The sequence below is a fragment of the Pleurodeles waltl genome, chromosome 4_2 (genome assembly GCF_031143425.1).
Source record: "Pleurodeles waltl isolate 20211129_DDA chromosome 4_2, aPleWal1.hap1.20221129, whole genome shotgun sequence".
NCBI lineage: Eukaryota > Metazoa > Chordata > Amphibia > Caudata > Salamandridae > Pleurodeles > Pleurodeles waltl.
In genome coordinates, this window is record NC_090443.1 from 67,121,267 (window position 1) to 67,193,355 (window position 72,089).

The 72,089-nt window shown below is 43.5% G+C and overlaps 1 protein-coding gene across 3 annotated transcripts; it reads right to left on the minus strand.

The window, feature by feature from the left end:
• Nucleotides 1-8,041: 8,041 nt before the first annotated feature.
• RACGAP1 (Rac GTPase activating protein 1) lies at nt 8,042-43,138 on the minus strand. 3 transcript variants are annotated; one of them, XM_069230675.1, is made up of 17 exons: nt 42,867-43,021; nt 30,727-30,818; nt 28,937-29,139; nt 28,638-28,771; nt 25,736-25,805; nt 25,198-25,251; nt 24,838-24,915; nt 21,744-21,858; nt 20,639-20,769; nt 20,348-20,512; nt 19,883-19,978; nt 18,488-18,686; nt 10,953-11,058; nt 10,579-10,711; nt 10,356-10,491; nt 8,998-9,106; nt 8,042-8,686 (listed from the first exon to the last, which is right to left on the minus strand). In XM_069230675.1, exons 2-17 carry the CDS (start codon nt 30,812-30,814, stop codon nt 8,611-8,613), a joined length of 1,893 nt encoding a protein of 630 aa, XP_069086776.1. In that variant the 5' UTR covers nt 30,815-30,818; nt 42,867-43,021; the 3' UTR covers nt 8,042-8,610. The 3 variants fall into 3 exon arrangements, with proteins under 3 accessions (XP_069086776.1, XP_069086774.1, XP_069086775.1); XM_069230673.1 differs by lacking the exon at nt 42,867-43,021 and adding an exon at nt 43,036-43,138 and having other exon boundaries at nt 8,466-8,686; XM_069230674.1 differs by having other exon boundaries at nt 8,466-8,686; nt 30,727-30,882; nt 42,867-42,985.
• Nucleotides 43,139-72,089: the final 28,951 nt, after the last annotated feature.

Genomic DNA, 72,089 nt, shown 5'->3' on the forward strand with positions numbered 1-72,089 from the left:
CCAAAATTAAGACGTGCCCACGCTAATTCAAAATTTGGTGGGGAGGCATAGAAACCATCAGAATGATGGTGATGAACAATAAATATATCCACAGAGCGGGGAGGGTTGGGTGGGTGTAAGGAATCTGCAGCTAGACAGAGTCTCTACCAGATAATTCGTCACCGAAGGTGAGTAACTTGTTTATCTGAAAGAGACTTCTAGCTGCAGATTCCTTACCTTAGAATAGATACCCAAGCTACAATCCCCGGCGGTGGGTCTGAAGGATGTATCTTATACTAGGAAGTCCTGCAAGACTTAGCAGGCAAAGTGCCCCACCGTTCTCACTTGGCTATCCAGGCAGTAGTGTCTCGCAAACGTGTGCAAGAAGCCCACGTGGCTGCTTGGCAGATGTCCAGCACCGGCACACCACGAGTGGTAGCAGCTTTCCCTCTAGTAGAGTGTGCCCTCAAGCCCTCTGGAGGCTGCTTCTTGGCCAAAGCGTAGCAGATCTCCATACAGAGAATGACCCAGCGCGAAATGGACTGTTTCTGTACTGCCAAACCCTTCTTTGCACCGACGTACCACACAAAGAGTTGGTCGTCCACCCAGAACTCTTTTGTGCGGTCAAGGTAGAACGATAATGCTCCTTTTGGGTCCAGCCAATGGAGACGCTCCTTTTCCTTCGAGGGGTGCAGTGGTGCAAAGAAGGTGGGCAGGGTGTTATTTTGACCCAGATGGAAAGGGGTCACCACCTTGGGGAGGAAAGAGGCACGAGTTCTTAACACTACCTTGTCAGGATAGATCGTGAGAAACAGTGGTTTTGAAGATAAAGCCTGCAGCTGACTCACTCTCCTGGCAGATGTAATTGCCACCAAAAACGCTGTTTTAATAGTGAGCAGCCGTTGAGGACAGTTATGTAAGGGCTCAAAAGGAGCACACATTAGAAAAGTTAGTACTAGATGAAGGTCCCAGTGGGGCATCACAAAAGGCACAGGTGGAAACATAAGCCCTTTTAAGAATTTCTGTACAATGGGAGACTTAAAAAAAGATGGCTGATCGGGCAAACGTAGAAAAGCCGATAAGGCAGCAAGATAGCCCTTAAGGGTCCCTAAAGAGGAACCCTGTTAGGCAAGAGATGAAATAAACAAAAGAATATTAGAAAGAGAAGAAGAAAGAGGATCAATAGACCTCTCTGTACAATATGAAACAAAACGTTTCCATCTGCAGGCGTAAATCGACTTAGTAGAGGCACACCTGGCTGCCAGAATGACATCACAGACTTCGGAAGGGAAGTAATAAACCATCAACTGTCGCCACTCAACCTCCACGCATGAAGGCACAAAGTTGACAGGTTCGGGTGAAGAAGCTTCCCCTGCTGCTGCGACAGAAGATCCTCCCAAAGAGGCAATCTGATTGGAGAACTGATGCTCATTTTGAGAAGCTCTGGATACCAGACTCTCCTTGCCCAATCCGGAGCCACAAGGATTACTTGGGCCCGGTCGTTCTTTATAACTCTGGGCAGAAGTGTTATGGGCGAAAAGGTGTACAGGAGGCCTGAATTCCACTTGCCACGAAAAGCGTCACCTAGCGATAGCCCCCTTGGAGACTCCAACGTGCAAAACTGCTGACATTGCGCGCTCTCTACGGAGGTGAACAGATCTAACCAAGGCTCTCCCCACTGCTGAAAGAGTCCTTGCACCACCTCTGGATGGAGAAACCATTTGTGATATGCTAAGCATTTTCGGCTGAGCTCGTCAGCACTGGCTTTCAGAGAACCTGTCAGGTGTTGAACCACCATGTCCAGAGACGCAGAGCCTCTTGACAAAGGGTCCACGACCCCACCCCGCCCGGCTTGTTACAGGACCACATTGCGGTGGTGTTGTCCGTGAACACCTGCACAACCTTCCCTTTCACAATAGGAAGAAATGCTTTTAATGCTAACCGTATCGCCTGAAGCTACAACAAGTTGATATGGAGCCCGGATTCCGCTCGAGACCAGTGACCTCTGATCTCCACCTCTCCCACATGGTTGCCCCATCCCAGAAGTGACGCATCTGTGACCACTGTGAGATCTGGCTGGGGAAGGGAGAGGAGTCTGCCTTTGACCCAATTGCAGTTCACTAACCACCACTGCAGATCCTTTGCAGTTCCCTCCGAGATCTGAACCACGTCGATAAGATTCCCCCGACGCTGCGCCTATTGGAACTTCAGGTCCCACTGCAGAGCCCTCATATGCCATCTGGCATGCTTGACCAATAGGATGCAGGAGACCATGAGTCCCAGCACCCTCCGAGTCTGTCCCACCAAAATCCAGGATAGAGGCCGAAACATCAGTATCATAACCTGAATATCCTGGACTCGCTGCTCGGAAGGATAGGCCCGATACTGCACTGTGTCCAGAACAGCTCTGATAAAAGTGAGCTTCTGAGAGGGAGTCAGGTGTGACTTCGGCACATTGATAGTGAACCCCAGCGAGTGCAGGAGGTTCGCAGTCATCTGGAGATGGGTGACGAGAGCCTGGGGCATGGAAGCCTTCCACAACCAATCGTCAAGGTAGGGGAAATCTGAAATCCCTGACCTGCGCAAAAGCTCTGCCACCACCGCCATCACCTTTGTGAACACCCGAGGGGCACCGGTGAGACCGAAAGGGAGCACAGTAAACAAAGTGGTCATGGCCCACCTTGAGCCGCAGATTACGCCTGTGGGCTAGCAGGAAGGGGATATGAAAATACGCGTCCTGCAAGTCCAACACTACCATTCAGTCTCCTTGATCTAGGGCAGACAAGACCTGAGCAAGAGTGAGCATCTTGAATTCCTCCTTCTTGAGGAAGGGATTGACGTCCCTTAAATCCAGGATAGGGCGAAGGCCCATGTTCTTTTTGGGAATCAGAAGGTACCGGGAATACCCCCCACTGCCTACTTCTGACATTGGGACCCTTTCTATGGCTTCCTTGGCCAAGAAGACCGTAACTTCCTCGTGGAGCAAAATAAAAATGATCCTCCAGGAGCCGTTCTTTTGTCGGAGGGATAGAGGGTGGGGAAAGACTGGAAGGGAAGGGGAATAGTCCTTCCGTATGATCTGCAGAACCCATTTGTCCGTTGTGATGGAAAGCGAGTGAGGAAGATTAAATTGAATCCTCCCTCCAACTGGATGGACGTGGTCCTGCAGAACCACACTAGGAGGGCTTGGGTGCAGTGGAGGGGGTGCTGGCTGGTATGTGACCTCTGGCCACACTCTGGGCCGGATGGTACCACAACCACATCCTCCTCCGGGATGCTGTGAAGCCTGAGGACGTGGCTAAACTGTGGCTGGCGTGGAAACACGCCCCTTCCGAAGCCTCGAAAGGGGCAAACGACAGACTGCTGTCGTGCTGGTGCTGAAAGGCCCAAGGATCTGGCCGTAGCTCGAGAATCCTTGAAACTCTCAAGCGCGGAGTCTGCCTTCTCACCAAAGAGGCGAGAGCCATCAAAAGGCATGTCCATCAAACTTGACTGGACATCCCCAGAAAAGCCAGTTGAACGTAGCCAGGCGTGATTATGTAGGGCCACGGACTATGAAATCGCTCTGTCCAGCGAGTCTGTCGTGTCCAATCCACACCTGATCGTAAACTTGGCTGCATCGCTCCCATCCTTGACAGCCTGGGTGAGCGTGTCCTGTACGCCCTCCGGGACCTGGGGCAGCACCTGCGCCACTGTATCCTATCAAGTATGGGAAAAATGGCCCAATAGGCAAGAGGTCTTTACAGACCTCAATGCCAGGCTGGTGGAAGAACACATTTTCTTTCCAAGCGGGTCCAGCCTCTTCGATTCCCTATCCGGGGGAGCGGAAGGGAAGGCACCACGGGAAGTAGAGGCTTGGACCACCAAGCTCTCTGGGATTGGGGGGGAATTGCTGGGTCAGGAAACTAGGGTCGCTCAGAGCAGGCCTATGGCGGTGGCCAACCGTCCTATTCACAGGAGCCCCTGTGCTGGGTTTGGATCATGTACGCAGAAGATAGTCTTTTAGGGCCACATTCAAGGGCAACATCAGCTCTGATGTTGTCACCCCCGGTTGAAGCAACTCGATCAGGAGATTCGTCCCGACTGGCACCGTAGGCAAGTCTAGGTCCAAGACCTCAGCTGCGCTACGCACCACCATAGCATAAGACGCTCCCTCCTCCGTAGCCACATTAGGAGGAGAGAGCATACCAGTATCTGGAGATGTGTCCAATCCACTGGCCTCCCCTAGATCCTCATACCAGTCCTGTTCCAGGTCATATTCCAAAGGGTCCTCAGACCACTCCCATTCCTCTCCTGTGCCTGGCAGTTCTGAATAATGATCAGACAATGCTCTGAGCCGAATCGGCACCAAAGTCTGCGTCCTACGACGTCGCTCCGGCTCATCCAGAATGAGGATGGGGCTACCACCGGATCCTGGGGTCCCCAATGGCACAGAGACCAAAGCCACCGACGTCGAACCCAAATGGGCCCCTGCTGACCACACAGAGCCCGAAGACCCACCAGAGGGTGCAGCTCGCTCAAAACCGAGACACATGGCCTTGTAAAATTCTTTTATTAGAGTGGGGGTCACCCCGGTCCTTGGAAAAGGGTGAAGACACTGAGTCGACCCTGGCGACAGCTCCACAGAACCGCGCTCTGAATGTCGACGTTCCCTACATGACTTGTCAGCCGACAGGCGTGGCAAAGTTGAAGTCCACTTGGACTACTTCTTGTGCCTCTTACCTGAATGATCAGACGACCTCGATTGCGAAGAAGAGGACTTGGGGCTCCGTGAAGGGTGCTGCGACCTCCTCCTACTGCGGGACCGTGACCTCCTCGGTGTCGCTCCGGCCGAAGACAGCTGTCCGGCAGCAAGAAGCTTGAGGGTTCTCTCCCTTAAGGCCTTCAAGCCATGGCCCAACAGTCGGAGCATGAGGTGGAGTCGTGATCCTTCGAGGCACCAAAGGCAAACTCGATGCGGGTCAGTCACCGACCTGGTGCGATGACATGCACCATACGGCTTGAACCCAGTCTATCTCGAAGACATGACTTCAAACAGTCAAAAAGCTGAAAAACACCTCGATGTTCGAAGAAAGGGTAGCTCTAATCCTGATCTGTGCTTAACCGGCACGGAAGTAAAAGAACTGAAATACGTGCGCGGAGGTGGCGTCTATATGGACAACCATGATGTCAGACGGCTCCAACGACGCTGACGCCACGCAGAGCTGGACAACGCATGCGGATCCGAACGATGCCACCCGACAGCACACGCAAGGTACTGTTCAGCAGAAAAATTCTGGATTTGAAGCAGACGCCAGGGAATTCTAAGGTAAGGAATCTGCAGCTAGAAGTCTATCAGATTTCCTTAATTAGGTTTTCTAACGTACAGAAACAGAGCAGGAGCAGCTGTCAGCAGTGCTATTGCTTAAATGTAACCACACACCAAAAAAGGAAACGAGGATGCAGTTCACCTTAAACTACAGCAGGAAATTACTGATTTGCATCTCATGCAATTTTGTGAGAACTGAACAAAAGCAAAATACGCACATTTTCCCTACCTCCTAGATTAAACACACATTATAACTAGCAATAACAAACAAAAAGAATACTTAAAAATTTAAAGCTAACAAGCCGACAGTTCCTAGTCCCCCTTGGGGGCCATGATCTGGAACTCTTACAGTCAAAATGACCCCCCTTCTCCAGGATCTCAATCTAGATTAACCCAAAGGGAGCTTCTGACAACTGAAACTTCACAAGTTGGGCTTGTTAAATTAACACATTTCAGAACTTTGGGGGAAGAGAAAGGTGACGAGCCTCATGTTGTAGAAGTGTGCACAGGTCAAAACATTTTGGGGTGTAGTAGAACAACCGATAAAAAAAAAAAAATCTAATTCAGTTAGGGTTATTAAATTACACCACGCTAACCCTATGTATATTTGTAGCAAATGCTTTCTCGTCTTCTAAATAACCAGAACTTCTATGAATTCATCTATCACAGCCTGTGTTTGTCAAAAACAAACCATCTGAATGAAACATGAAGAATCCATTAGCCGGTATATATATATATATATATGGCTTTGCTTTAGAAGGATGCTGTGATCGTGCTCAGGGACTACAAGGATTATGTTGTTACTGAGTTCGAGTACTGTCACGGAGGTTCGGGGAGTTGGCGGTCGGAGAGACAAGGGAGGAGCAGGACGGCGGAACTGTGCTTCGTGTCAGGGTCTACTACGATAAGAATAAACTTACCTTGAACTGAACTTCGCTGTCGAGCGTACTTAAACTAGTGCTGACAATTATGCTTTACTTGAAAACTCACTCAATACATCCATCTAAACTGCTCTGGAACAAACATGACCTATATCTACGTAAGATTAAACCACCATGACCACAATGTGATCCAAACAGTTACGCCATTTAAAGAAAGTGCTCTCCTAAAAGGCAAGAAAACATTTTCCTGTCCCCGCTTCCCTTCTGGGACACCACACTAAACCTAGCTTAATAGTCTCTGATGAAGGTCCAAATTTATTTTTCAAATACTTTGTCTATCACATCTATTTCTTCTTAGACACACTGGAAAATTCAACACATCACACCAGAACGTTTCAAGAACAAAATCTAAGGCGAATCTTTACTGACAGTGTTACTCCTGCCACCAAAAGTGGACAAAAATGTGCAACCAAGAAGTCTAAAAGCACAGTTAGAGTTTTCACAACTTAAAAGGGCAGTACAGCCTTAAACATTGCCTCTATACCACAACACGGCAAACATTACTGATAAATTATTGAATTCTACAATAACATATAGAAGTCTATATGATGTACGTTTATTGACATATACACATTAGTTTTGGTCCGAGTCAACTGTACTCTTTGAAAAGAATAGAAATTTGTGAAAGTTAAAAAAATAAATAAAAAAAAAGCATGGATGGGAAGAGAGGCCCTTGATCTGGATTGGGTGGGTGGGGGGGGGGTGGGGGGGGGGGGGGGGGGGGGCAAGGGGGCGAAGACATGGATTTACCTCTTCCAATAAAGCCCTGAAGATCCCATTAGAAAAACTACAGGTTACTCCTAAGAACAATTCCCTGTTTTGGATTTTGAGTCAATTTGTCAATTCTGACAATTATCTAAACATATGAAAAGATTGAAAGTCTGAAAGCCACATAGGCAATAGAGGTCATGTAACTCACATTCTTCATTCGCTCCAAGAGCCATTATATACTGCCATCTTAGTTCAGTTAGCACATTGTATGATACCAACGGAGTCCCCGGCGTGGTAGAACACGCCACAGAAAAATGCACTCAGTGTCTGGCGTTTACTTAACCTAGCCATTACCTAGAATGAGGCCAGTACTCCCACCTAGGACTAAGTCAGAAATAGCACAGCACAACGGCACTCACTGACATGATGCAGAGTACAGCCCTCTTGCAAACAATTGTGGACTATCATACTGGAACCATTGTGGTGGTGGTGGTGGTGGTGGTGCCTTGGGGGCGGGGAGGTATTAGGGGATTTAGACACCGTTGGATGAATGGAGCCTTTAAGTGTGTATATAAGTGTTTTTTTAACTATACATTTTAGCAACAATGAGATTGTTAATGGGTACAAGTTTGTGTCATGAAATGAACAATTTTTTGGGTGGCAGTAAACATTTTTTTTTTTTTTTTTTTTTAAGTTACAGAAACATTCGTTTCACCTGCACACAGGCAGGAGGAAGTGCAATATCTTCCATTCTTTTGTCTTGCACCTACGAGACCTATCTCAAAACGTACTAAAAAAGTGATCGCCTGTCCTACTCAGTCGGCTCAGTATGGGTTAGATTTCTGTCACACCAGTGCAGTCTTCTATCGAAGCTCGTTCTGGAGGTAAACACTTCATAGTTTCCTTAGCACTAAGGCTACTTGAGACCTTGAAAGGTGGATATGATTTCAGTACAAGCCAGAAAAAATGACTTGTCAGAAAATGTGACATGCCCTTAATGGTACAATGGCTACCTCTTTACAAAGGGTGGCAATGTGCACTCCACCCCCTCCCCCACATGCTGCCTTTCTTACAAGTAGTACTGTCTGTGAACACCACACACTCAATTTAAAAACAAAAGCTTTAGTGGAACTCTAAGTTACAATACAAATTCTGAAGCAAAATAAATACAAAACCATTTTCTATTTACATATGTCCCATAATAAGTGTAAGTCTTTAAAACATATAATAAAAGGGGGGAAGAATGTGAATAGCTGGTACCGTTAGAGGCAAAGGAGGTCCGAGACACTGCATGCATGTTTCTCACAGCCAAGCTTTTCAGCCTCATGCAGAGAAAGTGAGATGAAAGGGTAGGAAATGCAAGTTACAGGAGTCCATCGCAATGAAGGGTGACAATGTAATGCCAGTTGGGCACAACCGGAACATGTCAAGTGAAGGGGCACATGGCAAACTATAAACATTAAATAGAATCTATAACGTCTGTATTATTGCTTAAAATAGGACTAGCCATCAAGGGTTTAAAATCTATGTCTTTTACATTGTTTGCAGCAACTAGTGATTAAAAGCGGTCCAAAAACAGCAGGAGTATAGCAGGCCTGGAGTGAGCCTCTGGTACAGTCCATCGCTCTAGTCGTGGAATAGGTTACAGAAATATTAAATATTGCCAACAGCTCACTTCAGCATGGGCGAGGCAAAGAAGTTTCCAGGACGGCCAATGCTGGTCACAGACTTGCTTTTGCTCCCAAACCTAGTATGAGGGAAACAAACGGAATAATTAAGAAAAGTGTGTACACATCAACCTTTTTTTTAAAGTATCCTCTTGGAAAAGGTACCCAAAGAGCAAACCTGCTAATGATTCAAGAGGAAGACGACGGGAAAGTATTACTTGAGAGGAAGATACACACAGGTGTAGTACCAACACTTCCCACAATCACTGCACAGAGAAAGTTGATCTTCAGCATGGAACAGCTAAACAAGCTACCATTCCCATCCACAGGCGAAGGAAGATAGCTGTTCTTCTACATATGACGTGCCATTTACAATGGACAAGAAACTTACTTGGGCGTGGTTTTGCCAAGGGTTGACCGCACCCTCTGGGACAATGAGCTGGACGAGGGGGTCTTGGAGAGTTGCTGCTCTGGGGTAGTGATTGGTCCAAACAGGCTCCCTACAAGATAACAAGTAGACAAAAAATAAACACCCTTCCCATGAAAACAAAGACAAAGGAGAAAGTGAACCCATGGTACTACAACACAAACATCAAAACCAAAGCAGGACTCTTGCCCAAGCTTCCATCACTGATGAAATGCTGCAGACACCAAAAACAATTAGTACATTCATTGAAATATTACGTGGACGAGCTAAGGCAAAATCTTCATAATCCATTCTGTAACTTGCGAGTCGGTCTTAGAAACCCTAGGACCATAATTATCTAAGGCTGACAATGAGCAGAGTAGGTATTACCACTAGATGAGATTAATTTGATCTTTCAATTAAATACTTTTTTCTGATTTATTTTCTTCAAAGACAAGATATGGCCACTGGTCATATATGCAGATGAACCTGTCCAACCACCAAGTTATTGTCTTAGGCACATAACTTGGGTGGTAAGGTGACCAATAATAAACAGTCTACGTAGTCAAGGTTTCGATAACGGGGTGGTAATCCAGCACTGCAAGACTATTCATAGATTACTGAACTCTACTTCGAATAACACGGATGTAAGAAAAAAACATGTCCTTAATGCAGGACTACTGTGCTCAGCAAAGTTTGCCTTCAGATGATACTGCAGGGGCCCCCTTTTTTTTTTTTTTTTTACTACCGACATATAGCATTAAAGGTTAGCTTTCATGAGAGAAATGTTAAACATTTCACTTTAATCTGTAGCCTAGTGGTACTTCTCGATGAACACAATCACAATGAAAAAAACAGGTTTCTCTACAACATACATTACTGCACTCAAGACTTCTAGCCTAGAAGATGCTCTGCTTGCTTCAACGTACAAGAAAAGCCATCATAATTATACGGCTCAATTACTACCGAGCCAGTTAGTGGCCCGAGAGTAGGTGACTTAAGATACAAATAATATCTGAAGATATTCCTTGCAAACAGATGGCTGCAACAACAGGAACTGGCACTACCTGTCTGAACTGATACTAGGTTAAGGTTCCAAAAGTATGGAGTAGTCGGAAAACACCAGCCAAAGGCCACTAACCCTTTTTAGGAAGGCACCTTGGAACAGGGTGCACGGTATCCGTGCCACAGACCAGAGGGCAACGAGAGTCCCTGTACCCACTGGGATAAAAGCAGTGTATGAAATACGGCCCATTAGGAGGAAAGTGGAGCTTCTCTGTTAACCAAGACCGAGAACATTCAGAGCTGTGAGGATTTCTGTGAGAATAAACATCCTGCATTACCTTTTATGTCTGGTGTGCCTGGTGTATTGTAAGCATTGGTGTTTTCTATGATGTGACTTGGGTCCATGTTCTCCTGTTCCACCATCATGAACTGGCTCCAGTACTCCACAGGCAACGAAAGCAAGCGCTCAATCACCTTGGGAAGAAAGCAAACAGTAACAAAAGCTAGAGTGCATCTACAATTTAATGTTTTAACTCAGTAATGTATACCCAGCAAATTTACCTTGGGCTGTCTCTTGGTGTCCTGCAGGATGGTCATCGGGTCAGGGTCCGGCACAGCATGTGCGACAAGTGTGGGCCCAAAGACCTTGGCTAGGTTAGTAATATCCATCTTACAGTGTGGACTCTGGGCAACCCTAGACAAAAATAACAAGCAGGTTTTTTTGAGAGACCACCAGAAAATCAATCCACGGTATACCAAGATAAAAACCGGGAACAGTCAGCTTTAAAACAAAATGAAAAATAGATTCTTTGAAAGTTCCACATCAGCGCTCAACAGAGAAAGACGACCCTTGCACAAGGTCCACCGATAATCAATATAAAGGGTAGAGCCCTCACCACTGCACCTTTCCCATCTGCAGGTGACTTTTCACATACCTTTGTAAGTGGATCATAAGGAACGCCAAGGTATCCCGGTGCGCAGGGGGAAGTTCATCCACAGCCTGATAAATAGCAGCTTTGCTATTATCCTCGTCACCGATTTCTGTAAAAGCAGAGGTCAGATAATTCTCCTCTTGGTTATTGAGCTCAATATTAAAACGGTTTAGGTTACTTATGGAAAACATTTTTCTTGTCACAGAAATCAACTGATGACTATAAAAGATGAAGTGAGATTATATATATATATATATATATATATATATATATATATATATATATATATATATATATATATATATACACACACACACACACAAATACATACACACACACATACACCCCCCCCCCCACACACACACACCCCCCTCAGCTGTGCACTATGGCGTCAAGGAACCAGTTCACAAGATACGGATACATTTCAATTTAGGTGATTGCTGTATGTCTATCAAAGGAGCCTTCACAGGAGACAAGAACCCAACTCATCCAACTAAATCACAGGGTACAAAAGCACACGGACAACATCACCAGTGAAAGGGAGTTCCTCTTTTAAAAGCCATCTGCACAATCCACTTTTAAATCCAATATATCAAAACGTTACTAAGACCTGTAACCAGTGGACATCTGCAAGCATTCAGATGGTTTCAATTGAGTCATCAGGTCAGCAGACTTAATATAGTGAAGTAATTTGCCTTTACTCCAATATCTAAACAAGCAAAGAACACAGAAGACCAGAGCGAAGGAGACAGCCAGGCAAAGATAGTTACAAAGGAGAGGCCAGCCAAAATGGAGGTTTGCAGTGAGCATCTAAAAAAAAAAAAGGGTATGTACAGCAGGAGATAACAATTCTGTTTGCATTCATGACTTAGATATATATCTCAGACAAAAAAAAAAAAAAAAGTTTACAGGGATGTTATAGTTAGGAAAAAAGAATTATGAAAAAAAAAAAAACATAACAATTCACTTATAAACAGGTAACTATTACGTGCACCCTCGCCATGCACTGCTAATGACCCCACAAATTATGGCACTCATGACAACTTTGGTAACATCACTGATATTATCAATGTAATATTTGCCGTAACATTTTGGAGAAAAAGCTGCATGATGGGGGCACGAGTTATAGTTATTTGAGATAACTATAACAGGCGAATTTCTATGGTTTCTTTAACACCCGAGGGAGGTTGGAAATGCTTTTTTTTGGGGCCTATCCCCTTTTTTTCCTCAGCCCCCGGTTGACAGATCACCCTGAAACTTTCCAAACAGCAGCCAACGTGAAATCCAAATTTTTGGGGAAACGTTTCATCAAGCGGCTCCAAAAATATTGCCAAGTTAAAAAAAAAAAAAAAATAGAAACTAGGTCCTAACTACAACCTAGTGGCGACCTCCACTAGGTAATAGAGAGAGCGAGTGAGAGAGAAAGAGCGCAAGAGTGAGTTCACTATATAAACAGTACTGTGCATGTGATGTGGAAGTCACGTTACATTTTATTACAAGCACGGAGGCTCCTATTATGCTTATCTTCTCTTGCTTTAATTCAAATAGCAGCCAAGAAACTACAAATCCCAGCAGACCCCGCTGGGAAACTACAATAACGAATATGTCATACAATATGTCATAGAGTATGTAACCAATCAGATGCACAGAGGGGTATAAACATATTGGCTGATAGCAATAAGTCCTCTTTTCTTGCTGCTAGCAGTCAAGATAAGTACTATCTTCTACTCATTTATTAATGTTCGTTTTGCGTGTATATATTTAACCTGGGCATAGTTTGTTCGAGGTTTCCACTTAATGTATGTTGTTTTGTCTTCTTATATTCCGTATCATTCCGTTTTCTCCTGAATATTTGGGAAATTCCTTTCCCTTCGCTTCGCACCCCAACGTTCTAACTTGAACGCCTGGGGCGCGCGCGCACGCTCTATCCGCCGCATTCCTCTCAAGCGAGCGGACGAAGCTTCTGACAGCTGAACGCGCGTCAGATCAGCTGTTTTTCTCTTCAGCTGAGGCTTGCCGGCTGTTCTCCGCGGCATTGCTTCAGCGTACACGCGTTCGGCAGCGCTCCTTTGGCTCAAGTTTCTTCGTCCTTTTCTTTGGCTGCGGTCGCGCCTTTACGTTTGGAAAGGTTTTAAACCTCTACGACATCGTCATAGTGCACTCTACTGGGCTTGTCAAACACCGTTTTTTCTCAATACAAGCACTTTATTTCACGGTTGGTTCTTTCATTTATTTATTTAACCTGTTGAAAGGGAAATTTTAGTTATTTATTCGGAATATCATATTTACAATTTTTTTCCTCTGAATATGGAAAATTACTCAGAAGAGGATGACGCTCAGCAATTCAAGGAAGATTTGGACTCTTTTATTAAAGATTCGGTCCAGAAAGCGGTTTCTGCTTCAATCTCGGGGGTTTCTAAAACATTTGAGGCCTCTATTAGAAAGTTAATCTCTTCAGCCTCGCCTTCTAAATCCAAAAAAAGAAAGGCAGACAAGGCTCAGGATGACTCCGACTCTCCGGCTAAAAAAGTTTCTAACCAGGCTTCCACCCCTAGCACTTCCTTTCCTATACAGATCACTAATCTGGGAGATACTGATGATGACATGGGTGATTCAGATTCGGATAAAGATTCGGATAAGGAGGATCCAGACATAATGATCTGGCCAGGGCCTACGGAGAAGAGGCGTAAAACTTCTCTGAGTCAACTGGGAGAGTCTTCTCAAACAAAATTAAAAAATACCTTAGTGGACTTCGCGGGCCAACCGATGTTTGACCCATCCCTTATCCGTCACCCAAATTCCACTGAATGGACTCCCTGTGATCATGTATCGGAATACGTACTTAAGAACTTACGTCAACCTCTAGAGAAACTGGTACGTAACAGACTCAAATCTGAGTGCCCCAGGCCTTCACTACCGAACAACATCACTAATACTCCGGCCATTGATCCAAATATCATAATGTTTTTCACAAAATTTGGGAAAGATCCCAAAAAAGGTGTGGACAGAGCCTGGACCAACTGTCAGGACAGGCTGCTGGATATCTCCGGTCCACTCACTAGAATTTTGGATCTAGCAGAAGAGGCTAGAATGGAGGGCAAGAAAGTGGATCCGGTTGTACTCTCTAATTGGGCCCAAAGGGCGATATGTCTTCTTGGAAATGCTAACGCCTCTATGGCACAGGAAAGGCGGAAGAGTCTACTCCTTAAAATCGACCCTAAACTCAATTCTCTCGCAACCAAGGAGACGGGTCCAGAAGCCAACGGTTTGCTGTTTGGAGACTCTTTCCTCAAAGAACTCAGCAAATATGTTCAAACTTTTGCTTCAATGGACAAGGCGCAGTCTTCCATGAACAAAATCTTTCACTCCCGTGTTTTTGGAAGAGCCGGCAAAGGCAGGAGCCGCTTTGCCGGCCGCTACACCCAGAGGGGTGCGGTCAATCAGACCAGAGGCTCCTCTTCATACCCTCAGGAGTACAAGCCACAGTTCTATCCACAAAGGTATCGCTCCTTCAGACGTGGCTTCAGGTCCAGAGGCTCCCAAAACGCAGGTAAGCGTTCCTCCTTGTGGCTCATTGTTGGTGGGAGGCCGGACGGCTTTGTTTGTGATAAATTGGCGGTCTCTAACCGCAGATCCTTGGGTCCTGCAGACAATTTCAGGATATCACATAGAACTCTACTCGATTCCTTTCCAACATCATCATCCAAAACCCTTAAAGTTTTCCGAACAGCAAAACACTCTTCTTTCTCGCGAGGTTCATTCTTTACTCCTCAAGCATGCGATAGAGCCATGCGCTCCTCACCCTTCAGGCTTTACAAGCACTTTGTTTCTCGTACAAAAGAAGAACAAGAAATTTCGTCCTGTGATAAACCTCAAATTGTTCAACAATTTTGTCGTTTATCACCATTTCAAGATGGAATCTATTCTCCATCTCCGAGATTCGTTGTTAACAAACGATTGGATGGTCCGCTTAGACCTACAGGATGCATACCTTTCCATTCCCATTCATTACTCCTTCAGGAAGTTTCTACAATTTCAGTGGAACGGCCAATTTTATCGATTTACATGTCTTCCATTTGGCCTCTCCTCGGCTCCTTGGTGCTTTACCAAGGTGTTGAAACCAGTCATAACTCATCTACGAGCTCAGGGAGTCAGAATTATCGTATACTTAGACGACTTCCTAATCCTTCACCAGGACAGATCCACTCTCATACAACATGTGGACATGTTAGTTTCTCTTCTTCAAGAGTTAGGTTTTCTGATAAACAACGACAAATCCAACCTCATTCCATCTCATCACATGGAATTCTTGGGGTTTCTCGTAGACTCTATCAAGGCTACTCTTCATCTTCCGGCCCAAAAAATTTCCCATATCAAGAAAGAAATACACTTAGTTCTCAGCAAATCACAACTTACGATCAAAGGTCTCGCCCGGATAATTGGTCTGTTAGCATCATCCATTCAAGCTATATTTCCAGGTCCCCTTCATTATCGAGCACTCCAGCGTCTAAAAATCCGACATCTGAGAGAGGGCTTTACTTACGAAGACCTAATCTTGCTGGATCACGAATCCCGGATCGAACTTCAATGGTGGCTCGATCATCTAGATGCTTGGAATGGCCGGGCAATATTCTCTACAGCACCAGATCTTGTTTTAGAATCCGATGCAAGTCGGACTGGTTGGGGCGCAAGATGCGATCAGTTCTCGACTGGAGGTTTATGGTCAAGAGAGGAGTCATATCTGCACATAAATTGTTTAGAGATTCTTGCAGGTTCCTTTGCGATCCAAACCTTCGCCAAAGACAGGGTAAGCTGTTCTATTCTCCTCCGGATGGACAACCTTTCTGCGGTTCGTTACATAAATCATCTTGGAGGTACTCGGTCAAAACCCCTGGCCGAGCTAGCAAAGAGCCTATGGGAATTCTGTCTCCAAAATCAGATTTCGCTTTGAGCAGAGTATCTTCCAGGAGAGATGAACACAATCGCAGATTGGTGTTCCAGATATCTCCAAGATTCGAGCGATTGGCGTCTTCACCCCTCAGTATTCAACGCTCTTTCTTCCAAATTCGGTCCCTTCTCGGTCGATCTTTTTGCTTCTCGTTTAAACAGCCAGATCCCTCGGTACTACAGCTGGCGTCCAGACCCCCAGGCTTTGGCCACCAATGCTTTCCAACAGGACTGGTCCAATCAAATCAACTATGCTTTTCCTCCTTTCATAATGATTTCCAGGGTTTTGGCGCAGGTTCGCCGTCAATCCACCAGAATCCTCTTGATTACCCCCCTCTGGCAAGGTCAGCCTTGGTTCCCGTTAGCCCTCGAGCTACTTATAGATCTCCCCGTTCTTCTTCCAAGTTTCCCATCTCTATTATTGAATCCTCAAGGTCATCCCCACGACCTAATAATCAGTCAATCCCTTCACCTAGTTTCTTGGATGGTTTCGGGTCTGCCTGGAGAACCCCAGGAATTTCGCAGGAAGCTGCAAGCTTCATACGACAGGCCTGGGCTCCTGGCACAACCAAAGCTTACAAGTCAGCATGGTCTGTCTGGCATAATTGGTGTCTGCTCAGGGGTGCCAATCCCTTTTCAGCAGATGTAGTCCTAGTTGTAAATTTTTTAGCTTCCTTGGCAGCCCAAGGAAAGGCCTACAGAACGGTCAACATGTACAGGTCGGCTATTTCAGCGGAACATGACAGAGTAAACAATAAACCTGTCGGTGAACATCCTCTGATTTGTCGTTTATTGAAAGGAATCCGTTTTACCAAACCTCCTTTACCGAAGTACAATTTCATGTGGGATGTTAATGTAATGCTACGATTTTTCTTATCTCAACCGCCTAATTCCCTTTTATCTCTAAAGTTGCTTTCTGCTAAATTAACCATGCTTCTTTGTCTGGTGTCTCTAAAACGTATTTCTGATGTTAGAGCTCTAGATGTGACCTCAGTTCAGTATACCCCTCAAGGTGTTTTCTTTCAGGTACAAAAACGAACAAAAACTAATTTAATGTCTGTTTTTTATCCTTACTTTCCTGAGCATGTTAACTTATGTGTAGGAAATTGCTTGAAGGAATACATTTTTAGAACCAAGGATTTGAGGAAGTCTTCTGAAGCTCAACTCCTCGTCTCTTTCAGACCCCCTCATAAACCTGTAACTTCCACTACTTTAGCACGATGGGTGAAATGGATGATGGAATTGGCTGGCATTAACACCTCCATTTTCGGTGCCCATTCTACCAGAGGAGCTATGGCTTCCAAAGCCTTTTGGACAGGTTTGAGCTTAGGGGACATCCTCAAGTCCGCTGATTGGTCAAATGTCTCAACTTTTAGAACCTTTTATTGCAAGCCTGTATCCCATGTAGCTAATTCAATAATTTCTATGCTTTGAACTAAGCATAATAGGAGCCTCCGTGCTTGTAATAAAATGGAGATTTTCTTAGCTTTAGTGAAGGAAAGTCTTGATTTTATTAAAACACGGAGGCGAGTATTATCCCACCGCTTTGGGTCCATTATTAACCCTCCCTTTATTCTCATTAGGTACAACTTCCACTACCAACCAGCCAACTTAAGATCCTGCCTTCATCCTACCAGGATACTCCGCAAGCGGCATCTTCTCCGACTCATGAAACAACTCTATTCCAAGACCTCTTCATTCCCAATTTGGATCAAAAGACTATTCATGTTGTCTATCGTTTGGAGGCTCTATTTTCATTCATATTGGCATGTATTATTTTGTTGTTGATAATACCTTTATTCAGACTATCTTAACTGCTCTACAAGAAAAGAGGACTTGTTGCTATCAGCCAATATGTTTATACCCCTCTGTGCATCTGATTGGTTACATACTCTATGACATATTGTATGACATATTCGTTATTGTAGTTTCCCAGCGGGGTCTGCTGGGATTTGTAGTTTCTTGGCTGCTATTTGAATTAAAGCAAGAGAAGATAAGCATAATACTCGCCTCCGTGTTTTAATAAAATCAAGACTTTCCTTCACTAAAGCTAAGAAAATCTCCATTATGCTTTATTCCTTTCCTCCAGACCCCGCCATCACATATGCCTGTCTCTCCCCAGTAGATAAAAACAATGCAAGGTTCCCTTGTAGGAATCAAGGTACATCAGCCTTGGTGTGGCTCAATAGGCAGCTTTTACATCAACAAGCCAGACAGGACAACAAAGAAAGAAACAACATTCAGCAGAGATCTAACTTTTTCAACTCTCCATAGAATGTAGGCCAATGTGCTCATTTATCATGAACTGGTGGATTTCTTCGTGGATTAGTTTGAGAAAACAGATAGTGGAAGTGGGAAGAGAGGGCGATTTGTAAAGGGACAGTTAGGTTACACTGAAAAGAAAAGCTTCTGCCAGGGAGGAAGAATTCTGTTTATCTTACTCAAAGTTCTAAAACATTTCCATTCTGGGTATTGTCGGATGTCATTAGTTCCCAAACGCCTTCCACAATACACCAAGCATTCACTGCCCAAAGAGGACATTTGAAGACATGTCGTTTGAATACAGGTTTCTTTAGAAGACACGTGCTTACCTGCTGCAGTCATGAAGGTCTTGTTGAGTCGAAAGGTAAGCAGAGGCTCTTTCAGGTTTCGCAGAAAGTCTTTCAGGAAACCACATACAGCATGGATATCGTCTACTTTACTGAGCAAAGGAACAGTCTTACTGCGTAAAAATTTCTCTTTTAGGTCTTTCACTGTGCGGTCGCATCCAGAAATCCGATAAAGGCCAGTCTGGCAGGGGAAGAAAGAAAAACTTAAAAACCAACACATGGCATCAACCCACTCTTACCTATATGGTCCAAGCCTCCCAATAAGACTCTACTATCCATCTGCTGTGCAGCTCTATTATCCCCATGTATCCTAAAATCTACCTCAAGTCATTCAACCAACCCATCTCAAAGATCCCACATTTAACTCTCTGCCCCAACCTTTTGTTTTCAGAGGATGTTCATCCTCTTTTTTTCTTATGTTTTCTATGGTCCACCACTCAGAGGTCCATGTTCAAACTTCCCTCTTTGATCTCCGGTCTGGCTCTCTTCCTACCCTTCCACTGCAAAGTTCACAACTCTAACCATCTCCCTGTTCCATCTCAAAGCACCATGGTATAGCTGCACCCCCAGGAGGTCCACTGCCACCACAACCTTTGTAATCATCTGGTAGCCATAAGTCCAGTCCACCTTTCTATCAGAGGTCTATAGTAATTCCTTCCCATTCCTGTATTTTACAGGTGCATGGCCGAGACCCACCTCCAATCTATCTTCTGTATTAAGTCCCCTTTATCTAAAAATCTGTGGATCTGCCCCCAACGCCCATTACCAACTTTGAAGATCCGGGCACCTTGTCTGCAAGCCATCAATTAATCTCTAGACACCATCCTCAAAATCTCCATGGTTCAGACCATTACCCAACCATATCCATTTCAAAACTCCCACATTCAACCAAACACAGACTTCAATTCCATAGTCAGACCTCCAATCTCATCCATAAAATGGCAAGCACACTTCTGACTTACAGATCTCAGGTTCAACCCTCTTCATCCATGTCCCTTGCCCATCTTTCTTCAATAAGAGAGAACCATACCCCCCCCCCTTTTCTTGAAGCTAGACTGCCACAACCCTCCTTTCTGGCATTAATTTAATGTCATCCATCAACTTCTGATAAAGGGCTCTTCTTTCACCTTCTCTTTCTTCCCAGAGCCCCCTGATTAAAGCTCATTCATCTCACAGCGTCCCTGGCCAGCCTGATTCTACCCCCATAGTCCAATCTCCACTGATTTAGGACCAAACAAAAAGCTCAGAGACTCAAAAAGGCAATCATCAGTTCCTGCACCAAACCTGATCTAGGTTTCCACACCACTGACTCGTGGTACCATTTACCTTTCCTTTCTCACTAGCCACCTTACCAGGAATGTCACCTGTATCTCTTACCTCATGGAGTCCCCTCTGTTCAATCTCATTGACACAGTGCACCACAACAGAGGGGATCATGGGTGGTGTGGAGGACACAAAATCAGCTAGGCTGCCCTGAAAAATAAGAGAGGAGATTAGTAAGCCATGTACCACGGATTTAAATCCCTGCAACTTCTGACGTGAACTCCCTCTTCACCCACACCCAGCACTCCATTCATTTGGCCAAGAAAAGAGATGCTTTAACTGTGCTGCTCTTAACACTCAAATAGCTTTAATCTTCATCCAGCTCTCACAGTGCTTCCCAAATTCACCCTAAAGATTACAAAATCGAATCATTTCTCTTACCTTCCATCTTTTTTACACTTGCAAGAGTCACACAAGCAGGTTTTTTTTTTTTTTTTTTTTTTTTAAACTGCCCACATTATTGACCCTGCATAAACATATTTTGGCGGCCTTAATGATTCACACAGCTGAACTTTGTACCTCTCCAATCCGGACAGGAGTGCCCCCCAGTGTTGGGATACAGGGAAGGGGGCAACGATCACGGCACTCTGGATGAGATACCACTCGACAGTCTCTACACTTCAGTGACAGTTTCCCAAACTTTATACGCTTTCCACAGGGAACGCAAGACTCGGGCTTGATAACCTGATCATGGAAAAGAGGAGAAAATGTATGTAATATTTTAAATAAAGTGTACAGTCTTTTTAAAGTGCTCTGCGAAGCATAGAAACAACACAGTAAGATTAAAGTCTGCCTTTGTTGAACACCCACCGTTTTTGATACAAACTCATGCAACCTCATGCCCCCTGTACTCTGTGGGGTTCTGGTGCTGTCACTTGCAGAGTTAAAGTCCACATTCCTGCTACTCAGGGTGGAGTCACTGCTCCAGGGTTGCAGATTGGCTGAAAGGGAACAGAAGGGCAAGTCATTCGCCAAACACATTCTCATTGTGACAGTTAATGAATCCCCACCCACCCAGGCCATGGAATGAAAAAACACACTTCCTTCCCTCCCAATCCATCAAGCCCATAGCAGATCTTGGCACTGCCCAGTGTTAAGTCTTTCAATAGGCAACATAAGTGCCTGCACAAGCATTTCATCTCAATCACTCAGACTGAGCCAATAGGATACGTGGACTAAGAGCTTACCCAGAAGCTTTCAGCTGACTGGTTAAAATTCCTACAGGGCTGACTCAGATTTTAAAGGTAGAAAAACCTTCACGTTTGAACCCATCATCCATTATGTCGAAGTGCCTCTTTAAATAGGTCATATTGTTATTATTATATATCATTCTTAAACTACAAAGAGCAGTGTGCTGTCAAGGCAGATAAAATAACACGAATCGCATGGTTTGATCAAGGCATTATAAACTTTATTTTGGACAACAGGTGTCACTAACATAGTTCAGTTAAAGAATATAAATACCTCTGTGCATTTAGTGAACCTGAGGGGTAAGGGAAGAAGCGTACTAGCCACAAAGTCCCCCTTGTTTAAGATGCAAACACATGCCCCCGAATTGAAGGATGTAACGAGTGCAGACGATCAATATATATATATATATATATATATATATATATATATATATATATATATATATATATATATATATATATATATATACACACACATACAGCAACCAGAAGGGAATGCCTAAAAGTGCTCAACTGAGTGAGCCCATTTGTTTAATCTTTTAGAGAAAAATCTGGGTAGAGTCGCTATGATTTAAGAGACATGAATAAACTAACACCGAAACCATTTCCAACAATGAAGAACCCTTGGACTTTCTTAGCCTGTGGGTTGTGCACGTCAAACAACTTAGTTTAACTTTTCCTAATTGCAGGCTACTTTGAAACCGTCATCCAACCCTTCAACTCACCTGTTCGCCTCCGACTTCTGGTCCAATATGGCCCAGTCTCAATAGTGGAGACAGCCTCAATTGGGCCACCATTGTTTGGAACCGTCACAGTCGTTGTTGCCACAATGGAGTCATTCTGAAACACCGAAAAGGTTCAAGTTATGGTGCCATCTTCAACAATGCTGCGTGTGCCAAACACGGGTAGACGTGGAAAGGTCCGGATCGCTTTACGCTCATCTCATACTATAAGCCCGCAATTCATAGTAAGTGTACCCGCCCTCCAAAATTAACATCGACTGTGGGACTGCCCTCACCTATATCAAACGACTTAAAAGCATTTTGGCACAGATCACACTCTAAAATAATCCTTTCGATTCAAGCTTCTTACTGACCCGCAAATTGTAGTTTTTTTTGTTGCTTTCCACCCTATACTAACTTGACTCCGAATTCATTCATACATGGCTGGGGTTTATGTACCTCACTCAGAATTATCCCCCCCGTACACCTTAATTTACTTGGAGCAGTCATCCATTTTGTAATATTTGTACTGTCTTCCTAGTGCTTACATCTACCGCCTACCGATGACACTTCACACACCAGAGTTTCATGGAATTTCCATGACTTTAATCTTCAAGCCTAGAATGGCAGGTAAATTGCCTCCTTATCATAGGCTCCTGTTCCATGTGACTTGCTTTTTTAAGGCCTAGTCTGGGAATCTAGGCGTTAGTGGTGGATCATCATGGTACCCATGGTGCTCTTCTGCTAATAGGCACACAATCTGGGAAAAGCACTAAGGTGCAATATAGACCTACAATAGAGGTTTGCCCGAGGTGTTTGAATAAACCAATTGATAACACTCCCAAGTTGTACATTCCAATAATATTTGGCACTGTGGCACACTCCACCTAGGTGCATTACTGCACTGTTTCTCTCTGTCCCCAACTGTAATGCAGTGGTGCCTGTACTATAGGGACATGCAGCTTCTTTACTGGGGCCACTGGAAACTTTCAAACGTTGGGACATTTTGCAGCTGCTCAAAAACTCGCATGAAAGTTGAGCAATTCCTCGGGTCATAAGGATGGGTTTCTATCATCCTTAACACATTTTCTACAAGGGAAGGCAGCACTGGCGCTTCAGTCTACATCTCTGTCTGATAGTTTCAGAGGACTCTAGACTTTCAGGTTTTGCACTCAAAGTACATATGATGGCATTCCTCTTGGAACGAGAAGGACCCATGGCCACATTTATTTTTATTGTTATACCACCTACCCTGGAGTTCAGATCACCTTTGGGTGAATATTAACAAGAATTTGAACCGAGATAGTCCTCTTCGTCACCCACACTCAAAGACCCCCTCAGATACAGACTCAGTAAATCTCTGTAGCTGCTCTGGGAATTCTAGAGCAGTGGTTCTTAATTGTTTGACTTTTGTGGGACCTCACTTATTCTTTAATGGAATCCGAGACCCACCTCTGAATCAATTTTGGAATCTGGGAAACCACACTGTCATTATTTGAATCTAGAGACTCCGGCCTTAACAATTTTGATTATTTGAATGGTAAAATAGTACACAAAACAGGCATTCAAACAAATACACAAGTGAAGAAATATTTTATTTCATTAAAAAAAAAAAAAAACATACTTTCAAATTCCTTTGCAGAACTTTTTTTTTCCAAACGTTGCTTCTTTCTTTATACACACTTTATTTATTGTTCTGTTAACACTGTATTTTCAAGCAGAGGAGGACCACTTGAGTAGGCACTGCAGACCCAGAGGAGCATCCAGATCACAGCTTATAAACTGCTGTTCTAGAGGTTTAAAACCCACGACCAAGGAACCACCCCAAAGGCTTAAAGAAGAAATCAGCATTCCACACAAAATCCCACCGTACCATTTATCCAGGGAATTATAGTGCTAATACAGACTACAAAAAAGCAATGTTCTGCATGCACAAGCTGGATTTACTTACTTCAAAGTGCAACAGCCTGGCAACTAACATGACGTTGTGCCAAACATTGTTTCAGTCACTAACCTCTAGTCGGCAGACTGGACTATGCTTTACACGAGTGGCCGACATCTGGAGGAGACACTATGCTTTCCAGATGGACTCGATTGCAAACAACATTTATGAATCAGATAAAAAAAAATAAAAAAAATAAAAAAAAAAAAAAAACTGTGCATCTAAAGTCCACTGTGAACAGGGAAGGAACCATCCTCTTTGGAAGTCATCTGGTCCAACTTCAACTGTAAGCTCTAAAGAGACATTCCTAACAGGATCAACTTCAGAGCCATCAAAGTACTAAAAGGATTTTACTGTCCGGCATAGGCCCTTAAAAATGAGAAACAGTATAGAGGTGTTTGAAGAGTTGAGGTTTCTGCAGGAAAGACAAAGCGTCCCTGTTGCAGAGAAGATGTAAGGAACACATGAGCATGCCTGCTTTGTACATTAATAAACCAACACTTTAGCCCCCTAAGACTTAAAGAGAAAATATAGGAGATAATGGCTGATTTATTCCCTATTGGTTCTCACAAGAAAAAGAATATTTTTTTTTTTTTTAACTCTCAACTGTTACGTTGATAAGCGCACAGAAGATAATTTAGGTACTGTCTGTTGGCTTTCAGACAATTCCTAAACCAGATGATAGACTACTTTCTGTTTGGGATTTGAACACTGCTGGAAATAAGGCTGCCAAAGGCTTTGAAACCAACCACTCCAAGTAAAATTCAACTTATGACGCGGGTGGAAACCTTTGCTATACCAATTATGCTGGTCCACAAAAATTAAGAAGCTTCATATGTACTCATTGGAATAATCGTTTGTAAGGATAAAGACAATCATCACGATGCCCCTGCCTGTGTTAAAGGGTCTTCTGATATCACCTGTCCATTATTTTTTTCTGATGGAGGTGGAGGGTACGGGGCTGGGTTTGAAGGACCAAATACTGTTTCAACAGTATGAATGGGAAATGCAAATTGCTTCTTGAATTAAGTTTTCCCTCCGTTTGAACCACACATTTACGACTACAGTTACACTTACAGCTAACCTTTCACCAGCCCCGGTGAATTACTTAAATACAAATTATAAAACATTACAGAATGAGTGAATTGGCCAAACCTGATCTGCAGAAGCTCCGATGGAGCGAGTCTTCTTAGCTGGTCCGGGGGGTCCCTCAGTATGAAGTCTGGAGGAACGCTGAAGATAGGAACACAAATTAGAGTAATGGCAGAGTACAAGGGATCCAAGTAAAGAAAACCCAAATACACACCTATCAGCTGGACATACAGAGAAGCAAAGTGAAAAAAAAAGTGATTTTCTGGTAGTGTTTATATTAACTGCACAAGTGCTAAACCAATGCCTTTCCTGGGACAAGCCCAAGAGTGTTTGAGACTAAGCTATCATGCAGCCACAGCTGCAATGCCCACACAGTAACATGCAAATGCATTAAAATGATCAATGATATGATTAATTACATACTCTCTTCTCCCGCTTCTTTAAGCGGACAGTCCTCACCAAAGATGAATCCCAGTCCTATAAGAAAAGAAAACAACATTAGCATACATTGTGAGAGGAGTGGACAGGATCCTAGAGATCAACTAAAAGAAACATAGGATGCCCCCCTCCACTGTGTCAGCAACAGTCAGTCAGATTCAGGTCACAGCTGTGATTTTTTTAACACTGTGACCCAGCTAACCCGCAAAGCTAATTGTGGTCACACACGCATAGAGACCAGATGCCATCATAAGCACAAGTCACTTTACCAGCGCCTTCTGTCAAGTCACAAAATGACTCTAAAGGCTCCGTGTGAAGCAACATAATCTCAACCATAATATCCTCATACACCAGAGTTACTCCTTAACTACATGATGGCAAGGCACTGATTGCAGTGGTGACCTTTTACAGTACATTCAATTGTCATCTGGTACAAATTGAAAACTACCTTAACCAGTGCCATCATAATATTGAGAAGTAGAATCATACCCACTCCACCATATGCATTGAAAGGTCACTTTACCACAGAATCGTCAGTCTTGTCAAAACTGATGTCTGAGAGGATGGAGGCAGATTCATCAATTGTGGACAACCTAAAAAACACAAGTGGAAGATAAAAAGTGGATGAGTCTTCATAGCTTTAGCACAACCCGGGGATGTGTGGATGTCTGATCTCAGCCACATTCACAGGTTACAGGATGCAGACTTTGGTGGTCAGCATTGTGGGTGCATGGGGGAGCGGACCTTTAACTATGCTGGCGCAGACTGATCAGCCATCTAAATAACCAGATTGGCATTGGAGTTATTTGAGCACTGCACATTCAGCTTCCATAGTCAAATCCATCATCCTACCACAGCCACATTCTTCAAGAACAGATTTACAATTCTTAATGAAAATGTCACACAACCTAACAAAACGCACGTCCACATTCAAACTGCAAGGACACTGGTAAGAAAGAAGCTCCAGTAAGAAGATATATCAACATAAAAATATTTGGACATTTTAGGGAAAAAAAACTGCACCAGCGCCTCCAAAATAGCAGAAGCTCCCAAATGCACTACAGCTGGCACTATAAAAAGAATAATACTAAAATACGTCTCTCATCACATACTCAGCAAACCAACACCAAGTTGTTACATTTGAAAAAATGTAGCGGTTCTGACTGATTTGGCTTTACAGCTTGGGAATTTCGCCTTTTCCTTGGAGCCAAAAGGCAGTACTAGGATAGCAAGATCACAAAACTATATGGAAGATGTTCAGATCATGAAGTAGAATGCAGTGGCAGCTACATGTCGAGCCAGGATAAGGACAAACCTGAACATTCTGCATTTACTATGAACATAAAAATATGCACAGAGAAGTGTCACCCTACCCCAAAGTTCAAAGACTGCAAGCTTCGCCAAGCCATTTACTTAAATACAAGGTGATAGAGTAAAAGGCTGCTTCTAACTCTCTGCCCTATATTAGCTGGGACTTAAGCTACAGACTAACATAGATCAAAAGTCAGAGTATGTCTTGGAATAATTCCAAGACATTTTACGCCCAGAGGCAACTTACCCAAAATAAGGCACACCTAGGTGGATGAGCAGAGCGCTGAAGCTCCATTGCACATATGTGACTATTAGGGGTTCCAAGGGTGAGAAGTTGGCTAACCAGGATAGAATAGTCGAACGCAGCAGCACTGAGTGGTAGCCAGCCACTCTTTCAAGAAAGTCAAGGGGAAGCAATGGTCAGGTGAGGAAGCGCATCATCGTAAAAGAGCAAGTACGTGGCTTTTTAGTTACATATGCCAAGGCTAAGCAATCACATCAGTCTAAACCATCTGTTGATTGACTTGTTCTCCTAGAGCAGCGGTTCCCAGCCTGCATTCCGCGGCCCCCCAGGGGTCTGCGAGGCATTCCCATGGGGGCCGCAGGCCTGGGCTGGTAGTAAGGCCCTTCTCCAGCTTGGGCCTCTGCCAGATTTTTTATTTTTTTATGTTTATTACTTCCTGTGTGCAACAGTTTTAAAAGCACTGCAAAGCCATGTTCAGGCAAAACAACAACAAAAACAAAAAAACAACAACAACAAAAACAAAAAATAGATAAAAATAAAATCAAGATACCGCCAGTGAATAATGTACCTGCTGGACAGAGATGGGAGTTTTGTCTAGTGGCAGTTTTGACACATCTAAGGTAGCGCAGCTGGTTAATATGCCTGCTGCAAAGAACACGTATCATGCAAAGAACAATATTTTATGTGCGTAGCAAAGTAGGTTACTGCTTTTGTCACAGAGATTCTTTTGTTACTGTGTAGTCCATAAATTACAATCGGAATCTAGCACAGTGAGCTATAAAACTGCCCTCATAAAGCTGCATGCCACAAATTAAAAAGTTGTGTTCCCCCCCCCTTTCATTTTCCATATGATGCTTAAAAAATAAAAAAAGAGGCTTGCTTTCAAAGAAATTTGTATTATTAGAGTTAACCCTAACCACTGTGTTATGTTCTGAATCCTGAGTTTTTGCTTCTTCAGACCAAGCACCCTTAGAAAATGCCTACCAGTGTGGGTGACATCTGAATCCTACACCTTGTAGTCCTGGTAAAGTGCTCTGACACCCTACAATGGTATGAGAGGTGCTGTTAAACAAATGTGATAGAAGTTATGGAGAGGAAAGAGGCCGACATGGTTTTACCTCCTTTCCGCACCACATATTTATGTGAAAATGTTTTCTCAGATCTTATGTACCTAAAAAAATAAAAACAGTAAATCGCTTGGGAAATGTAGAATCTGACCTGAGGATTCAACTTTCCTAAATAAAACCAACCATTGAAAAATTAGTTGCCGAGATGCAGCGCCAACCTTCCCATTAAGATGTTTGATTTTTGCATATTTTTTCAAGATAAAATAATCATATCTTTAATGATTCGAGTATTTGGTTGGTGTGTACTTGTTTGTGCATTATTGGAAAATTAAATTAATGTTTGAAATTTAAAATTGTACAAATTGCTTGGGGGTTCCCTGCTCCCTCCCAGTAGTGATTCAGTGGGGGTCCTCAGGAGTTCAAATGGTTGGGGACCACTACCCTACAGTGTTATTGAACCAAAGGTATTAGAGCAATTTAGATGAGCACCGGTCACGTTACGCAATGTCACGTTCATTTTTTTAGGCAAAGAGAGATTAAGTGATTTGCCCACAATCACAGAATGTTGACTTTACGCCAAGACTCGAACCCGGTTTCCCAGTTCCAAAGTCGGTAGCACCGGTCATAATAGCACATCTCGTTCCTTTCTTATGTCTTCCATGAAGCTGAAGTAGGTGATAATCTGTGCTTTACAAAAACAATAAAATATATATATATATATATATATATATATATATATATATATATATATATATATATATACATACACATATACATATATTAGCCAAACAATCCATGCACACCTTTTGGCACCATCCGATGAGCGAGTGCGGTTGTTGTTTAGGAACGCAAGAGCATTCTTCTGCTGCTCACTGAGCTGAATGGAGCCGGAAGCATCACACATGAGCAGCTCCCGAATGAGCTGGATCTGGCGCTCCTGCAATACAGAAAAAACAGAGTCAGAGACTGCTGCACAGAGCTTCAGAGAAGAATCCTTGGAAACATGCACAGCAGTATGGAAACGTATAATAGACAATTTTCCCCCACGTCAGATAAGTTTATCTGAAGGAGGCAGATGCTCGATCTTCATGTCTCTACTCACCAGTCGCTCACAGTCTGCTTCTGCACGCTGCCTCCGCTTGATCTCCACGTCCACCTGATTGCGAGCATGCTTCAGTTTCACCTCTAAAGCACTGCGCTCTGTCTCAGTCTTCATCAGGGTTTCCCTGGCCCTGCCTAGCTCTTGCTCAGTCTTTTGCCATTTCTTCCGGAACTCATCAAATGTCTTGGCCAGCTGGATGAACTCTGGAGCAGAAAAATGGTGAAGATTCAGTGATCCAAAATAGATCAACAACTGCAGTAAAGGGCACAGTCACTTTGACGCGGGGACTGTTCCCACAGCGTTGTAGCTCTGCAAAAGATACTTTGCTAGAAAGCAACTTTTTTTCCAGCCCTGTATAGGTCCATCCGCCTGGCTCCCATCCTTGCTTTCCTATATAGAGATTCACCGAATTTGATACTAGTCTCCACTTTCATGCCGGAGCCCACTATAAACTGTCAACCTACTGACCACCTTACAAATCCAGTCTTCGACACAAAGGATGGAGTGCAAGAAAAATGTAATTCCCACCCCTTGAACTTTAAAGGATACAGTGCTCACAAAACTTCCTCTCCACTCAAACACTGGAATTATTCCATCCTGTAAGGTTATTATTTATATTAAACATCAGCTGCAGTCAGCAGTGCCCAGTGACAGCCAGTAAAGCATACCCAACTGCTCTGCTACATTACCCGACATTTCTGCTAAGTTTTTCTGGAAGGAGTCCTCATATGGCGACATATTAAGAGGGGTGGGGGGCGGGTTCACTTTTTAGTGTCCATTAAAAAAGAAAAACTAAAATAATCGACATTAGTGTGCCCTCGCCCATCTCCTGGCGTACATACCAGCACACAGGGCTACTGGCATCAGACAGGCACGGACATGTCATTAGCATGAACAATCTTATACTCAAGCTATGCCAGCCAGTTGAATTTATAATACAAATATTATACTGTAAGTTTAATACCAATTTAAGATAGTGGTATAAAGCACCGTACAGATTTCATAAACCTTTCACAAATGCAGTTGCAGCAGAACAAAGAAACAAATATAATTGTATCACACAGACAAAAATAGCATAGCAGTCGCAGCGAGTTACAGAACAGAGGGAGAAGACTATGTAGGATGGGACAGACTATGCAATAATAAATATCTGCATTCGCTACCAGATACTTTTAATATAGCAACTGATGTAAGAGCAATCTGTTCAAGTTAGCCAGGAAGTGATTTTGAATAATGAATGGATTACTTGTTCCAGCAAACCATCCAAATGTTGCCACTGCAAATGCAACACACCTGCAAAAAAAATCCTATTAAGAATAAAGTCTCAAGACACACCCTAACAGCAAAATGTATATGCTGAAATGTCCTCTATATTTATAATTCCCACTTCGTGCGTTTTTAAAGGTATTTTCTTTAGCAGAATGAAACTTTGACCAAACGCTTTACAAGAGCACCACAGATGGTACCAAAAGCAGCGACGGTAAAGTGGGCACAACAGTTGAAGAGGACCTTCGAGTTATCGATGTTTGTGCCTGATACGTGGTTATCACAGAAGACAGATGTACACCTACAGTACCCGCAGTTGTAGCTCACTTAAGCATTCAGGCATGAGATGTGCATATTTACATGAACGCGAAAATAGGGCAGTACTCATTTGTGTTCTTCTGTTTGCAATAGAGATGTTTAGAATGAGGTTTCGACCAAGTAGCCCCATCAACAAAGCCTTAAGACTTTCAGCATAACTAGTGAAAAGACAAATCCCCCCCACCCCCAAAAAAAATAAAACTTACGGGGCTCGATGCCTTCGTTTAGCACGTCCACCTGGCGGATCAGCTGCTCGAACAGATTGCGCAGGTTCATCATGGTCGTCATCGCCATCTCCCTGAAACACGGAGCGGGCAGTGGGTTACAAACTCTCCTACTTGAGGGAGGCAGCTGGGCCACAGCTGCAGAGTGAAATGTTTAACGTTTTAGTGAAAGCTTTCCACGGAGAACGAAACACTGGCATGTAATCGGACTACAGACTCCACAAAGGTCTGCAGTGTCTTTTGTGTTGAAAACAACCGTCTCTCTGCTGAGCACTGTTTGCCTTCTAGCTGGCAAGGATGACATCTATGGAGAACCCCATTTTCTGCATTCAGCCCGTTGAGCTGCCTCCTCTTACAAACCGCAAGTGCCTTGGACAGGTATGTCAGGTATGCATGAAGACTAACTGAAGCTTGCCAGTTACGAGTTAAAATGTAAGAGTAGCGCGAGAGAGCAATACTCCTAACATTGTTTTGGTAACGACTTTTTAAATCTATCAGAGATCGATGCACTCGTCTTTGTTTCTAAAGCAGGTGTACAAGGTTTGGTAATCGATATGTCGCATTAAATGATACCAAATTCTATACTCCTTTCTAAAACAGGGCACGCACACAAAAGATTCTACTACTATTTTAACCTGTGGGGAATTAATTAAATATATCACCATGAACGAGTGGCAATAACATGGCCGATTGGAGAATATTCTCCATGACAGTAAAACCACATAGCACAGTAAGGTACCAAGCAAGGATGTACTCACGAAAAGAAATCCCAGTTCCTTGTAAGCCAAATAGCACACGAGCAATTGGGCAAAGACTTTGCACGACTGCTGTCATTACACTGAGCTTAAGAGGTATTGTTGCACACTTTAGTATTTGTGTGCTACTATTTCCCAGTCTACACATAATACTGTTATGGCCTATGTAAATGGTTGGCGTCTTGTACAAGATCAATTATTTTTTTAACAAATAGTTCCTTTATAGACATTCTGGTGCTTATAAGAGTATTGGGTCTAGTTTCTGAGATTAAGTGCCCCTTAAAAAGAGACTCCAGAGCCTGAACATATACACTCACTGGAGGAAAGGAAGGGCACAGAGGCCACTAGAGACAGACAGTTCAGGTCTTATGGGTATAGTAGCGCACCAGTGAACTAGTCTGCTTTATGGAACTGCATAGTAGGAATTTCGAAAGAACAACATTATAATATTGTAGAAATAATTGGCAGTACATGCATTGTAGAGCATCCCAACGGAGGACAAGAAAAACACATTCATTCAAAGTTAAGGGAAAGAAACAGGAGTACAATCACAGAGTAAAGGACGGAGCATGCCATTAGAGAGCCAAAAAAAGTAAATTCATACTGAATTGGCATGGCTGTCCCAATCTGTAATAAACTGTATTATTTTATGTTTTCATTACCCTAGATCATGCCATATAACTTACAAGACTCACCACAAAACTCGTATGCTGCCAAAAGGCATCGAAGCATTTTCTCATTGTCTGAGAGTGTAGCTTGCCTACCTCGTGAGAGGCTCTGACTCTTTTTATGCCATACAAATATTTTTAAATCGTAAGTATTCGTAAGACTATTGGCCACCATGTTTGCAAACGTTACAGAGAAACAGAACGGTTGTATTTTTATATCCCTGCTCACAACGTTATTAAAACCCTTCACTAAGCTTATTTTTCGCTTTTGCAGTCAGAGGGATAAATCATGACACACAACGATTATATCTAAAATTCTTCAATTAAGAACCAAAATACTGCAGAACGTTATCTAGGGTGTATACTTTGACGATATGTACTACAAATTCAAACTAATATGATAGTTCTCGCTTTTACCACAACCCCAGGGGGCAATGGTTAAATTAAGCCCATTGACCCTTCTGGAGGGATTTACGCCAATGCGTTTTACTTAAAAATGGACAAACATCTGGCTCAATTTTCAGCACTTACATGTGGTTTTGACGATCCAGGACTGAGAAATTGCCACTCAACCATGCAAGCCTAGATATCCAAGACATATAGCAATCCAAACTAGATGAATATACCTCCAAACAGTAACAGTTTCAGGAAGGCTTGACGAAATGAATGTGCATTTCAGTGCGCCACAACTCACCAACTCTGCACTGCAAAGCCATTTTTACCAGAAAACTACTTTAGAACAGCAGTCGATGCACTATTGATAATGCTGTAACGACCAACACCCCCCCCAAACAACTTGACATCTGAAAAGTGACGTGTAGACCATAACTACCATTTTCTATTGAACAGAATTAAACCAAATGTCAAACAGCTCCACAAGCTTTCACTATTTACTCGTAAAACCATCAATACCTGTTCATTGATGTACAAGACAATAACACAACCCATCATAACTGGTGACCAAGGATGGAGGAGAGCTTTGCAAAGCATACAGAATCAAACCGTAATCTGGTAAATGCAGGAATAAAAAGCTCATCTGACAAGTCTTCCCCTGCTGAGCTCCACGATGTGTGGAATTCCAACAGATTCAGAATTTGTGATGCACTATCCATCCTCCGAGCCAGAAAATAGGTCATTGCTCTCTACTTCAAGCAAATCCTCAATGCAGGAAGACTTTATGGTTATAGCACGTGTGAAGAGAGCTTCCTTCACACTACCCACCAATCAACCACTCATTGCTGCTCCACCTGCAGTGTACCCAAATCTATAGACCTACTCATCCCATTTCCAGCACTAATCTGTCCCTGCCATCTTTATACAATGTATCCCCTCTAACGTACGGTGCAACACTGCTTTTTAATTAGCTTTGTGCTAGGCATACAAATATATGCACATAGCCTGTTCTTACTACTTGACTTACTAAGCACATAATACAAGGGATTCTCTAACGCCTGTATAAAAAGACCTGCTAATTTCTTTATAATACATGGGATTCTGCAAACCCTGGATAAAAGCGGACTATAGTTTCTTTATAATCTGTGACTTGTGAACACACAACTGCTAATTTTAAGGAAATTACATCAGAACCCAACTGCAATAACTTATTAGAATGGGTTTTGACATCACACAGCCTGAAGTAAGAGGCAGTAGTCGGGTACACGGTTAGTCAGGTCACAGAGCATAATTGAAGCAGATGTTCAAATAATTTAAACTGAACCAGAGTTATCTTTCTTCTGGGTTTCTAGCTATGGAGTGACATGCAGAAAGAAGATATTTATGGCAACATATTTATTTCTGCACTCCTCAGGTATTTATAGAAATGTTGGAATGTTTATGCATGTTTCTACAGATTCTAAACAAATGCGCTTTTATGGTCAAATGACTTGTATTAAACGGATTCTAATATCTTCTTGCAACAAATATTCAACAGTTTGTTGATGTACTTAACTTTGCACTAGACATTCTATTGTATTCTTCATATTGAGAATATTCTCACTCCTATGAAAGAGCTATGCATCAAAGATTCAAGAAGTTTGTTGGAAAGGTGATAGTGTGACGATGTATTATAAGGAATAAAGTACCACTGTTCTACACGTTAAGTATATTGCAAGTCACCTTGGAGTTCCGGAACCTTATAACGGAACTCTGTTTTCAGTCTTGTTTCTCTCTATGGTCATGGAAGACTTGGAATATACCTATAATGTATGGTGGGGGTACTTTATCTCATATGTACAGCCAAAGCTGTGCTCCCTGGCCGTGTGCTGCACTATACACGTGATAAGCACTGCAGTGTGAAGTGTCTCTGTTTGGAAAATACTAAGAGTGGTACAAAAAGTGCATTGAATTCTCTCCGAAAGTTCCTGATCACATGTGTTATGTCTGGCCCTCTCCCTTCTTCCACACTAAGGTTTCCCAGTCGTAATCTACACAAACATCAGCTTCCTATTTTTAGGTCTGGCTTTTAGGAGTTTCAAGAACACTTCATGGAGGGGCTTTGGCTTCACTCACATGTCGGTGGACAGGAGTACATGCCATACTGGGCAGAAGTTGTGTGTTTCCATGGGGGGGGGGGGGGGGGGGGGGGGAGTGTTTCCTCTACATGCAACTGTGATTATTTTGTTCATTTATCCAGCCGCCTGATCCAGCAACAGTATGGCTTTCCACAGAAGGCTTACTAACACGCAAGTATCAATCGTACAGTGAGATGGAGCTTGATCTCTTTTCAGAGACATCCAAACAGCACTGTTGTGTAACTAAATAATCTTAGATAAGTATATAATTTGTGGTGTAGTTCCCGGACAATAGCACAGACAGAAGGATGGCAATCATGATGAATGTGTTGTTTTACAGTCTCAGCACCTTCCTTTCCCATCATGCACTTAAATTTCAGAGTGCAGTTTGGGGAGTCAATGCAACTCTAATCTATATTCATTTTAAGGTCTGACCCGATAGCGTAGTTCGTGCCAAACCTTATGTAGTTGTAGTGAAATGTGTGTTTTGACCACTGACTTAGTGTTGCACCACTTTGCCCTGGATTAGCTGTTCAGTGTTTACCAGTTACAGACTACATTTTGTATTCAGTTTAGCCTTAGATTCATTCTGCCTACTGACTTTATCACAGCATTAGACACTGCCATGTTAAAGGCTGCCTGTAGTTTTCCACATTGTAAACTGTGCATTCTGTCTTGTTTTCGTGCTTTTTCTCGCCAAGGGCTTTGGTTGTTAAGGATGTACTCAGACGGCAGGGAACAGCCTTGTTTTGACTTGACATCTTGGGATTGTGGCCAAACCCCAATGTGTTATTTTCAAAGCATACCTAAACTAGCCAGCATGTTTGAATTGCGAAATAAGGGTTTTTTTTTTTTTCCAGAAAGCTCCCTTTGATTTCTTAAGATATAAAAAAGACCGACTGCAACAGTATGAGGGTCAGTGGCCTCAATCAGGATTCTAGACATCAGACGCCCGATATCTTTCCCGTGAGGGTAGGGATCTCTTTCTCTGTCAGACGGGGTCATCATCTTGCTGGCATGAGAAAGATGAAGAACCTGACAGGCCCTACAGTGATGCTTTTTTAATTCATTATTTGCTTTGCATTATAAAATAGATACATATATTTGATGTGTATATTGCAGTGGAGAATAATTTTGGTATGTTTCCTTTCATTGCGGTGACTATTTTTAAATGTGTGCTATTAACATGCTGCTCTTCTTTTAGGAACCTGGTGGTGAAATAATAAATGCCTTCTTTGAACTAAGAAGTGCATTCCAAAGATTTTTGTCAGCTCGGTCATTAGTGAAAAGTAAAACAGTAGTCAACAAAAGGAGCTTTCAGCGTACTACTAAGAGAGGGGCCTATACTCCACACACTTATGGGTTCCCCAGAGTAGAAGGTTTTATAGGACTAAGGTGTGTGCTCCTATTGAGAGAGTGCTTGCATTGCACGTTTTGACTTGTAGCATAACCTATGGTCAATACAGCAGGATTGTGGTATGTTAAAATCAATCCATTTGAGGTTGGATTGTTACTACTCTGTATGAAAGCCAGCAGATAATAGTTTTGGTACACAGACCTTTCAAATTACTGTAGTAGGGAAAGGTGATGGTTACCTCACGTGGCAAAAACAATTGACTTTTCATTGAAATGTGTGAAAGGTTACAAAGCATACTACAAAGATGATGAATATATATATATATATATATATATATATATATATATATATATATATATATCTCAACCTGCTGATCAATGAAAAACATTTTTTTCATGCCAACAGATGTTCCAAAAGTCACACCGATCCTGTGCTCTATCAGTTACAAGTTTAGCTGTCAACACCTCAGAGTCCAGCTCTTGTGCGACCATACACAACTGGATTGTATGCACCAAGGTTATGTCTATATAGCAGGCAGTGCAATGCTAGAAAAAAGTGTCTGTCTTTTAATATTGGTGTGTTTGCACTAATAAGACACGGATAGCCAACAGGTAGTATTAAAGAAACAGCTGTTTAACACTGTCAGAGGTCAAGGTATAAGTTCAAGACAATGAACTGTAATGCAGAGTTTTAGAACTGTACCAACCACTGTTATGTTTAGTATGTTCTCAACTAATTAATATGCCATAGGCATCAGTAGTGTACAGACACTGGGGCTTCTTCCAGGTATAACCTAAGAGTAGTTCCTCAAATTATATGAAGAAAGGTCTGTACCTAATTATAAAAAATAATTTAAAAAAAAAAAAAAAACACACACAAAGGTGATCGGTTAGAATATTTGAATCAAATACTTCAAAATGGGTGTTGTTAAGGAAATATGAAGGAGGCACTCACCATTACAAAACATACTCTTGTGGTAAGACCACTGCAATTCACAAATACATATCTACACTTAGTGCAACTCTAATAGTGTAAAGCTGGCTACCATCTACTCCAGCCCAGACTTGCTTTAAGTCAAGCATCACACATGGCCAACAACCATTGGAAAGGAGCATTTTAAAAACGTTTTTAGTCAGAAGCTAATAACTAGTTCAGGAAGGAGCATGAGTGAAAGCAGTTACTTTTTGTATTTACAAAAGTAGCGTCGACCTGAACCGGCCATCAGCTTTTGACAAAAAAATATGCACTGGATATGTTCTCGTATAAAATTGCATGCGTCTGCAGACTTACAGACAATCCATCTTCTAACCGCTCAGTTGTTTATGCTTGTACACACGGGTAGACTCCCAAACATCCCCTTTTGGCACAAAATATTCTTCAAGCTTTATCCATCCCAAGTTATACTGCCATCCTGCCAATGTCAACCCAGTTACTCTTTCTGTCGTACAACGTCTCTTCAGAGCTCTGACTACCTATTAATTTGTGACCAAGACAAATGTGTTATACCTGTTGGTAATCACTCTCACTGAAACATGCAGTCGCACAGGAAAGTAGATCAATAGTTCAGATCGACTGAAGCATTTCCATTACTCAAGTTTCTGCTCATCTCAAAGTTTGCAGCAAATCAACGCCACACCGCTCAAGTGCATAAACGTCCATTCATTTGACAGTGTAATATAGTTATTTATATGAATCTTCCTAAACCCTCCACCTAAAAAAAAAAAAAAAAAGGTTATACCCCACTACAGATGTTGATCATTCATCCTACAAATACCAAGCTCCTCGCCCTCTACATCCATAACTTCCAACTCGACTAATTTAGATGGTAGTCATGCCTGTTTAGTCAGACCTAACACTTTTAATTATATATATCCATCCATCTATATGGAGAGAAAGAGAGAGAGGAGAGCAGAATAAAAGGGCAGACTGAAGAGGAGAGATGTTAGGGAAAGGATGAGAAGGGCCAAGGTAATGTGATCAAGACGGACCAAAAGGAGGGTAATGGTAAGAAGAAGTGCAAAAACAACCCCTAGAAGCAGAGGACAGGACTGGTGTGGTGGAAACAAGAAAGCTGGAGTGGAAGTAGGAAGTGGAACTGTTCAGGGAAAGAGCCAGGAAAGACTAAAGTGCTATGGAATAAGACAGAATGATGAAAGGAGAAAAAGTAATAACAGGTGCACGAAAAAAGGAGAAAAAAAAAAAAATGGGAAGTGAGTTGAAAAGATAAAAGCCAATAGGTTTCGCCCTTGTTTTTTTTATTGCTAAGTGGATTGAAAAATGTTGCAATAAATTTGTTTTAAATTTGATAAACCATCCATGATTTCTCAAATGTTGAAACAAACATTATAACATTTTTGTAACATTTGTATTCCAGTTAGATAGAACAAAGAAACAAAGGCGAAACCTATTGACTTGGCACAAAGAAGACATAGGACCAGCTCCCTGTATTGTATGACCGATACGCTTTAATTGCCCAAATATTCTCTGTATTGTAGTACAGATACACTCTAAATACCCTGAATACGTGGCTCCCTGTATTTTATTACTGATACGCTTTAAATGCCCTCAATATGCGCCTGGACACAAGAGCAAGAGAAATGTAGGTAGCAGTAGGTGTCGGTAGAGATAGGTAGAGGCAGGTGTTGGTAGGGGGAGCTGTAGGTAGAGCTATCCAAGAATAAAAGCACCATCAGCGCTTTAAGTGCAAAACAAGAGGCAGTAACATGTGTAATAACACAGGCTGCAGAAAGAGATTAAAGGCGGAGTCGAAACAGCCAGTTCCAATACATTGTGTGATCACAGTAATTGTAAGCCTGTTGCATGCAAACCCTAGGAGAGAAGGTGTGGCCTACCGGCCTGAGCTGGTAACTTTGGAGCTGGGAAAACAGGCTCAAGTCTCGGTATTGGCTCAACATCCTGTGATTCTGGGCAAATCACTTAATCTCCACGTGCCTACCAAAAATAAATGTCTCCTCCAATGTAACCGGTGCTCATGTACATCACACCAATACTTTCAAGTTGATGGGCGCCGACACCTAATAAACAGTGACATGCCCGAACAACATACCATCACAGAGCGCAAAGCAAAAGAAATTAAAAAAAAAAAAAAAAAAGTACTTTCACACACCGCGAAAAATCATAAAAATGTTACTAGACCTGCAGGTCGAGTGCTTGAATAATCTACTCGACCAAACTGTAATGTACTTGACCCAGAAATGGGTCTCAAACTGTGTGACCCTAGGGAAATATTGTATTTTACAATCACCTTTCCCTTCATTCTCACAAGTGCACCTTGAAATACGAGTTCAGCATTTCTGCTGTAAAAAAAACAACAACAAAAAACCACACACAGTTATATTCGAAGCACCCCAGGCCTCTTGTTGAAAGAGAATCCCCTCTCCTGGAGGACATGGTTTGCAAAATCCTAGGAAGCACAACCAGGGAAATCCCGGATGATGAACTAGCCCTTGCAAAGGTGGCGGGACGATAGCCACCCTTTCATCAGGCAAAACCCCTGGCTCGGATGGTTTCCTGACAGAGCTCTACCACCGATGTAGTGATATCCTGAGGCCTCACCTCCCTAAAATATACAAAAAAGCTGAGAAAGAAGGCCACTTCCCCTCTGGGATCGACCAGGCCACTATCATGGTAATCCCCAAGACCCAGCCTCCATCGCACAGCTGCTCAGCATACCGACCCATTTTTCTGTTGAACACCGAGATCAAGGTGTTGTCAACTGTACACGCCACCAGGTTGAAGCCCGTACTCCCCACATTGATACACCCAGACCAATTTGGGTTTATGCCCTCGCGCAGTACCAGACACTGCATTAGGCGACTGCGAGTTGCCCTGTCGCGCCGTGGGGTCTTGACCTGGGCACCCTTAGCTCTTCTCCTCAATTTCGAAAAAGCCTTCAACACTGTGGACTGGTCCTACTTGGAGCAGGTCCTCCAGGGCAATGGGATTGGACCTAAGTTCCATGGCCTAGTAAAATTACTTTACTCCATCCCGAATGCACGAGTCCAAGTAAACAGGGTGGTCTCAGATCCATTCCCCATACACTGCGGTACTCGTCAAGGATGCCCACTATCCCAGTTACTGTTCACACTTGCGATAGAACCTTTGGCGAAAATACTGAGAGGGAACCCCCTAATAGCAGGTTGGGCATGGCTGGAAGACCCTGAAGGCAGAGTGGCGCTATAAGCAGACGATGTTCTCATTTATCTCACCAATCCAGCCACAAGAGTCCCACGGATCTTGCAGCTCTTGGACCTCTTCTACCAGGCCTCTGGTCTGACTTTAAACCCTGGCAAATCACTCCTGGTCCCGCTACACCCTTCCAGAGAATGCATTGACTGGCAGCGAAACATTCCGATCAGACGCAACAATTTTAAGTACCTAGGCCTACACGTAGCCTTATACCTGAGCTAGCATGGGATTTAAATGCCTCGCCATTCACAAAAAAAAAAATCAAAGAAGACCTCCAAAAATGGAGGTGCTTACCTCTCAATCTACTGGGCAGAATAGCACTCTATAAAATGATGATACTCCCCAGATTTTTATGCCTCCTGCAAAACTTCCCTAAGTTCCCCCAGAAGTGGTTCACTGAGATGGATACAGTGGCGCGTCAGTTCTTGTGGCATGGCTCACGCACTAAATTGGCCCTTACCACATGCCAGAGAGATACCTATGATGGAGGACTGGGTATGTCTAAAATCTATTTCTACTACCTTGCAACCCACTTGCTAGTGAATAATGACTGGCTGGGAGGAGGCTGGACAGCCCCTGCCTACAGACTCGAGATTCAGACAATTGGCTACCCCGGAGTCTTTGATGTCTTATATGGTAGCCAGATTCCTCAAGGCACCCCGGAAGTTACGAGGGTGGTTTTACTGGGTTGGCGAGCGGCCCAGAAAGTGGCAGGATCATCTCACCCGGCAGACCCCCTTGTGGCAGGGGAGACGACTGCTAGAGGTCTCAACACTAGAGGGATTCCAAAAATGGGACAACATTGGGATCACCACCCTTGGAAATGTCTGGGGAGAGTCACATATGCAGACCTTTGAGGAGCTCCAAGAAATCTACTCACTAAACAAAACCCAATTTCATAAATATTTACAGCTTAGACATGCACTTCTGGTACACATCCGACCACGGGACGGCGTCCCCGATTGCAGCCCCATGGAGGTGAGGACCTTGATGGGAGGCCTGGGCAGAGGAGGAATCTCCCAGCTTTATCGCTCCCTGCTCTCCAATACCGCCCCCTCTCTTGAAAGTCTTCACCGGAAATGGGAGGGATGGGTGGGCCCCATAGAGGAGGAAGACTGGAGAGACTTGTTAATGGCCCCTAGGACCTTGACCTTGACGTCCCGATTTCGAGTACTCCAGACCCTCTTCCTCCACACAGCATACTTCATCCCTGAAAGACTTTTTAGAGCAGGCTTGCGACAGACAGACGATTGTCCTCGGTGCTCATGCCCAGACGCTGACTTTTTCCACATGGTCTGGTCATGCCCGGTCATAGCCACTTACTGGGGGGTGATTATGAGGGAGGTTTCGAGGGTCTTACAATCAGAGGTGGAGATGGCCCCCCCTTCCCCTCCTCCTGGGGGCAATAGGGGAGACTGGACTGGGAAGAGCGTACCGTATCTTCTTGGGAGTGGTCTACCTGGTGGCAAAGAGGGACATTAGGGCAGACTGGAAGGCAGGAGTGGCTCCCACATTGACCAAGTGGAGGCGGGGTGTGGACTGGTGTGCGCTATGTGAAAAGCCTGTATACGAAGCCAGAGAATGCCTGGACAAATACAACAAAATATGGGGGAAATGGGGGAGCATGTAGACCGCTTGGCCAATTGCAGAACGGGGCCCCTCCACCTGTGTGTGTACGGGAGGGACCGCCCACTGGTTGGAACTTGCCTGCCCCCTCCCCCCTCCCCACCCCCCACCACAAGTGATCAGAGCCCTCACGACGCAATACTGTTATCCAAATACTACTCAGTTTAGGTCGTCCCAAGACACTATCCAGTGTCATGTTGCTTATTTTTATATGTTTGTATTTTCGTATTTCATTCCATTTACTTTTCATAAAATCAATAAAAATTCTTTATAAAAAAATATATATTTCTTTTCATCACACAGAAGTACAAAAAAAAATGGTCTTTCACAGCTACTGAAATATATTTTGAAATGCTTGTAAAGTTGACTTAGTTATACAAATGTTGTGTGTTAGGAAGCAAAAACAACAAGTGATGGACGGAATGCTGAAGGTTTAATCCATCGTTCTTTTGCTCACCATGCCACCCCAGTTTGGACCCAGCCATATGCAAATCAGTCTTGACCCTGTTCCTCATGGGAACAGTCCAGACCGAACTGCCAAGCCAGGTCCTCACTGGACCGGAAACAAGCATCCTGGGACCGGTTTCGGGGTTTCACCCCTCATCAGCCAGGCTAGCTTGAATCCAGTGGCATGGGAAGCACGGGACCCACGTCTGGGCATACCCTTCCCATTTAGGGCGACAAAGCAAAAACAACAAGTGATGGACGGAATGCTGAACATTGTCAAACACTCACCCCCAGTCATAGATCTGGGTTTAATCCATCGTTCTTTTGCTCACCATGCCACCCCAGTTTGGACCCAGCCACAGCCATGCAGCATCTCCTGCAAGTGCTACACGGGGATTTTTCATACAGTATTCCACACTCGCCTTTTAGTCAAGTCTCACGCCAAGCGCTCCAGTGTCTTTGCACCTTTCCAATTTTTCCTCTCCTGCGGTTGTGATACCGCTCCTCTAGTAGCTCTCCACAAATACAGTTTCGTCCTCACACAACTTACCCCCTCCCCGGGAACTCCGGGACAGGTCTCCGTTTCTGCGGTCCGATTCCTGTTCTACTTCCGGACCCGCGCGCTTTCCCTGTAAAAGTAAATCCCCTTCTTCCGTAGGTAAACGTACAGCTACTCAAACAGCAAGCTGCGCGCCTGACTCCTATTTTTCAAAACTCACTTTTGCCCAATCCGCGTGCACTTCCGGTTAGTCGCCATGGAGAAATGTTGGCCTCCTCGACTCCTCCGTAGGGCTAAAGGAACAGTCATGGACACAGAGAAAGGACTCCCGTATTGTGCGAAACGCTGCAATAGCGAGTTATACAACCACAGTAGAATGCCGCAGCCCGATTCACATGAAGAAAACTATTACTTTTGCTATAAGTCAATATTTCACACGAGTCATCCAGTTGAACGAGTCTTAAAATTCAGTTGTGCAAACTAACAACATGCCATAGAAACATGTAAAATTGCTTTTTAAAAAAATAATAATAATAATTGCTATTCATTGGAAATTTGAGTTATTGAGGCTTTCTCAGCACGATATCAGAATATCTAAGTAAACATTGAGTTATTGTTCCGATAAAAAGTTAATTAATCAAAGATGGCCCCCAGCGTGTCTAGCCACAGCCCCTTGGAGTTGCTAATGCAGAGAGAGAGAGAGAGAGAGAGAGAGTGTGGTGCGTGCCCGCGCCCCTATAGTGCAACCGCTTCATAATTATGAAAGACACATCGTCTCGAACTGGAATAGCATCCTTCATGTGTATGGAATCGCACATTTTTGCCAGCTGTGAATAAGTTCAAAAATTGGCTAGAGGTGCGTTAGTAATCGAGTTACAGCTAACTCAATCAATGAAGGATCGTTTTTGGTAAGATAAAGTGGCCTAATGCTTTCACATTCATATAATTTGTGCCACTTTGCAAATCAAAGTTGCTAAATTCACCCATGTTGCGCTCCTGACTTGTTTGAGGTAACTGCTAGCGCACTCTGGAATTTGTAGTTTCGATTTTAACACTGTCCGTTTTAGCTTAATAATTCCGTAAGGCAAATTGCTGTTGGCTACAAGTCATGACTGTCAGGATCGAAGGCTCAAATCATGCTTCTCTTTCATTACTACTCTTTTTACAGCAGCAAATAAAAATATTTCAAACATATAACTTTAGCATAAAACTTATTGACTACACCCCATTGTGCTTTTGGTCAAACCACCAATCCTGTACGAGCTAACCCCTCAAAAACCCAAGACACCCACATAACTTCCTCTTACTTTGCTGCTCACACATTGAGATAAGTAGTGTTCATTACTCCTGCTTAATTCATCATTTGTGCATGTAACTCCGTATTTTGGGTGGAGTGTGTAATTATTGTTATGGTGAGTTACACAAGTTAAGTTGGAGAGTGAAGTTGTCTTTTTTCCGCTCTCCTGTTACTCGCGCTGTCTCCTCACATGTGCAAATCGGGAGCGTCGAGTTCGGCGCTCCAAGTCGCAGTGCAGGAAACAATCCCTTCTTCCTTCATTCACTTGCGTGACGGTTGCTGGTCATGCTGGCTATTTCAGCCGCATTGGTGCCTTCGCTGATCGGGCCCAATTATTGGGAGCGACATACTACACCCGTAGCCCTGTTGGGCTCTTTTGGTAGAATCTCAAATTTTCTAGCTTACACAACAAGAACTTTCAATTCTATTAAGGACACTGAGGCGAGGATTATACTTCTCTTTCTTTACTGACAAAAAATAGCAGCAAATGAAAATTAAAACTACAATACCCATGAGGTCACAGCCTCGTCATCACCCCCAATCAGGGACTACCCCTTCCTACATATAACCTATCCATCAAAGTCCATCCTTTCTTTGCTCTATAAGAACCTCAATGAAGAATAAAGTCCAACCAAGAACATCTTCAACTTTAGGAACAACACAACTGGTGTGGAACGTCCAACTTCAAGGCCCAGTCCATACAGATCTTTCAGGAAGTCTTATCATCTGAAAACAGAAATATGGTGCAATAATCTCTTGCATGATGAACAATATAATCATACACAACAAGTCTGGGAGGGATAGTCAACAATAATATATTTTACAATAATCCTTACTTAATGAAAAAACACAGGTGGGATAATCCTTGCCTCCGTGTCCTTAATAGAATTGAAAATTCTTGTCGCGTAAGCTAGAAAAGTTTGGATTCTATGTCAGGACCGAAGGCTTCGGATTATTCTTGTTTAAAGCTGATCTGCGATTACCAAAGCCACATCCACAATAGGTTTATGATAGAAAAGCTTAAATGTGGAATCGGATGACCAGTCTGCAGCCTTCATAATATCTTCCAACCTAGAACCCACATTTGGAAGCCATAGCCCTTCTAAATGAAAGGGCTCCAAAGACTACAGTGTCAATGCCCGCTTCTTGAAGCAACCATGTGATCCACCTGGCCAGCATTTCCGTTTGAAACAGGCCCAAAGGGTTTTTGAAGCGAAATCAACAATTGTCCTCTCAAATCCCTACGAAATTTACGAGTGACATCTTCATGTACTTTTAAACATTTAACTACACAGAGCCTAGAATTATCTCTAAAACTAGCATAAGAAATGCATGTAGAATGAGATTTGGTACGTTTAGAGATTCTAAAAGTGACCCCGAAGGGGTAAATACTCTACTTCCAATATCCAGTGCTTAAACATCTGATACCCTCCTGCAGGAAATAAGATAGAGCAACATAGCTAGTTTCGCCGACAGTTGTTTTCTGGCTAAACCTTCATTGGCTGGCCATGCCACTAGAAATTTCAAGACAATATTAACATCCCATAAAACTGAATACTTAGGCTGAGGGGGCCGAACTAATCTGATGCCACGCAAAAGTTTACAAATCAGAGGATGTTCCCCAATTGGTTTACCATCTATTCTTGGATGTTTAGCTGAGATGGCTGATCTGAAGTTATTAATAGCCCTATAAGCCAGGCCTTGAGAGGCTAGATAAGATAAAAAAAAAATCTGCTATCAAATGCACAGGGGCCCCCATGGGATCCACGTTCCCTTGACTACACCAATCCAACCATCGCTTTTAGGCCGAAGGGTATCTTTTGCGTGTACTAGGTGCCAAGGATTTGGAGAGAAAGAATTTCGTGTTTTCTGAAATTTGGGAGACTTGTTTCACTTCCCTGAAATCCTCCAAGCCATGAGGGATAATTGTCCCTCCAGAATGAGAGGATGTGGAAGGCCAATCGGATCCAACAATAGATCCTCCGAACTCTGGATCTGCACAGGGGATTCACAACAAAGATCTAGAACCACTGGGAACCAAGAATGAGCTTTCCAACAAGGTGTCACCAGAACCATCTCTACCTTCTCACGAAGGACCTGGGAAAGGACTCGATGAATCATCCCGAATGGAGGAACGGCGTAAGTCAGCTCCTCCGACCATATCTGAAGAAAGGCATCTGAGTTGAGAGCTTGAGGATCTCGTCTCCAGCTGTAAAATCTCGGCAGATGTGCGTTCAGTCGAGACACAAACAGATCTATTGAAAAAGGACCCCACAGCTGATTGAGCAAGCAAAATACTCCAATCGCTGACATCCCGAAGATACCAGGAGTTCCTATCTGCCACTACATTCACTGAGCCGGGAATATATTCCGCTGTGACAGATATCTGATGGGCTAGACAGAAGTGCCAGAAATCCTTCGCTATCTCCGCTAGCATAATGGACCATGTCCTTCCCCCCCCCCCAGTTTTGTTTATATACCTGTCAGCGGAAATGCTGTCCATCTTCAGGAGAATACAACATTGAGTCTTGACGGGACAACGTCTTCACTGCAAAAGAGCCCACCAGAAGCTCTAGACAATTGATGTGCATTTAGATTTCTTCCAGGGACCAACATCCTCCCGTCTCCATTTGTCCACATCTGGCTCCCCAGCCCCATCTGCTGGCATCTGACTCTATGATCTCCGGAATCGATTCAAAGATTGCTCTGCCATTCCAGGCATCCATATGAGTCAACCACCATTGAATTTCCGTTTGGGCTTCCTGGGACAGTCTCACTTGCTCCGAGTAAGAAAGACCCTTTGGAAGATGTAAGATCTTCATTCTCTGCAGGGCTTAATAATGTAGAGGACCCGGAAAAATAGCTTGAATAGACGACGCTAGGAGGCCCACCAATCGAGCAAGAACCCTCAAGGAAATCAAAGGAGCAGATAATGCTCTCCTCAACTCCTTCTTGATGGCCAGTCTCTTTGTCAAAGGTAGCTTCAATTGGGCTGAAATTGAATCTATCTTGTATCCCAAAAAGACTATCTGTTGGGTTGGAATCAACTGGGATTTCTCTGCGTTTATAATAAACCCCAGGTCTTGGAGCAACTGAATGGTCTAGGAGAGATGGAGAAGTACTAGGCTCTTTCGTTGAGCCATGATTAGAATGTTGTCCAGATAAATGATAAGTTGAACGCCTTTTTCTCAAAGCCATTGAACCACTGGGCGCATTACTTTGGTGAAACACCAGGGAGCTGAAGACAGCCCGAAGGGGAGGGCTGCAAACTCGTAACAATTTGTTTGCCAAAAGAACTGAAGGAAGCGTAGATGAGGAGGAAATATGGGGATGGTTAAATAAGCGTCCTTGAGGTCCAGCCGGACCATCCAATCCCCTTCTAAAAAGAGATCTCGAAAGAGATGAATACCCTCCACCCTGAAATGTCGATAGACAATCCAAGAATTGAAGTGTCGGAGATTGAGAACTAATCGAGAACCCCCCCTTTCTTTTGGACCAAAAAGATTGTGCTGACGAAGCCTCTTGGATGGGGAAGAGAAAGAACAATCGTCCCCTTTCTGAAGTAATGTTTCGAGCTGCATATCTATGAAAGAACTCTCATATTGGGGATAAAAGGAGTGGAGGAGGACTGGAACGTTGTTCTGGTCTTGAGTAAAACTCTGGGTGATAACCTTGACTGGTTTCCAATACCCAAGCAGCTTGAGTGATGCGAGACCAATTGTGTACAAATAGACCCACTCTGCCCCTTCCCAAGAAGAATTACCTGTTTGGGAGGAATTCTGACCATATTGTTCTCTATGTAGTCGTCTTGGGTTACGTCCTCTGTAACCACGACCTCTCGCGGGGTAGAAGTTGGTATTGGTCTGGTACCTGAGGAACCTCTGCCTCTGTAGTAGGGTCTGGAACCGGCCTGACGTTCGACCTCCAAAATGTCCAGCCCTGCGAAAAAGGCCACTATTGAAGACCTCCTTGATGGAGGTTTAGGCTTTATCTAGTGCTGAGAAGGTAGCCACATATTTGGCTAAATCCTTAACGAACCTGTCACCAAACAGGAGTCCATTAGCTGAAGGACCCGGATCAGCCAGAGCCAATTCGGTCAGTTCGGGATCAATGCGCAAAAGAAGGGATTTCCTGCGCTCCGTAGAAATGACACAGTTGGCATTATCTTATAGGCACATGGCTCGTTGGGCCCATTCCAGTAGCACTTCCGGATCAATGATCTCCTGTGACTTTTTGACGTGAACCGCCAAATCCAAGATTTTTGTAAGAGGGCCAGACATATCTAACAGTTTGTCTTGGCACCCTCGCCAAGCCCTGTCAATACCCTTCTTGGGGTCTTTCGTGTACTTTTTTTAGGAAAGTCACCATGTGTGGATCTAGCTCAGGCGTCTCTGCAACCTTGCTTGATAGTGCCCGGCAGGGACATACAGAGCGGAGGGTATTCCTGACATCCTTCTCAAAACCCTATCGCAATCTAGCTTGCACATACTCCGCCACCTCTTGACATGGGACCCATTCAGTGGAACGAGGATGAATGATGGAATCCGGATGAAATTGTACGTTCTTTCCCATAACTGGTGTCTCGGGGTCATCGGCATGATGTGGTTTGCGTTTGCCCTGAATTTTTTTTCTTGAACAGGGGGTTTGTCTGGAGTGGAAGAATCCAAGTCAGAATGCTGGCTAGCTTGGCCAGGGAATGTAAATAGAGACTGAAAAGCCTCATATTCATGATCATTTAAGACCTAATTAACGGTCTGGTCAAGTAGGTCATCAGATGACCGTCCAGGCTCAGTAATAGCGACCTCGACAGGGGTGGGGTTCCCCCGAGCCTGCGCCAAAGCGCCTGAATCCAAAGTTAAAAATAGGTTGCGCAAAAGGACGTAAGGCTTTGACCAATGCCTTGTTAACTGAGTCCTGCACATGGAAGTCAAGGGCTTCAACAAGGCACTCTTCCATGTGCTGATCATATTGACCAGCATCATATTCCCCATATTTGTCATCATTAAATTGTGCCATATTTCTGTGCTATAATAATATAATTTGAGGTCCCAATGCACAGAAGTAAAGTGTGGGGGGGGGAGCCCAAGTGCTTTGTAATTGGAGTGTGGCGGTTAACTGTGGAGGAAAGCACTTTTGTAGGCAAAGCTTTTCTCTAGAGCCAGGCTCTCTAGTATTATTTCAGCCCCTCCGAGTGTAGCTGAAGCGATACAGGCAATAAACTTATTCAGTTGGGAGAAGACGCGTTCTCTCGCCGGGAAACACGCGCTCGCACTTTGATGGATAGGTTATATATAGGGAGGGGTAGTCCCTGATTGGGGGTGATGATGAGGCTGTGACCCCATGGGTATTGTATTTTTAATTTTCATTGGCTTCTATTTTTTTGTCAGTAAAGAAAGAGAAGCATAATCCGAAGCCTCAGGTCCTGACATAGAATTGGTTTACGCTTTAGTCCGTTATTGATTTTTGACAGCCAGCGTCAGTATCGCTAGGCAATGTGCGCTCGTTAGTTTCTTTCGAGCGTGAAGAGGACGCCTTGGCCAGAAGCTGCAATAAATTGGGCTGATATTTTACATATTTTGAGCGGGGTGCACGCTCACTTTAGTTTTCAAGCTCCCCTTGACGCACTTGGCCCCCAGAGTAGGTGTGGGCTGCAATATTCATAGCATAGGTCATAGCACAGGATCCTCCTGAGGAGCATACAGTGTCACACTTCTGTTGTGGGCTGAGTAATACCTATTCCCACTTTGTTGATTGCACCTTGGAGCAGCTCCCCCCAATTCCCAGTGCTTCTGGTCCTTAATTCCTACGTTATCATGGCGGATAGAGAGTCCTTTGAGTAGGCTGAGTACTATAATGAATTTCCTCATGAAGAGCTGGGACACAATGCAGGGGAGGATGTCCTTGAGGCCTTGGACACCTCCATCCAACACTCTATACATAAGGCTCCAGCGGCATCATTGAGACCCATCACCATCCAGTTACAGTAATATGCCAAAAGACAAGGTCACAGTACACCTTCATCCTCAATCTTCTGAAGAGCTTTCTGAAGTGCCACGAAAGCACAAAGATAAATCAAGGGGCTGGCCACATGAGGAGGTTTTCCCCTTCTTGGCACAAAAGAAAACGGGGGATCATTAATACTGCACATCCAAGTTCAAGCACAGCCGTCCCATCTCAAGTTCTCAGTCTGATTCTGACTCTTCTGGGTCTTGAAGTTGCGAGGAAGAAGATTCACTTTGTCACAAACATAAGAGATGTGAGCGGGTCTGGCCCTAATTTGGTCTTTTGTAGTTTAATTGATAAGGGGACGCGTTAGAGGTTAGATGGACTTTGTTTTTACTACGCTTAGAGCAATTCCACCATAGCTCATTACTTCAACAACAATATACACAACCTAATCAAATCAATCTTTTGGAATCAATAATCTTTATGCACCATGGCTCATTTGGCCATGAATAACCACACCTTTTAGTAAAGTTAAAATGTTTATTTCCCTAGATTAACAGTGCTAATATCACATAGATTAGTCTCAAAACCAAATGATAAACATATACAAACAACACAGGCTGACCAAATCGTCTAAAGAGCCTCAATTTAGCTAAAGCATTGATAGTTAAACACTCGAGGGTTACAGTACAAATCAATAACAGTAATAACTGAAAAACAGATATAGTATACTTCTAAACTTAACAGGTGAACAGGATAAATTCTTTGTTAATGACAATTGTCGACCTTTGGGCATACTAACTAGCTTTCCAATTAGAACACCATGCTTGGGCTTAATGCAAAAGCAATTTTAGTCAGAGTTAATTTTGAAAACATCTAACGAAGGCTCTACCAAAATAGTGGTTGGTACCTAAAAGAAAGCACAAATATAGCACAGAAAGAATAGCATTTTGTTATACCTCTCCTCGATGAGTCGACAAGAGGTGGTCTCTTTGTCAGGTGGACATCCATCTGGTCAGCATCAGCAATGGGCAACGGAAGGGGATGGCTCAGCCCAGTTGGGCTCTAAGTTTACTGAACCACTTAGGGACATTAAGCTTAAGAATCCACATTAACACAAATTAACAGAACACATGGATCTGCGGTACTCCACGAACAGGACTCTAGCCAGGACAGGAAGGAATTGTTTGAATGAACTCAGAAAATGGACTAGAGTTCCCAAGTGTATACAGGCCAAGTTAAACTCCCATAAAGTATCTTCTCATGCTGTAATTGGTAAGAAAATCATACGTTCACAACAGGCTATAAACTATAAATCTAAAATATAGCTAAACTGTCTTTCACATGTCGATGATTGGCTCCTCTTCTCCTGTTCCCATCGTCAGGTTCGTCAGGTAACTCTTTTGTTGCAATCCCTGCTGTAGTCAGTGCATCCATTGTTAGCTCATGGGAACATCTTTCTCACACATCAAGGATACTTTTGTAACGTTTTCTAGTGCAAGACATTCTAACAGGCAGTTCTCATGAGAAAGTTTAAGACATTTGCAAATTGCTTGGTCAGCACAGTGTGAACAATGGGTAATATTAATTTTATGCCAGGACCGGAGGCTTCAGATTATGCCTTTCTCTCTCTTTACTGTCAAAACACAGCAGCCAGTAGAAACACATAAAAAAATTAAACTATATTTCCCATAGTCACAGAGCCTCACTATGACCCTCCAATCAGGATCAGCCATCCCTTATATAACACAAAGTCAGTAAAGTCTGTCCTCTTTCTTCGCTGCTTCACACAGAGATAAGTGCTCCCAATCTTGTATTGTATTTTGTTGAACATTATTGAATTGACTGTTGTTTTCACTATTAGCACGGCGATTTGCCTTCAGGTGCCCTTTTTGCTTGATTTTGTTCGGCGGCGTGTGCCGTGGTAACGGTCCTTCCGACTTTGACGGCCGAAGCCGGTGAGGAGCCGGAGGGGAAGCGCGGCCTGAGCGGAGCAGTCCTCCTTCTGCCACCGCGATCTCCCATGTACACAACTCAGGTTTTTTCGAGCTTGTGAGCGCATGATCCGCTCCGGCAGTAAAGGACGTCGTGTTGCTCCGGTGCTCCCCATCTTACGCCCGTGAGGGGCTGCAATAATACCAGACAGAGCTTGGCTTTAGGGGAAAGTGGTGCTGGCTCCTCTGTTCACCTCTATTCATTTTGTTTACCGGCAAGGGTCTCCTTGACATTTTTGGCACCAGGGTCTCCCTTTATAACTGAAGCAGTGTGTACTGCGGCCTCTAATATTGATTATTACACTTCAAACATGGCCCAATATAATGAGGATGAATATTATGGGGACTATATTGGACAGCCTGACCAGCACATGATTTTCATGTGCAAGACTCTGTAAATAAAGCTTTGACAAAGACCTTACGTCCTTTTGCGCAGACTATATTTAATTTTGGTCTCAGGCGTTTTGGCTCAGGCTCGGGGAACCCCACGGCAGTTGAGATCAAGTTAAATGAGCCTGTCCAGTTAAATTTTGCCCCTTTGGAGCACACCATTAACTCGGTGTTAAATGATCACAAATATAGCGCCTTCCTTAGTCAAGGGCCTGATCCAAGTTCGCAGTCCGCGAGCAATTCCACTGATGCATCTTCAGCTTCGGATTCTGAATAGAATTTGCCTTCTGAAAAGCGCAAGGGGAAGAGCATATGCAAGATGCGCCATTCCGAGAACTCAGATCCTTCTCCCCTGCGACAAAAAATCTCCTATTTGACCCAGATAATATAGTGCATCCCAGGTCCTCAGAGTGGACTCCTTGTCCTGAGTTGGCTTCTCACGTGCAATCCCATCTCAGAAAAAGTTTTGAAAAGGACATTCGTAGTACACTACGTTCGGAGTGTCTGCGCCCAGCACTCAAGGGGAAAGTAGCGGAGACCCCTGAATTGGACCCGCATATGGTGACTTTCGTTAGGAAATTTTCTAAGGACCCGAAAAAAGGTATTGACAGGGCCTGGCGTGGATGCCTAGACAAACTTCAGGATATTTCAGTCGCTCTCACTAAGATTCTTGACTTGGCAGTCCAGGCCAAAGAGTCGCAAGACCCCATTGACCCGAACATTTTGTTGGAATGGGCCCAATGGGCCATTTGCCTTTTGGGGAACGCTAACTGCTCTATGTCCACTGAACGCGGGAAATCGTTCTTGTTGTGCATTGATCCGAAACTTGCGGAGTTGGCCTCAGCGGATGCTGGACCAGCTGCTAAAGGCCTTTTGTTTGGTGACAGGTTCGTCAAGGATCTCGCTAAACACGTCACTACTTTTACGGCCATGGAAAAGGCCCAAACCTCAATTAAAAAAAGTGTTCAACAGTGGCCTTTCTCACTGAGCTGGGCATTTCAGGGGTCAATCGTCTCGCCGTTTCACATCCCAGACCTCTCGCCCCTACCAGAGAAGTCGAGGAGACTCAAATTTCCAATCTGACTCCAACTTCTACCCAGCCAGAGGTCGAGGATATAGAGGCCACAATCCTAAAGGACCTCACAAGGGAGGATATTACAATCAAAATTCCTCTCAAACAGGTAACAATCATATCTTCTGGGGGGAAGAGTGAGTCTATTTGCTCAAAATTGGTCTTTGATTGTGCAAGATGCTTGGGTACTAGACACAATCTCAAGTTATCATCTAGAGTTCTATTCAGACCCCCAGCAAGCCAAGATCCCTCCTCCTCTCAGTTTTTCCCACCAAGAGACAGTTTTCATAGATCAAGAAATAGAGGCCCTTCCTCATCCTAGAGGTTTCATATGTACGATCTTTCTGGTCCAAAAGAAGGGAGGGGGGTTCACGATTGGTACTCAACCTGCGGCACTTCAACTCATGGATTGTTTACCGACATTTCAAGATGGACGGCATCCATCTTCTCAGAGATCTCTTATTGGAAGGGGACTGGCTGATCCGTTTGGACCTCAAGAGTGTCTATCTGAACATTCCTATTTTTGCCCCCATCGCAGATTCCTTCAATTCTTTTGGAGGGACCAATGTTATGAGTTTTCCACCCTTCATTTCGGCCTTTCTTCGGCCCCCTGGTGCTTCACCAAGGTAATGCGACCAGTGAAGCAATGGCTAGGGGAAAAGGGTGTTTGTCTGATAGTTTATTTAGACGACGTCCTCATCATGGCTCAGGAGCAGCGTCAAGCTTGCCGCCATCTTTTCTGGACAATGCAACTCCTTCAAGACCTAGGGTTTATAATCAATGTGGAGAAATCCCAGTTAACACCAGTACAAATTATAGAGTTCTTGGGCTTCAGGATAGACTCTGTCTTTACTCAGCTGTATCTTCCTTTAACCAAGAGACTAGCTATAAAGAAAGAGTTGAAGAAAGCATTGTCTGCTCATTTGATTTCCTTGAGGGTAATAGTCCGATTGGTGGGCCACCTAGCATCGTCCATTCAGGCCATTTTCCCGGGTCCTCTACACTATCGTGCTCTCCAGAGGTTGAAGATTCTTCACCTTTGCAGGGGTCTGATTTACTCCAAACTGATTGTTCTTTCTCAAGCAGCCCGGACGGAGCTTCAATGGTGGCTGATTCATATGGACGCTTGGAATGGCAAGGCGATTTTTGCCTTGGTTCCGGAAGTGATCATAGAATCACATGCCAGCAGATGGGGCTGGGGAGCCAGATGTGGTCAGATGGGGTGGGACGTGGTCCCCAGAGGAACTTCAGCTACACATCAATTGCTTGGAACTTCTGGCGGGTTCCTTTGCAGTGAAGACTTTGTCCTCCTTCAAATCGAAATGTTGTCCTTTTGAAGATGGACAACATTTCAGCAGTACGGAACATCAACAAACTGGGGGGAACACAGTCTCAGATGTTGGTGGAAATTGCAAAGGACTTATGTCATTTTTGTCTATCTCATCAGATTTCCATAACGGCAGAATATATCCCGGGGAAAGTGAATGTGGTCGCGGACTGGAATTCCAGGTATCTGAAGGATGCCAGCGATTGGTGTCTTCACCCCAGAATATTTCAATTTCTGAATCAGTTGTGGGGTCCGTGCTCGATAGATCTGTTTGGGTCGCGGCTGAATACACATCTTCCACTATTCTACAGTTGGAGACCGGACTAGAACGCTCTCTGCTCGGTTGCCTTTCTCTAAGTTTGGACGGGAGGATTGCATTATGCCTTTCCCCTGTTTTCCATGATTCACTGAGTCCTCTCTCAGGTAATTCCTCAGACAGCAGAATTAGTTCTGATAACCCTGTGTTGGAAAGCTCAGTCGTGGTTACCAGTGGCGTTGACGCTATGTTGTGCTGCTCCAGTTTGAATCCTCCCTTCAGAGGACCTCTTATCGGACCCAATGGGGAGTCCACATCCTCTGATTTTGGAGGAACAGTTGTTGCTCATGGCTTGGAGGATATCCGGGGATCATCTCAGGAATTTCAGAAGACACTAGATTTTTCCTTTCTCAATCCTTGGCATCTAGTACGCATAAACGATATGCCTCCGCCTGGAGGAGATGGTTGGATTGGTGCAGTTATAGGGGTGTGGATCCCTTGGGGGCCTCAGTGCAGATGATAGCAAATATTTTGTCGCATATTGAGACTCAAGGTCTAGCATAGAGAACGGTGAATGATTTTAGATTGGGAATTTCAGGTAAACACCCTCACTTTTGATGGAAAACCAGTGGGTGAACACCCGGTAGTCTGTAAGTTACTGCGTGGTTTTTGTATGCTTCGTCCTCCTCTTCCAAAATATTGAACTCTTTGGGATGTCAATATAATTTTGAAGTTTTTGGTGGCTTGGCCAGCCAATGAAGGTCTTTCAAGGAAGCAATTGTCATCAAAATAGACCATGTTACCTTGTCTAATTTTATGCAGGAGAGTCTCTGACATAAAAGCCTTGGACATTACAGGTAAAGTTTTTGCTCCTACATGAGTCTCTTTTTGCATTTCTAAGCGTACAAAATCAAATTCGAAATGTATTAGTTATCCGGCGTTTAGAGATAACTCTAAAATATAATTATGTGTTGTAAATTGCCTAAAGGTATATGAAGAAGTTACTAGAGAATTGCAAAGGGATGTAGCTGGGCAATTATTGATTTCCTTGCAAAAGCCCTTTGGTCCTGTTTCCTCTGTGACTCTTGCAAGATGGGTCAGATGGTTGTTGCAAGAGGCAGGCATTGATACCTCTATATTTGGAGCTCATTCTGTTCATGGGGCTATGGCTTCTAAAACTTTCAATTCAGGTTCTAGGTTGGAAGATATCATGACAGCAGCAGACTGGTCATCAAATTCTACTTTTAAGTTGTTCTATCATAAACCAATTGTTGATGTAGCTTCTGGAGTGATCGCTCAGCTTTAAACTAGCATAATCCAAAGCCTCAGGTCCTGACATAGAATTAAACATTTTCTAGCTTTCGTGACAAGAATTTTCAATTCTATTAAGGACACGGAGGCGAGGATTATCCTGCCCTGGGTATTTAGATTATGTTGCAAAGTATTGTCATTAATATCAGATTTAATTTTTTGTTCTCCCACCCGATATTTGTTTACATGGAGTGGTAGTTTAGGAGGTTACCGCTTTATTATCTTTTTCTAAAAGAGAATCCTACTTGATTGACACATTTGGGGAATCTTCTGCAGATCTGGAGGAGGATGAATCATTCCTTGCACCGTTGTGCAATCTTCCAGCTTCCTTGTTCGGGAAGACATCGTTTGGTTGGATTTCAGTGTTCTTGGCAATTGGTTCGTTATTCTGTTCTCCTTGGCATGGACGTGCAAAGAAAGAGGACGGGCTTTACTGACTTTGTGTTATATGAGGGATGGCTGATCCTGATTGGGGGTCATAGTGAAGCTCTGTGACTATGGGAAATGTAGTTTTATTTTTTAATGTGTTTCTATTGGCTGCTGTGTGTTGACAGTAAAGAGAGAAAAGCATAATCCTCTTCTCCGTGTCCTTAATAGAATTGAACATTCTTGTCACGAAAGCTAAAAAATGTTTGATTCTCTACGTTCACAAAACATTTATGAACATTTGTTCATGTCAGGTAACTTAACCTGAGGCTCTGTCGACAAGGCCCAAACTACATGATTAATCAATGCCTAATAATATTTAAGCAAATACATAGTACTAATATGTTAATACGACCCACTAATACATTTTATTCTACATGTACACATCATTTAAACTATAAATGTGAATTCCTTATTAAGTTGTCGTACATCTTATGGTAGCCACATCAGTGGGCACATTTTCCATGACACACAGTTTTCTCTGTTATCCTAATTTATGTAAATTCATAACAGTTAATCAATGCAAATTTATTAGAAATGAATTCAGCTTTCACAATCCCTTCTCTGATGACTAAATGTGTCATCACACTTTACTTCATACAACAAACATTTTTAGTTTATCTTAAAATTTTGTTTCATTATAATGTTTCACATTTCTTTTAGTTTTCCAATTTTCATTGAAATATTTACTCTTTTTCAATTCTAATTTAATTTCTTCCCTCCTCTGATCACTTTTTAATTTCTGTTGTTTAATCACCCTATACAATTGATAAATTCCCCATAAGCCAATTATTCAAATAACAATAATTAGTATTATCTGTATCATTTTCAGGATTATACCTTTCCGTAGGTTGCCCAGCCAACTTCCCACAGAAACAACATCTTTGCAAACCTTTTCCCAAACTCCAGGTTCTGCCAAAATATTTAAGTCTGGGTTAAGAGTGTTAATAAAGCTTCTAATTTCTTTACTCTTGTTAGGGGTAAATGTGCAACAATGTTGTGATTTCAGCATTTTACAAACTTCACCCTTCTTTTCTAAAAGGATGTCTGACACAAGGCAGTTCTGAAGAGTCATAGATCTCACCACAGCCATTTCAGTGTCCATCAGGACTATGGCTCCTGAAAAACTAGTCAGCATGTTATCCACAATATTAGACAACCTTCAGATCTTCAGGGAATTTAGAATAACCCCTACTGGGAGAATTATAGCCCTGAATATATCTCCAATAATGCCAGAATAAGACATTCTCTTTGGTCTAGGAAGGTGTAATTCATTCAGTTGAGGTGTCTCGTTTACGTTTTCAAGTTGATAAATCTTTGGGAAGACTATCCCCAAATAGCATGTGCCATACCATCCTCTTGGAAGACGGTAGTAAGCATTTGGTCCACATATGTAATTAACCCTTGGAATTGTTGGGTCTTGTCCATTTAACATGAAAGTCCATTTACCCTGGAAGAGAAATACATGTCTGAGTTCACTCGTTCCTACAAGTAATGTATCTCTCCTAGATTGCAGTCTATATATACAAAGCTTCCTTATGTGTTGTGCGTCTAAAGCTAACTTCCTTTGTGTCTTTATTTTGCTAAATGCAAAATAATTTCTAAACGTCCTTTTCACTAAGCCCTTTTCTAATTTCTCCTTTAATGCCTTCCTCTGGTCATCAGTTTGATCTAAGAAACTCTTTTCTATCTGTGTAAGCAAGCATGTGAGGTTGTTTCTGTGTACGTAAGCTATGCCAAATAAAAAACCTCTCACTAATTCTATATTTTCCTTAGCTATTGTACTCGGGTATTTAATTATAGGAACAAACAAAAACACCAGATAATGATTTGAGTAAAATACTAAATGTATTCTTGGTTATAGAATCCTGTTTTTAAAAGACGGCAACTTATCCTATATGTTAGTGGCAAACTATGGTAAGTTATTCCTTCCTCTACTGATGAAGGAATTTGCACACAAACGTAACAGTCTTTTGCATTCATCGTCTCCACATAATTATGCAATAAGCAATAGAAAACATTAGAGGAAAGATCTTCTTGTGAACTATCCACATGTAAATATCTCTTGTCTCTTCTAAACTTGTCTAATTCTGTAAGTGTATTAGTTTCTAAAGCAGAGGTATGGTTTGCTACAACGTTATCGATAAACGTCATACTCACAATCAATACCAAGCATACTATCATGCACACAATTGCTAAGCCTATACCTATGTATTTAAAGCACCTGTTCGTTGTAACCTGTTTGTTATGGTGACTCATGATCTGTAAAGAATCAGAAAGTAGAAGGAAAATATATATAGAAATAAAACTATGCAGCAAAAGCGTACAAAACAAATCTTCAATCTTCTTGGGCAATTATTTACAGCTTTCAGTCTCTTTTCAAGAACTTTTGTCCAAATCGGCAATTTGTCAGTCTGTTTAGCAGCTTGTCAAATCAGGTTATTTCAAAAGTCTCTTCAGGTTACTTTCAATGTATCTTTCTCTCTCTCATTTGCACAGAATCATTCTCAAAGTTCAGTTCATTGACCAACTTCACGTGCCAAAGTATTGGCCTGGGAGCTCGCGATCAAAACAAAAGGACAAATATTCACTTTGCCAATCACTAGTTGTTCCATACGCACCTTCAATTTGCAATTCGCTTTCTCTTTAGTCTTCGATCTCCACTTAATTCTCCGACATTCAAGTCTTCCTTTCTTGTGGTGTCTCCTTCTTCCTCAATTATTGACAACATGCATGAGTCTTTTCCCTTCTTTTGTGATTGTGGCTACTTGTCTCCTTTCCGTGTTCCTTTAGTTAGTGCTCTTTTCAGCGCTGGACTTATAACTTTTACTTGTCCTGCAGGACTTTGACTTGATGTACCTGCAGCTGGCTCAGGAGGAGTCAGATCACTTTGGCTCAGTTCTAACTCAACCCCTTCCACCAAGTCTATGGGTTGCTCTGAGTCTCGAGATCATCTTCCTCTGGGAAAGCCCTCCCCTGATTAGACTCTCCTGTTGTCTCATTCAGTACTTGTCCAATGTCGACCTCCTGTATTTTCTCCATTTCGTCTCTTACAGGAGTATCTGGATTTTCTTCGGTCTGCTCAGTTTGTTTCTGATTCTCCAGTTTCCCTTTCTGGTTCTGGAGTTTGTCTGGACGTTGTTGGTACTCTTAAGTCTTCTTCATTGTCCAAAGGACAGAGTACTTTTCAAGTATGGCTGGCATGAATCCAGTTCGGAACTCCTACACGCTTCACAGCTGTGGTAGTGACTAGCACTACTTGGTGGGGTCCCTTACACCTGTATTCCAGGCAAATCTTCCTCACATGTTTTCTGATCACAACCCAATCTCCAGCTCTCAGGTTGTGACTCTGGTCTTGGGATGGTTGCACAGTTGTGGCCTCCACCTGAGGAGAAAAAGAGTGAACCACATCAGCTAGATTCTTGCAGTAGTACAACACCATATCATCTGTTATGTTCACAAGAGCATTTGCGGTGACTACTGGTAGCCTTATCGCTCTGCCCATGTGTAGGAGGCTGGCCTGGTTTGTAGTGGGTATCTTGGTTACTTACACCTTATACCAGGTCCAGTTATCCCTTGTTAGTGAAGTGTAGTAGTGTTCTAGCTGCTTATGCTGATAGAGGTAGCTGTAGCAGAACAGCTTAGGCTGAACTATGAGACATGCAAACTCCTGCAATACCACTTATAGTTACACAGTACTTATTCACAAGTAAAGACAATACTCCATGTTACCAAAAATAAAGGTATTTATATGGGTGACGCAGTACCAAAAATATCTTAGAGACAATACTCCTTCTGGAGGTAAGTATTATACACAATATATACACTAAACACCAAAATTAGACAAGTAAATAGTCATAGAACAATGCAAACAGTAGGAAATCCTATAGAATGCAATGGGAGAAAATAGGTCTAGGGACAACACAAACCATATACTAAGAAAGTGGAATGTGAATCACGAAATCACCCCCTAGACAAGTGTAGTGTGTGCAGAATAGCTGGGAGAGTAACAATACAGTAAAGGTAAGTAAATTACCCCACCCCAGAGCCCAGAAAAGCAGGAGTAATGTACTGCAAGTTTCCTTAGGACACAGTACACCGCGTTTTGGGGATTTTGCAGCAGTCAACCAAGTCTGCAAAAAACTGCTGGATTATTGGACCAGAAGACCTGCAAAGGAAGGGGACCAAGTCCAGAAGGCGAAAGAAGTTCCAGGAAGGACAGGAGCTCCTGACAATCCAGAAGAGGGTGCAAAAGAAGAATCCCCGGTTAGTCGAAGACTGCAGAAATGCACCCTAAGAAGATGCCAGTGGGTTCCTGCATGATACAAAAGATGTCCCACGGCGTGAAGATTGTTGCAGATGAGATTTCGTGTTGGAAGTCGCCAACAAGCCTTGGCTACGACAAAAGTGCATTTTGCATCAAAAGGGCACTGAATGGACCCAGGAGGGACCTCAGGGCCTCATCTCTGTGTGAGGAGGAAGAGGGGGCTCTCTGCACTTTAGAAGGTCCCACGACACCGGAGAACAACTCAGAGTTGAGCGTCGCAGGATGGAGTGCTGGGGACCTCAGGAGGCGAAGAAGATGCAGTACACAGGGGTACCGTCGCTCTCAGGGAAGGCAAGGTCTTACCTCCTCCAAATTGTGTCAGAAGGACCTCAGGACAACACACCAAAGGACAGATAGTGTGAGAAAAAGTGCTTGTGATAGATAGATAGAAAGAAGAATAATACATATTCCAATGAATCAAAAACCTATACAAAAAACATTAAAAACAGTTGGTTGGTTCTTTTCTGTTTGCTGCATTAACTCCATTCCAAATCCTCAGAGAGTCTAAATCAATTCCTTCAATCCTTCAATCCTCCAAAGATCTTATGCAGAAACCAATCCAGACTGATATATCCATTGACGTTTCGACCCCTCTATACCTTGGGCCAAATCCCAGCTCCACAATGGGTCTTCTTCAGGACTAGTACGATGGGAGTCCCTTAAATATATCCTCAGACTTCTTCACTTCTTTTACTTGTCTATTTATGAGGAGATCATATCTGATTTTAAAATATCATTCCTCCTCATATACCAGGTCACCGATCAGTTCCAATGCACTCTTCATTCAAGTGTGAGCCTTCAGAAGACTGAGCGTTCACAAAGCTAAATAAATAAATATATATATATATTTATATGAATGGATAGTTTTTTTGTTTTCACCTATGTTTTATGATATATAAACAATTTGTCGATCTTTCCCCGTTAGGGCATTGTTGTATGTAATGATTATCTTCTACCCAACCCGATCGGGATTTTGGGTTACCCTCTGTGGTTTATAAGGACCTCAGGACAGTCTATGTCGATGATGTCCACCCTCTGTGTCCTTAGGAGCACGCTCGTCGAAGGTGCCTGCTTGGAGCAGGGGAGTGACTCCGTCTGGTGCAGGATGAAGACGGGGAGTCCCCAGAGGGTGCACACCGTGGAAACTGTTGCAGTTGCTGACTTGGGGCTGAGGTTGCTGAAGAAAAGTGTCTCTTGTAAACACGTTGTTGAAGTTACAGCGTCTCTTGGAGCAGGCTGCTGTTGATCCGAGGACAGAAGAGTCTGAAGTTGTTGCAGTGGATTCTTGAAGGAAACTTGCAAGCAGAATCTGAAGAGAACCCACAGGAGAGACCCTAAATAGCCCTGAGAGAGGGGTTGGCTACCTTATCAGGTATGGACCTATCAGGAGGGGTCTCTGACGTCACCTGCTGGCACTGGCCACTCAGAGCCCTCCAGAGTGCCCCCCACACCTTTCCAAAGCAAGATGGCTGAAGTCTGGGACACACTGGAGGAGCGTTGGGCACCACCCTTGGGGTGGTGATGGACAAGGGAGTGGTCAATCCCCTTTCCTTTGTCCGGTTTCTGCCAGAGCAGGGGAGAAGGGGTCCCTGAACCGGTGTAGACTGGTTTATGCAAGGAGGTCACCATCTGTGCCCATCAAAGCATTTCCAGAGGTTGGGGGAGGCTACCCCTCCCCAGCCTGTAACACCTATTACCAAAAGGAGAGGGTGTAACACCCTGCTCTCAGAGGAAATGCTTTGTTCTGCCTTCCTGGGACGGGGCTGCCCAGACCCCAGGAGGGCAGAACCCTGTGTGTGAGATGGCAGCAGCTGTAGCTGCAGTGCAAGCCTCAGAGAGCTGGTTTGGCAGTACTGGGGGTCCATGGTGGAGCCCCCAGGATTCATGGAATTGGCTCCTCAATACCTGATTTTGAATGGGGGACAATTCCATGATCTTAGACATGTTACATGGCCATATTTGGAGTTACCATTGTGTGGCTACATATAGGTATTGACCTAGATGTAGTGCACTCGTGTAATGGTGTCCCTGCACTCACAAAGACCGGGGAAATGGCACTGAACTATGTGGGGGCACCTTTGCTAGTGCAAGGGTGCTCTCACACTTTGTAACTTTGCACCTAACCTTCAGCAAGTGAAGGTTAGACATATAGGTGACTTATAAGTTACTTAAGTGCAGTGAAAATGGCTGTGAAATAACATGTGCGTTATTTCACGCAGGCTGCAATGGCAGTCCTGTGTAAGGGTTTGTCTGAGTTCCCTATGGGTGTCAAAAGAAATGTTGCAGCCCATATGGATCTCCTGGAACCCCAATGCCCTGGGTACCTAGGTACCATTACTAGGGACTTATAAGGGGGTTCCAGTATGCCAATTGAAATTGTTAAATGAAGTCACTGGCCTACAGTGACAAATTTAAAAGCAGAGAGAGCATAAGCACTGAGGTTCTGATTAGCAAAGCCTCAGTGACACAGTTAGGCACTACACAGGCATACACATTAGGCCATAAATTATGAGCACTGGGGTCCAGGCTATTTAAAAGCAGAGAGAGCATAAGCACTGAGGTTCTGATTAGCAAAGCCTCAGTGACACAGTTGGGTACTACACAGGCATACACATTAGGCCATAAATTATGACCACTGGGGTACAGGCTAGTAGGATCCCAGTGACACAGTAAAAACACGCTGACACACACTCACAAACAGGTCAAAAGTGGGGGTAACCACGCTAGAAAGAGGCTACTTTCTCACACCATGAGGATCACTTGTGGTGACAGTCCAGTCTTCCTGTCGGGTGTTTTTCTTATACTCATCAGAACCAATGGCAGTGCATCTGGCCATTTCATGTTTGTTGATGCGCACATCTTTGCAATTCTTGATTTCAGAGTACCATTAATTTGCTCTACAAGTCCTCATGCTTCAGGGCGGTAACTACAGTGCAGCTTCTGCTCAATGTTTAAGACTGAAAATAGTAATTTAATTCTTTCATTGTTGAAGTGACTTGCTCTATCTGATTCTAAGGAGACCAGAAAACCAAATGGAGATATCAGTTCCCTAAGCAATACCGTTGCTATGGTAAAGCTATAATTTCTTTGTGTGGGGTAGGCTTCAATCCAGTGGCTAAAATGCAAACAATCACTAGCACATATCTCAATCCTCCACACAAAGGCATCGCAATGAAATCCATCTGCATTCTGCTAAATGGGCCTCCCACTCTTCCAATGTGGTTCATATTAACTACAGTCCTTTTACACTCGTCCATCTGCTGGCAGATGACCCAACGGTGGCAAACTGCCTGTTTAAATTTTGGATTAAACCATGTCTGCCATGAAAGTGCGAATCATAGCATCTCTTCCAACATGTGCTTGTCGATGGTGAAATCTGGCCATTTGAGTCAGCAGGCAGTTTGGGAGAACTACCTGTCCCTCCCATGACACCCAAACATCACCTTCCTGCTACACACAATTCAATTTAACCCATTTTCTCTTTTCTTCTTTGTCAATACTTTTCTGCACATTTTTCAATTCATCCCAGGTATCTATGACATGAAGTGTATAATTTAAGCACAGTTCTTCTTCAGGTAACAGTTCCCATTTGTCTTTGAAAGATATACAATTCAATGTGCAAAACCTTGCGACTTGATCCGCATATCCATTTCCCATTGAAATAAAATCTTGCAATCTCTTGTGGACACTGCATTTCGCCACAGCAATCTTTTCGGGCATTTGTAAAGCTTGTAACAAATCATGAGTTCTGTCACCATCTCCACCCGGTGGACCAGAAGAGGTCAGGAAACCTCTGTGTGACCATAACTGGTCAAAGTCTTGGACTATTCCAAATCCGCACTGGCTATCTGTATAAATGGTAACTTTAAGCTGTCTATAGACATGCTGTAGTAAGAGGTACCGATTCGGCCACTTGTGGGAATATACTCCCCAAAGCCAGGAAGCTTCGAGTATACAAGAAAGTTTACACATATCATATCCTGCTTTCAATGTTCCCTTGTTATCTTTTAAACAGGAACCATCTGTAGGAGGCTGGTCTGGTTTGTAGTGGGAACTTACACCTTATACCAGGTCCAGTTATCCCTTATTAGTGAAATGTAGGCAGTATATAGCAGCTTAGGCTTTCTAGGGGTAGCTGTAGCAGAGCAGCCAAGGCTGAACCAGGAGACATGCAAAGCTCTTGCAATACCACTATAGTCAAACAGTACGCATACACAATAAAAGACAATACTCAGTGTTAACAAAAATAAAAGTACTTTATTTTAGTGACACAAGGCCAAAAATATCTTAGGGGCTATACTCCTTCTGAGGGTAAGTATTATACACAATATATACACTAGTAACCAAAATGAGGTAAGTAAACAGTCATAGAATAGTGCAAACAGTAGAAAATACAATAGATTGGAATAGGCCCAGGGGCAACACAAACCATATACTAAAATAGTGGACTGCGAATGCCCAATCCCCACCCCTAGGTAAGTGTAGTGCGTAGAGGGGTGCTGGGAGTGTAGGAAAACACCAAAGTTAAGTAAAGTACCCCAACCCAGGGCACAGGAAAGCAGGAGTAAAGTACAGCAAGTTTCCTCAGAACACACTACAAGTCGTGATGACGAATTATGCAAGAACCAAGCAAGATTGCAAGCAACCAATGATGGATTCCTGGACCTGAAGACCTGTGGAGAGAGGAGTCCAATTCCAGAAAGCGAAGAAGAGTCCAGGAAGAACAGGTGGCCCTGCCCACCTGGAACAAGGTGCAAAGTGGATTCTCCAGTTGGGAGAAAAGTACAGAAATGCACCAAAGAAGATAGCTGCAGGTTCCTGATTGGTGCAAGAGATGTCCCACATGGAGTTGTTGGATGCAGCCTGTTTGCGTCACTGGATTCCGCCAACAAGCCTTGGTTCACGCAATTATGCAGTTTCCGTCAAAGAGGAGCTGCCTGGACCCAGGAGGGGCCTGGGGTCTCAACTCGGACTGAGGAGACAGAGGAGGCTCTCAGCACTTCAGAGAACCCTCAGCAGACCAGGCAGCGCCCATGGGAGTCCCAGAACACGGGGACAAAGGAGCTGCAAAGTGCAGTCGTTGCAGCACTACATTGGAGGATCCCATGCCGCCGGAGAACAACTCAGAGCGGTGCGTCACAGGATGGAGTGCTGGGGACCTGGGCTATGCTGTGCACAAAGAACTTTTGGTAGAAGTGCACAGAAGCCAAAGGAGCTGCAGGAGACGCGATGCACAGGGGTACTGTTGCTGTACGGGGAGGCAAGCTCTTACCTCCACCAAATTTAGACAGCTGGACATTTGGACAGTCTGGGTCAGTTCGGTCCAATACCTGTGTTCCAGGGATCACGCTCGTTGACAGGAGAGGAGTCCCAGAGTACCGGTTGTCGTCGCAGAGGGGTGTCTGCTAAAGCAGGGAAGTGCAAACTGAATCTGAGGAAACACCCAGAGGAGAGACCCTAAATAGCCCTGAGAGAGGGATTGGCTACCTACCAAGGTATGCACCTATCACGAGAGGTCTCTGATGTCACCTGCTGGCACTGTCCTCTCAGAGGTCTCCAGAGGGACCCCACACCTTGGAATGCAAGATGGCTAACGCCAGGGACACTCTGAAGGAGCTCTGGGCACAATCCCTGGGGTGGTGATGGACAGGGAAGTGGTCACTCCCCTTTCCTTTGTGCATTTTCGTGCCAGGGCAGGGACTGGGTTCCCTGAACCGGTGTAGACTGAATTATGCAAGAAGGGCACCGTTTGTGCCCTTCAAAGCATTTCCAGAGGCTCTGGGAGGATACCCCTCCCATGCCTGTAACACCTATTTCCAATGGGAGAGAGTGTAACAACCCTCTCCTAAAGAAAATGCATTGTTCTGCCTTCCTGGGATTGAGCTGCTCAATCCCCAGGCGGGCAGAAACCTTTCTGTGAGGTGGCAGCAGCTGGGGCTGCAGTGGAAACCTCAGAACTGGTTTGGTAGTACTGGGGGTCCTTGGTGGAGCCCTCAGGGTGCATGAAATTGGACCCCCAATACCAGATTTGGATTGGGGGTTCAATTCCATAATCTTTTACACCTCACATGGCCATATTTGGAGTTACGATTGTGAAGCTACATAATGCATTGACATATATGTAGTGACTATAATGGTGTCCTTGCCCTCACGAAGTCTGGGGAATTGGCCCTGGACAACGTGGGGGCACCTTTGCTGGTGCAAGGATGCCCTCACACACAGTAATGTTGCACTACTTCACTCAGGCTGAAGTGGCAGTCCTAAAGAAAGGTTTGTATGAGCTCCTTATGGGTGGCAAAAGAAATGCTGCAGCCCATAAGGATCTCCTGGAACCCCAATGCCCTGGGTACCTAGGTACTATATACTAGGGACTTATAAGGAGGGGACCAGTGTGCCAATCAGAATTGGAATATGGAGTCATTAAACTATAGTGACAAATTTGGCACACAGAGAAGAGCATAAGCACTGGGGTTCTGGTTTGCAGAACTCCAGTGACACAGTCAAGCATACTGACAACACATATAGGCCACAAACTATGAGCACTGGGGTCCTGGCTAGCAGGATCCCAGTGAGACAGTAAAAACACACTGACAAACCGACAAACAGGTCAAAAATGAGGGTAACCATGCTAGAAAGAGGCTACTTTCTCACGTAGATCAACAAAAATAATTTGGTCATTTTCTTCCAATCGGGTATCCCGAATGTCAGGTCTAGGTTTTGTGCACAAATCAGTAACCTCCAGATAGTCATGCTCGACATCTTTTAATTTGTCAATTTCAATATTGTTTTTGGAAGCAAAGTTGCAGGGTTAAGCACTGTACACCTTTTCAAAGTAACAGTGGGTGACCCCAAAATAATAGTCTTGTATCGGGTTAGTCTTGCGTTTGTCAGACATTTGGTCTTGGTTCGGGTAAGCAAACCTTCAATGGAGTGAGGGACCCAAACAGTTACAGGATATTCCATCACAATGCTCTCACTCTGACTGAGCTTCAAACCAACTGCTGCCACAGTTTGCAAATAGACAGGCAAAGCTGCTGCAATTGTGTCCAAAGTAGCTGAAAATATACTGCTGGGTGGTTTACACCACCATGTACCTGGGTCAAGACTGACAAGGAACATGCATCACGCTCATGACAAAACAACATAAAAGGTTTTGTGTAGTCAGGCATTCCCAAAAGCCTGAGCTTTGCACAGACTTTCTCTTGGATAAAAAAGGCTTTCATAAGACTTGATCTAACTCTAGGGGGTCAGTAACTTCTCTGTGTGTCAACTTTTGCAGTGGTTTTGAAATGACAGAAAATTTGGGAATCCACTGTTGACAATAGCTCACCATTCCCAGAAACATTCTGACATCTCTTTGTGTAGCTGGGGGATTCATCTGTAATGTGGCAGTGACTCTCTCTCTGGAAATCTTTCCAGCTCCCTTTTCAATTAGGTGTCCCAAATATTTCACCTCTGTCTGACAATACTGTAATTTTGCTGGGGACACCTAGTGTCCATTCCTCCCCAAATGATTTAATAAGGCAATAGTATCTTGACTGCACTCTTCCTTTGTCTTTGAAGCAACCAACAAATCGTCAATGTATTGGACCACCATCAATTGGAACCCTTGAGGAATTCTGCACCAACAATTTACACAGTCAATGAACTTAAAACAGAAGAGAAAGTGGCTATCCTTGTGAAGAGGTACAGAAAAGATTTGGCAGTACTGAGCAACATTTAATAACAATATTGTTGATTTTCCTCAAATCCTGAACTATTCGGAATTTCCCACACAGCTTTCACAATCCCATTACACGGGCTGCTCAGTACTCCTTTTAAGATGCCTCGTCTTACAAACTCTGCAATGATAAGTGCAAACCCTTCAGTAGTATCCTGTATCATGTGGTATTGTGGAATCTAGAGAAAATTGCATTTTGCTTGACTGTGACTTTAACTGGGTCAACTCCTCTAATTAGACCAATGTATTTTCCTGAAAAAATCTCAAACCTGCATCTTAACCGTTCCCTTTAAGTCAGAATGAAGATCTCGTACTGTGAAAACAGGAAAGAAACTGATCAAGGGGTACTCTTCATTCACTAGGTTACAGTCTGTTGTCTCAAGCTGGGCATCTTCATCATCACTACTTGTCTGAATGGCAATTCCATCATTTGAACAGGTAATCGAACATCTTCTTTTACATAGCAAATCCCTTTCCCAGTAAGGAAACTGCACTCGAGTCACAACCCACGTACCTGTGTAGTCCTCTGAAGTTTCTAATTTTAACTGAAACTGGTTCTGTAATTGGATTTGTCAAATACAGATTTGCAATTCCTACAGTCTATACAGTTTTCCCTGAAAGGGGTAGGTTAGGGACTTCTGCACTTCTCACAGGAGTGTGTAGCTCCTGTGTCAACTAGGAATGAAACATATGACCCATTACCTTTCCCTTCAAGTAGATACCCTTCTGATCTACTTCTAATTGAAGCCGCTAACACACATTCTTTTTCGTCTGAACACTCACCCACCAGGTCATCATTAATTTCGGTCTTACTGTATAATGGATATTGGTCTATGGTGTTATTACTAAGGTTAAACCTTTGACCTGTGTCCTGCTGAAGAAGCATCATCTGTTGCTGATCCACTGGGGCTTGAGGTATCTGTAGGTACCATTTGTACTTGGGGTTGCATTTGCTGTGAATGTGGCTTCTGCAGACATGGCAGTTGCATCTGTTGCATGGGCTGAGGACCTTGCACTTGATTCACATTATTTTTTAAACCACAATTTGACCTCTCTCTCTTGGTACTCTCATGTTTGGAAAATAATTGATTTTGTTCGTCTGTGGGGCAACACCTTCCTGTACTAGCGTCGGACACTCCCTCTTCCAATGTCTGGGGCCTCTGCAAGCGTGACAAGGTAACAATCTTTTCATTCCCTGCACGTCAATCTGATTGACTACAGTATTCAAATCGGGACCACAATTCATATTTCCATTTCCACCACAACCTCTACCTTTTACTTGATTCTGAAACAACATGTTTCCCTGCTGTGCGAAAAACTCCCTTGAATTCCTGTTAGTGCCACTTTAATCTGCATCACCATTGCTTTCTTCTTCAACTTTAGTTGTTTCAATTCAATCTCGTCACTACATTACATAGCATATTGCAGTACTTTATCAATCGGCTTTGCTTGCCAATAAATCAAACCACTCTTAATCATCTGGCTAATTTCAGGTTTCAATCCCTCAACAAATCTAAACACAAAGTGAATCATGTCTTTCAGCTCAATTGTTTCTGTACCGATGTAATGTTTAAACGCATGCAACAATCTCTCATAGTACGCATGCATAGACTCCTTTCCTTCCTGAGCTGTCCTGTCTATTCTCTTCCAATCAATATTTTTGGGAGAAATTCTTGTTTTCCAGAATTCAATCACTTTGTAATAGTACTTCATTACGTCAGGAGATGGTGCACCTGTGGACTGGTCTCATGGGGGCTCTCTCACTGTCCAATTTCTACTCCTTTTGCATTCCACCCACAGATCTGCCGGAACCACTATTTCCAACAGTGTATTTAAATCCTCCCACAGGCATTTTGCAAGCTTCACAAACCTACCTGTTTGCTGGTACCATTCCACTGATTATTAGTTCAATCTGAAGTAGTCATTGGTAAATGACAAAATGTCTCTTCTGCTCCAAGGGACATGGACAATACTTCCTCCAGGAATTTCTCTCATTGGTAATATTTTTACTGATTCGTCAGTCTGCCGCACAATAACAATTACATTTGCAGATTCCCTCTTCCTTTTGTCTCATTGCTTTACCCGACCTGCCTTCTCATTTGTCTAATGCTCCCCATGTTTGAATGTTCTGTATTAATTCTCTGATGTGGATTTCATTCCCAGGATCCACATGTTCTCAATATCCTTTGAGTCAATTTCTTCTCAAGTGTTTTGTTTTCTCAATTTCTATGTCATATTAACTGCTAGGTCTGCCAACCTCTTATGTGACAATCCCGCTTTGTTGGTAATTAGTTTGCACAAAAAGTACAACTCATCTTCTCGGTCGTGTCAAGGCTGTACAATCTAATGGTTCCCTCAATCAATTTGTCTATTTCTAATTTAAGCCTGGGCAAATTTAACAGACTTCCTCCATTGGAATCTCTTGTTGTGCTACTCAACTTCTCAGCCATTCAGTTAATTGCTGGGTTGTTAAACCTTGTAATGAGACATTATTATTACATACACTGGGTATTTGCTGCAACGTTAAACATGGAGTCTCTGGGGTCATTGAAAATGGATTAGAACCTATTTCTGGTCTTTCCGGATTATTTGGTGGAGTCCTGGAGTAACTCAAATCAATTAACGGACCTGGCCTGTCAAATGTCGGTTTCAATGGAGTCATCATTCCTACATGTTCATTGAACCCTTCCATTTCTACACTTGGACGTTCTGCTCACTGCTCTTATTGTTTCCCTGGGCAAACAATGGAATAACTGGATCAATAGTAACGGGTACTGACACAGTGTCTGGACTCGGTCGGACGTTTTGATCTCTAGGTTACATTACTCCTGTATTCTGACTTATCAAAGCAGATGTTTTTGTCTGTGCCATTGTTACGGGTGTATATCGTGGGACTGTTGGGGCTTGCATTGGGGACATCAAATTAGGTGTATATTCTAATTGAATCAATATCGGTTTCTGGTAAACTTCCCTCAATTGGGACGCTTGTCCTGTTAGTACTATTAAGCTCAGTGTTGAGTTTACAGTAGAGATGTCTGGATAAACCCTATGTCCACCTATGGTATAGGATTCTGAAATGTGGAAGTGGTAGGGACAATATGGCTAACCTGTACTTGCCTTGGTGTCGTTTCAATTGGTACCGGAGTGGTAGGATCTGCACTAGTACTTGGACCTGTCTCATGTGCTGCATATTGTGGGGGTGACTTCT

Excerpts from the sequence above, each read along its gene's own strand:
- RACGAP1 (XM_069230673.1), bottom strand. The coding sequence starts at position 43,124 with ATGACTGTTCCTTTAGCCCTACGGAGGAGTCGAGGAGGCCAACATTTC. Across the intron at positions 28,772-28,936 it reads AAGCAGACTGTGAGCGACTG|GAGCGCCAGATCCAGCTCAT; the intron begins GTGAGTAGAGAC and ends TCTGTATTGCAG. Across the intron at positions 18,687-19,882 it reads AACAGAGGGGACTCCATGAG|ACTGGCCTTTATCGGATTTC; the intron begins GTAAGAGATACA and ends TTCCCCTGCCAG.